The sequence below is a fragment of the Ziziphus jujuba genome, chromosome 1, assembly GCF_031755915.1.
Source record: "Ziziphus jujuba cultivar Dongzao chromosome 1, ASM3175591v1".
Classification (NCBI taxonomy): Eukaryota; Viridiplantae; Streptophyta; class Magnoliopsida; order Rosales; family Rhamnaceae; genus Ziziphus; species Ziziphus jujuba.
The window spans coordinates 13471937-13544025 of NC_083379.1; the positions used below are offsets into that span (position 1 = coordinate 13471937).

General features: G+C 32.5%; 7 protein-coding genes, 1 long non-coding RNA gene and 1 pseudogene across 18 annotated transcripts in view; 5 read left to right on the plus strand and 4 right to left on the minus strand.

The window, feature by feature from the left end:
• LOC107418303 (tetrahydroberberine oxidase-like) overlaps positions 1-18 on the plus strand; it is a 1889-nt pseudogene extending 1871 nt beyond the window's left edge.
• Positions 19-1739: 1721 nt separating this feature from the next.
• On the plus strand, positions 1740-3338 carry LOC107433832 (tetrahydroberberine oxidase-like). Its single transcript, XM_016045194.3, has one exon. The coding sequence runs from the start codon at positions 1740-1742 to the stop codon at positions 3336-3338; it is 1599 nt and encodes a 532-aa protein (XP_015900680.3).
• Positions 3339-23019: 19681 nt separating this feature from the next.
• On the plus strand, positions 23020-24453 carry LOC112489136 (transcription factor bHLH52). Its single transcript, XM_025067207.3, has 2 exons — positions 23020-23775; positions 24155-24453. The coding sequence occupies exons 1-2, from the start codon at positions 23062-23064 to the stop codon at positions 24350-24352; spliced, it is 912 nt and encodes a 303-aa protein (XP_024922975.3). The 5' UTR covers positions 23020-23061; the 3' UTR covers positions 24353-24453.
• Positions 24454-25154: 701 nt separating this feature from the next.
• LOC107433831 (putative leucine-rich repeat receptor-like serine/threonine-protein kinase At2g24130) lies at positions 25155-27600 on the plus strand. Its single transcript, XM_016045192.4, has 2 exons — positions 25155-26635; positions 26755-27600. The coding sequence occupies exons 1-2, from the start codon at positions 25396-25398 to the stop codon at positions 27096-27098; spliced, it is 1584 nt and encodes a 527-aa protein (XP_015900678.3). The 5' UTR covers positions 25155-25395; the 3' UTR covers positions 27099-27600.
• LOC107418025 (alpha N-terminal protein methyltransferase 1) lies at positions 27445-37992 on the minus strand. Of its 2 annotated transcripts, none has more exons than XM_016026695.4 (8): positions 37615-37960; positions 37327-37483; positions 35992-36050; positions 33559-33678; positions 31715-31816; positions 30262-30316; positions 29114-29211; positions 27445-27909 (listed from the first exon to the last, which is right to left on the minus strand). In XM_016026695.4, the coding sequence occupies exons 1-8, from the start codon at positions 37909-37911 to the stop codon at positions 27784-27786; spliced, it is 1014 nt and encodes a 337-aa protein (XP_015882181.3). In that variant the 5' UTR covers positions 37912-37960; the 3' UTR covers positions 27445-27783. The 2 variants fall into 2 exon arrangements, with proteins under 2 accessions (XP_015882181.3, XP_060668476.1); XM_060812493.1 differs by lacking the exon at positions 27445-27909 and adding an exon at positions 28174-28870 and having other exon boundaries at positions 37615-37992.
• A 1823-nt stretch (positions 37993-39815) lies between these two features.
• LOC107433841 (pentatricopeptide repeat-containing protein At4g20770) lies at positions 39816-44431 on the plus strand. Of its 7 annotated transcripts, none has more exons than XM_016045206.4 (5): positions 39816-42295; positions 42371-42413; positions 42745-42912; positions 43609-43726; positions 43844-44431. In XM_016045206.4, exons 1-2 carry the CDS (start codon positions 39944-39946, stop codon positions 42383-42385), a joined length of 2367 nt encoding a protein of 788 aa, XP_015900692.3. In that variant the 5' UTR covers positions 39816-39943; the 3' UTR covers positions 42386-42413; positions 42745-42912; positions 43609-43726; positions 43844-44431. The 7 variants fall into 7 exon arrangements, with proteins under 7 accessions (XP_015900692.3, XP_015900693.3, XP_024922987.3 ...); XM_016045207.4 differs by having other exon boundaries at positions 42762-42912; XM_025067219.3 differs by having other exon boundaries at positions 39816-42274.
• Positions 44432-45098: 667 nt separating this feature from the next.
• Positions 45099-48391, minus strand: LOC107433845 (uncharacterized). Of its 4 annotated transcripts, none has more exons than XM_048469690.2 (8): positions 48279-48385; positions 48161-48190; positions 46814-46966; positions 46462-46555; positions 46252-46334; positions 45772-45925; positions 45435-45666; positions 45099-45219 (listed from the first exon to the last, which is right to left on the minus strand). In XM_048469690.2, the coding sequence occupies exons 1-8, from the start codon at positions 48327-48329 to the stop codon at positions 45213-45215; spliced, it is 804 nt and encodes a 267-aa protein (XP_048325647.2). In that variant the 5' UTR covers positions 48330-48385; the 3' UTR covers positions 45099-45212. The 4 variants fall into 4 exon arrangements, with proteins under 4 accessions (XP_048325647.2, XP_048325650.2, XP_048325636.2 ...); XM_048469693.2 differs by having other exon boundaries at positions 48161-48210; positions 48279-48375; XM_048469679.2 differs by having other exon boundaries at positions 48161-48391.
• A 15652-nt stretch (positions 48392-64043) lies between these two features.
• Positions 64044-66460, minus strand: LOC132799621 (uncharacterized). The gene is made up of 3 exons (XR_009634449.1): positions 65968-66460; positions 65795-65855; positions 64044-64563 (listed from the first exon to the last, which is right to left on the minus strand). It is a non-coding gene; the product is annotated as an uncharacterized LOC132799621 (long non-coding RNA).
• Positions 66461-69595: 3135 nt separating this feature from the next.
• Positions 69596-72089, minus strand: part of LOC107433838 (probable WRKY transcription factor 14) — a 3840-nt gene continuing 1346 nt past the window's right edge. The window contains exons 2-3 of the mRNA XM_016045200.4: positions 71034-71174; positions 69596-70587 (exon numbers count right to left, since the gene is read on the minus strand). Of these exons, the coding sequence (XP_015900686.1) occupies positions 69912-70587; positions 71034-71174 (817 nt within the window). The 3' untranslated portion in view covers positions 69596-69911. The remainder of the gene's footprint in view (positions 70588-71033; positions 71175-72089) is intronic.

Below are 72089 nucleotides of genomic sequence, written 5' to 3' on the forward strand. Positions count from 1 at the left end.
AATTAAATAATTAGAATTTCTTTATATTTTGCAAGTGGGTTGCAGCCCTTTCTTAAACTATGGTGTTTTTTGATGAAATAACAATACAGTTAACAAGTAATCGACAAAACAACGAATCAAAGAATTCTTCAAAATATATATATATTGATTGCAATACCCATTTACACTTGGTTACAGCTTTGTATTTATACTGTACAAGACAACAAAACCGATATGCACAGAATAACAAAACCCAACAAGACTTCAGGACTATTGCTTAATTGGAATCCCTTCAGCTAATTAAGGAATTACGGCAAACCAAACTATGGAAGAGATCATCTTGATCTCCAACTCTTAGGACCCGTAGCATATATATCCTCGCTAGATATCTTATCAATTTTCTCTTTCTCAATATGCCTTTTTTTATTTTTTTATTTTTTATTTTATTTTTGGGCGAAATATGCGTGTGTGTTTGCTCGTATGTATGTAAATATACCAACCGCTGGATATTATCATATTATAATGAATAGGCATTGACCGCTAGATTTGGTCAATTTGGAGAACCGAGAAAAGACAAAAACAGATTTGGTCAATTTTAGTTTGTATCTGTTTCGTACTGTTGAATTAATACCGACAATGATACTTTCCGCTACTAACTTTTTATGGGCACGAATTTGATTATCAAGATCAAAGTTTGTGATATAATTTTTTGTTCCAAAAGAAAAAAAAATATTGTTAAAAATATTTTGTCAGGTTTTTATTAATAATTATTTGTAACTAGTTTTTATCAAATTTTTTGATCTAAAATTGTAGACTAAATAATATTTGTCATTACTAATGACATCAAAATCTAATATATGCATGATGATTATATTAATTAGTTTTGTTCAAAAGAAATTTAAGTAGTAAAAGGGAATTCAATTTCTAGGAGATAACCTATAGGTGGCAATTTGTTTGCCCCATGTTGCCCCATCATAGCAGGCAGTTGTGTTGGATGATCTAACAGCCGCAGTTCATGTATAAATACTCTCGACATATCAATAGAAATACTTACTTTGTTTTATTTTAAGTCTTTCAATCTCGTATTCTTTATGCTTGAAAAAAGTTGCGTGGTACTTTATCATATGTTAGTTTTGCTTACATATGTGAATATTAATTGTCCATGCATTGATAATGTATGTTCCTACCTCGTTATGTCTCAATTATTGTTATTCTTATAAAGTATTTCTTCAAATACAAGGTTTAAACTTTAAAGTGAAAATTCTCTCACTCAAGTTATAATAAAAAAAAGAAAAAAGAAAAAAAGAAATATCACGATCATGTCGGAAAGCTCAATTCTGTTAACATGTTCTTCAAGAATGTAAATAAATTTTGCAACGATTCACATGGATAATATATGCTTGAATAGAAAATTTCCATAATAAATATAATTACAAAACAAAATTAATTATCCAGGATTTATTTCATATTTTTTTATTAATTTTATTCTTAAAAAGTACGTCTAGTATATCTCTATTGATAAGCTATTTATGTAAATGCTACACATGCTGATCTTTATTTGCCCATTGAAAGAAGTAACTAAGGAATTGATTTAAATTATAAAATTGATAATAATCTAAGAATTGGTGTAGGGAGACCCGTGTTTATTCATGCACAAGAAGGGTTATATAAGTTTCTTTTTATTTGTTGATTTATTTTTAATAAATTGAGGGAGATTTCAGCACCAACAATTAATATTGAAGTCTGATTTGTCTTCAATAATGTTTCCGCTTGCATTTGTTATTCTGTTATCAATTTCAGGGGCTGCTTTTTCAGCTGAGACCCACGAAAACTTTCTTCAATGTCTTTCCCAATCTCCAAACGCGAGTGCCATTTCCCAGCTCATTTACACTCCTACACATCCCTCATATTCATCCATCTTAAATTTTTCCATACAAAATCCAAGATTCTCTTCTCCCTCCACCCCAAAACCCCTCGTTATTCTTACACCATTGCATGTTTCACATGTCCCAGCAGCCATTAACTGTTCCCGGCATCATGGCATGCAGATTAGAGTTCGAAGCGGTGGCCATGACTATGAAGGTCTTTCGTACGTTTCTGACGTACCATTCCTTGTAATCGATCTGATAAACCTCACTTCGATCACGGTAGATCTTGAAGAAAGCACCGCATGGATTGAAGCTGGTTCTACAATCGGCGAAGTTTATTACAGAATTGCAGAGAAAAGTAGAACTCTCGGATTTCCTGCTGCTATTATCCCCACTGTGGGTGTTGGTGGACATTTAAGTGGAGGAGGCTACGGAACTATGTTGCGAAAATATGGCATAGCAGCTGAACATGTTGTTGATGCACATATAGTTGATGCTGAAGGAAGATTTCTTGATAGAGAATCCATGGGAGAAGATCTCTTCTGGGCTATTCGAGGTGGTGGAGGAGCGAGCTTTGGAGTTGTTCTTGCATGGAAGATTAAGCTCCTTCCTGTTCCATCAACTGTGACTGTATTCACAGTTAATAGGAACTTGGAACAAAATGCAACCAAACTCGTTCATCGTTGGCAAAATGTCGCGGACAAACTTGATGAAGATCTGTTTATTAGAGTCATCTTGCAAAGTGTAATTACCGGTGAAGAAGGGAAGAAAACAATACAAGCTTCATTCAATTCATTGTTCTTAGGAGTTGATAGGCTTCTTCCGTTGATGGAGAAGAGCTTTCCCGAGCTCGGTTTAACGAAACAAGATTGCAACGAAATGAGTTGGATCGAATCCACTCTTTACTTTAGTGGATTCCCAAGTGGAGAATCATTGGAAGTTTTGCTTGACAAGCGTCCTTCACGAGTGATATTACCTTTCAAAATAAAATCTGACTATGTGAAAGAACCTATTTCCGAAACTTCATTGGAAGGAATATGGGAAAAGATTTATGAAGAAGAGGTGGGAAAGGCTATGCTAATCTTTGTTCCTTATGGAGGGAAAATGAAGGAGGTTTCGGAATCCGAAATTCCATTCCCACACAGAGCTGGAAATATCTACAAAATTCAATACTTGCTGAATTGGGAAGAAGAAGGGAATGAAGCTGCACAAAGTCATATAAGTTGGATGAGAAAGTTTTATGATAATATGACTCCCTTTGTGTCCAAAAATCCAAGAGCTGCATATTTGAATTATAGAGATCTCGATATTGGAAAAAATGGCAAGGGAAATACTAGTTACACTGAATCTAGCATATGGGGGATCAAGTATTTCAAAAATAATTTCGATAGGTTGGTTCAAGTAAAGACTGTGGTCGATCCAACCAACTTCTTTAGGAATGAACAAAGCATTCCACCTCTTTATTCAAGGGTGAGGAAAACGGGCAACTAAAATTGAAATTCTCGGGTTTGCCCAAAAAAAAGAAAAAAGTCATGTTGACTTTATGAGTATATTCTCTCTCTCTCTATATATATATATATATATATAGCATTTTGCTACATGGTGTATTGATCAAATAGTAGTTGTGTCAAATTTTATTTTTGCATTTATAGTTTAAATTAATAAAATCCATATGGCTTGCCCGCTAATTAAATAATTAGAATTTCTTCGAAACTTTGCAAGTAGGAACGTTGCAGCCCTTTCTAAAATTGCGGTGTTTTTCCTATCTATCAATATGCATGCATGTGTGTCTGTTCATGAATGTATATGTCACCAATCGTTGGATATATCATGAATAGGCATTGACCGCTAGATTTGGTCAATTTAGAGAACCGAGAAATGACAAAAACAGATGTGGTCAGTTTTAGTTTGTATCCGTTTCATACTGTTGAATAATAACAATAATATTCATCCGTAATAATAATAGTAATAATAATAATAATAATACTTTTTCAACCATTATGTCACCAACTTTTTTTTTTTCAACGTACACTACCGAAAAAAAAAAAAAAAAAAAAAGGGGAGCAACGTTTACAATTTTTCTGATTGCCACTAAAAAAATTGTCACTGAAGCCCATCAACTGCGACAAACATTTCATTGACACATTAGCAGGCATGCTTCAATGAGAATAATTGTCCTGCCCACATTAGTACGATTGACCCAGTTATTCAATGTCAACTTTTGTGTTATCACATAGATTTAGTCATAGATGGCCATAAACTGATTAGGTGCCGATTTTCAATGTTATGTTTTACAATCTAACTTTGACAAATTTTGAAATGTTGTCACAGGCATCTCCATGTTAACTGATCAAACATTAATAGTAACATTTTAGTTTAATAATCTTTCTTCTTAGTCTTATATGATGTCATTTCGGATCTCCCTTCTATCAAAATCTACAAAAATTTTCTAAGTTTAATGTGAGATCCCACATCGGTTGGAAAGGAAAACAAAGCATGCCTTAAAAGAGGGTGTGGATACTTTTCCCTTGCGACGCATTTTGACAAAACCGTGTGGGCTGGACCCAAAGCGTATAATATCGCATGCGGGTGGACTGGGCTGTTATAGTTGGTATCAGAGCCAATACCTAGATCGGTGTGCCAGCAAGGACGCTGGGCCTCTGCAAGGACGCTGGGCCCTAAGGGGGGAGGATTGTGAGATCTCACATAAGGGGGGAGGATTGTGAGATCTCACATCGGTTGGAAAGGAGAACGAAGCATGCCTTAAAAGAAGGTGCGGATACCTTTCCCTTGCGATGCATTTTGACAAAACCGTGCGGACTGGACCCAAAGTGGACAATATCGCATGCGGGTGGACTAGGCTGTTACATCTAATATCCCGATTTCACTCCAACTATAACCCCGATCCAAAAAATTACTTTGAATTTGAATTTTTGATTAAGTCTCACCTAAATTGATCAAGGTTGACTGAGTGGGTCCCATAATTAACTTTTTAGTACACCTAGAGTTTCATTTTAACCAGGGCATCACCATGAAATATGCGTCATCATGCATTTGTAGACTAGTAGCATGTTAAAACAAAGTTGAGATCAAAAAGTTATGATCAAATCAAAGTGAGGTTTGAACTAATTGGGCGAGGCCAAGGTTGTGAAATCCCACATCTGTTGGAAAGGGGAACGAAGCATGTCTTATAAGAGGGTATGGATACCTTTCCCTTAAGAGGTCTTCCTATGAGGAAGCAAAGCCATGAGATGGTGAGCCAAAGCGGACAATATTTCGGTTGGGCCTAGGAGGCCCGAGCCAATGGGATTGACAGGTAAAGGGTGGGACCCCTAACCACTGAGAGGTCTTTTAAAACCGTACGAGCCAGACCCAAAGAGGACAATATCTCATGCAGGTGGACTAGGCTGCTACAGTTGGTATCAGAGCCAGACCCGGATCGGTGTGCCAGCGAAAACGCTGGGCCCTAAGGATGGTGGATTGTGAGATCCCACATTGGTTGGAAAGGGGAATGAAGCATACCTTATAAGAGAGTGTGGATACCTTTTCCTTGAGAGGCCTTTCTGTGAGGAAGCAAAGCCATGAGGTGGTGAGCCAAAGTGGACAATATCTCGGTTGGGCCTGGGAGGCCCGAGCCAGTGGAACTGGCAGGCAAAGGGGTAGGACCCCTAACCACTGAAAGACCTTTTAAAATCTTGCAGGCCGGGCTCAAAGTAGACAATATCTTATGCGGGTGGACTGGGCTGTTACAAAGGTTGATTTTTTATTCATAAAAATTATGGTTTTGACTTATTTACCATCATATAGTGTTCAACGATATGAGTCTGTAGGTTAATAGCATGCTTACATTACATCTACTGTAACACCCCGTCCTAAAATACAACGGAAATTTTCTAACTTTGACGGAGATTGACCATTGATCGTTGACTTTGACTTTGACCGTTGATCGAAAGGGTTAAAAGTTGACTTTTTAACTCGGATGGAATTCTTGGTTGACTGAGGTACCGTTACGAAGTACACGTTGGCACGAGTTCGTAGACTAGTAGCACGTTAAAAATGGAGTTACGGTTTGAAAGTTATGAGCAAAACAAGTTGAGGTCCAAACTGTCCAAGGGGTGCCGAGTTGACTTTTTATTCATGCAAAGTTGAGCTTTGACTCATGCATGGTTGTGAAGTACTAGTCGATACGAGTCCGTAGACTAGCGGCACGTCCGATTTGGACATGTGGTTTGAAAGTTATGGACCTATAGAGTTTTTCAAATACTGTATTATTTTAATATTATTTTTTTTAAACGTGTAACGATGTGCCACGTGTGACTTAATAAATGTGACCATGTGTCACCATGTTGAGATGCTACATGTCAACCATGTTTAATATCATATTATTTTATTATTATTTTATGTAATAATATTATTTTTTTAATATTGTTTAATTATTTTTAATTTATTTCTTTTTATTTCTTTTTCTTTTCTTTTTTCTTTTTTCTTTTTTTCTTCTCCCCACGTGGGGAAAAAAGGGGGGGGGGGGGGGGGGGGGGACACGGGGGGGAATTTCTTTTTTTTCTTTCTTCTTCTTCTTCCTCCTTCTTCTTCCTTCTTCCTTCATTTTTCTTCCCACCGGCCGTGTCTCTCTCTCTCCCGTGTTCATCTTTCTCCGGCCACCACAAGCCACACACGCCGGCCACCATCCAAGACCACACGCCGCCGAGCTTACCAGCCAAATTTGGCTGCCGACCGGTCGGCGACGCGCCCAGATCGGGCCGGTGAAGTCGGTGGCAGCGACTTGAAATTTTCTGGCGATTCCGCCGTATTCCGGCCAACCCAGTCCAAATTGAACCTCCCTTTCCCCTATTTTGGGTCCTCTGAGTTCAAATATGGCCTCCAATTTCCAAAATTCGAAGTGGTTTGTGAGATGCGAAGGAATCAAGACCGGCCGAAGCTTTCCGGCCAAATTCCGACCACCATCGATAGAATTGGGGTCGATGGAGACTGGTAATGCGATCCTCATTCCACAAGCTTCGATTTGGTATATTATTCGACAATTTTGGTTAACGTTTGTGTTTAACCCCCCGGGTACCGCCTATTATTTACCCGAATAAAATATTAATTTATTTGACTGTATGTGAATTGTGTTTTAGGAGCACGGGTCAGTCATGGAATTGATCCCATGGAGGATCTTAGTTTAATTGCGTGCTCCAGGTGAGTGACCCACCTTTAATAAATATTTTGGGTAATTAATTATATTTATTTGGTGTTTAATTGGTATCTGCAATTATGCTTATGTGGTGAAATTTAATTACAATTATGAAAAAATATTATTTTATAAGTACGTGTATGTTTATTGGAGCTAAACGGAATTTTGGGGTCATTAAGAAATTCCCGATTATTATTTTATTGTGAGTTAATGGTATTTATTACACATGAGCAAGTATTTTCAGTAATTAATTGTGTTTGGATTTTTATATTATTTTTTAGCATAATTGGTTTGATTATTTTAAGAAAATTATTTGTTTAAATTGGTGGTTTAATTTTATAATTATGCCCATGTAATATTATTTGTTGGACCTCGTGTTACGAAAAAAAATATTGTTTTATCGTTATTGATGGTTTCGTACCGGGTCTGTTAAGGGAAAATATGTGGGATGGTAAAATTAAAATTGGTATATTTTCCACGGTAATTTTGAAAAACGGTACGGTTATAATTAATTTAGTAATTATTTTAGACGCACTCATACAGTATTGGTGTTCTGGTGTATATGTGGTTTAGCGCGCAAGTATTATGTCTCCCATGAGTTGCCATTGGACCAAGGGCAGGCAAGTCTTATATATTGCGCATCAGCCGCCCCCCTCCTTGGCCGGGATGACGGTTTCAGCAGCGGTACTGTCGGGACGCCGAAGTGCCGTTTGCAAGTTTCTTTCTTTAATCTCCCCGCCAGTCGGTGCTCGGGACGCTGGATATCTAAGGGCATCACCGGTATATGGTGTGGTGCGTCAAGTGTGAATTTTCAGATAAAATTTCAAACCCCAAAGAGTACAAAAATGATTTATTATATGTATTCACATTTTAATTACATTTGGGGTATTTATTTATTTGTTGTTTATTAAATTGTTTGATCCCTTGGTTTTTGGGAAGTACGAATATCGGGTTTTGTGAAAATGTTTTAAAAGGGGAACATTTCAAACGGAGTGAATAGTGAGGGTTTTGAGAGAAAATATTACTTCAGTTGTTATTATTATTTATTTATTTAATTGTCGGTATTAATTAAATTTCTTTATTTGTTATATTATTAATATTAAAGGTGTTCAGTAGATAGGGTCACTCACTGAAATGATTAGCATCTCACGTTTTTAAATTCCGTTCCCCTAGGTCCAGCTTGGGAGACGTTGATCGTCCGGGGCGAGCCAGACGTCTCAGTTCGTTGCCGAAAGTCCAAGAAGTATTTCTTCCCTTTTTCCTCTCCATCTTGTATTGCTTCTTTATCTGTCATTGTATAAATTCCACATTTATTGTATAATGCTCTGTATACTGTATTGGATGTATAGTTATTATTTATGCACTGATTTATTGTTCTTTGGAGTGCTGTAAATTTGTGGAATCAAATTGTAGTTTTGTGGAAGGAATAAGGGGATGGAATTAGAAGTGTGTTTTTAGTGCAAGAAATTTGTGGTAAGTCCTACCCTTAGGGGAGGTGCTGCTGGATTTTCCGTTGGAAGATTCGGTGGTATTTTCCTGGGATCAAGGCTTGTCTAGGGTTCCGGGAAGGAATCTTGGACGGGTCCTGACAGTTGGATTGTAACATCCCACATCGGTTGGAAAGGGGAACGAAGCATGCCATATAAGTGGGTGTGGATACCTTTCCCTTGCGAGGCCTTTTCTTATGACCTACCGTTGTACTGGGGTCGGGAAGAGCAAAACCGTGCGGGCCCGGCCAAAAGCGGACAATATCGCATGCGGGTGGTCTGGGCTGTTACAGTGGTATCAGAGTCGGACCCGGATCGGTGTGCCAGCGAGGACGCTGAGCCCTAAGGAGGGTGGATTGTAACATCCCATATCGGTTGAAAAGGGGAACGAAGCATGCCATAGAAGTGGGTGTGGATACCTTTCCCTTGCGAGGCCTTTTCCTGTGACCCACCGTTGTACTGGGGTCGGGAAGAGCAAAACCGTGCGGGCCCGGCCCAAATCGGACAATATCTCATGTGGGTGGTCTAGGCTGTTACATCTACGACTGAAAAGTTACGGATATGTAAAATTGTACTTATTTTTTTAGAACTTACTTTACTGGATAACATGGCACCAATCAGGGATATTTCCAAACATCCCTTTACATATTTTTACACATGGCCAACCTCTTTTTCTTTTTCTCTTTCTTTCTCCTCTACCATGATGAATGAGTTCTCTCTCTCTCTCTCTCGCTCTCTCTCTTTTCTCTCTTATGTTTTGCTGGAATTGACCATTTTCTAGTCATCCATATTCGACCTACACTGGCCACCATCAAAGCCCAGGGGCCGGCAACCTTGGCAGCTAAATTTCACGACCAGCCACTGGTGGACTCACCCAGATCGAACGACGAAGTCGGTGGTGGTTGTTTTTAAAATTCTGACATTTTGCCCATTATTCGTCAAGCCCAGGCTCATCCATACCTCTATTTCCCCTACATTAAACCCTTTGATTCCAAATATGGTCTTCAATTTTTCAAATTCCAAACCATTTGAGAGATACGACTGTTTAAAATTTGGCCAAAAATTTTTGGTCATTTTTTGGCCACCGATGGCGTGTTTGATGTATTTGAGTTAAGTATTCTCAATTGTTATCTTATAAGCTTTCATTTGGTATATAGTTTGCCAATTATGGACGAGTATTTAAAACATTACTAGTCTTTAGCTAATTTTGTAATTACCGTAAAATTGGTCTATATTGAAATTTTTTTCTTAAGAATTCTTATTGCATTTAGGTTCCAAATTATAAATACAGATAAATGAAATATTTAATTTCATGAAATTTGATATAAATAGGAAAACCCAAATTTTTGGACAATAGTACATTCAGGGTCACTATATAATTAGATTCCCTTGGAGTGCAACTTAGGAAATATGAAGTAGTAAAGTAAATTTTCAAATATTTAAAGCATTCTAATATCCTTGAATAATGTATTTGATATCTAAGTAACATCTATGTTATATGTTAGGAACCTAACTAAACTTGTGGCAAACCCTGCAATAGAGCAACGATGAGGAAATGTCAATATTGGGACCGACGAAACTTATGACAAACCCTGCAGTAGAGCAAGGATAAGCAAATGTCAGTACTATGAGTGATATACTTTTGCAAATTATATTTTGGGGTAAAATAAATAAATATATATATATATTATTAAATTTGGGTTTAGTGTGTTATTTAATAAAATTCCAAAAGATTTAGATGTTTATTTTTAGTTAAAATAATTTTATTTATTGATGTATTTGTTTTAAATGTCGATCCATAGTTTTGTGAAATTTAAATGATTGGTTTACGCTTATTTAAGTTTATCCAAGTATTTACTTATGTGCGAATTTATAAAAGTAAAGGAGTTATACTTTCGAAGGAGCATTTTAATATGTTATGGTTTTCCTTTGTCAGTTTATTAAAGTGCATTGATGGAATTGGTGTTCATATTAACAAAATGTGTAAATGAATCTTCATATATTGGTATAAGTATATTTATTATGTATAATAGTGAATATTTTGTAAGATTATTTGTTTATTATTTATTTATTTATTTATATTGATGTAAAAGGATTGAGGGTTATAAAAACATTTAATGTTAAGATGATTTCAACATGGTATATTCTCTTAAAATCATATTTGGGTTTTCAACTTTTTTTATTATTGATTGTTGATTTTTGGGTACTACCTATATGGATAAAGTTATGTTTGATTTTTTAGAAAATATAAAATTATTCGTTATGCTTAATTCTTATTACTTTTATTTGTTCATTATTTATTTATTTATTTAAAATGTTTATTGACAATTTTAAAATGTAATTATGAAAAATTAATGTTGTCGTATTTGTATGTTTATACATGATTAGTTGGTTTATAGATACACCATATAGTACTGGTATTCCTGATATGCACGTAAATGATATTAGCGCACAAGTTATATGTAGTCATTCTTTATGCACTGTGGTGAATGAGGGTAACATTAATCATCCTCCTTGCAGCCAAATGATGACAGGTTATATTTAGCCATGCTATGGGTGCTAAGGTAAGCAAGTGTAGATAGATTTTTTATTTATTTTTTTATTTATTTTTATAGTGATGACATTAGCCATCCTTCCTTTAATTGTAGGATGGTAGGTTGTTTAGCATCAATACCTTTAAAATGCTAAAGGGGTCGCATGGAGGTTCTCTTCTTCTCGCTCCCTTGCCCCCCCAATCTGTCAACTAAATCTGGGATGGTAAATACTACTTCACAGTACTACTATATCATATGGTGCATCAAATATTTTTTTCGACATAGTATGTGTTAGGTGTATCATACCGTATCGAGGAAATGACTTGATTAGGCTCATGAACTATTTAGTATTGTGTTTCTACTATGTAGAAGATCAACAGGTTGGATGGCCATTATAAGCAACCACTCCTGGTTGTATTAGTAGTGGTATATCCACAGAAGACAGATATCATGAAACTGTGCACTGGTATATCATATGATACATCGGGTATATTTTCACTACAAGTGTGTGGTTTAAGTAATATATTTATCATTTTTTGTTCTATTTTTATAATATTATTATTATCACTACTATTATTATTATGATCAATTGCATGGTTATTATATTCGTCTAAACTGATGATTTTATGAATTTGAAAGCATATGTTGCAGGTGTATTTAGTCTACGGGCTTCAAAACCTTTGAGAAATTGTATACATATTCATATAAAGAAAATATGTATTTATGTTGGCTCTGAATAGTGGTTGTGTTATCAGAATTATTATTACAACTTTAACTATTCAATTTAAAATATTATTTTTACATGTTTACTTTAATATAAATTATTTCATTTAAGAATATCTTACAATTTATTGTTTCTCAATCTGGATATTTCTTTGATGTTGAGATCCAAGTTATCTTTATTTTTATGATTATTATTATTATTATTACTATTTTTTTATTTATATTTAGGTGCTGGCGTATTTATGAAGTATTATAAAAGTGTGGAACTATTGTGAGTAGGAGGTGTGGACAGATATGAATTTATAGGAGTATGTTTCTTGTGCTAAGCTAAAACTTAGGGAAGAGACATTTTGGGGTTCAAGTAGGAAACTTTAGGAGGGATCCTAATACATAAAAAAGTACTTATGGTTTATTGTTGATATTTTTACATTGTTTTTATTAAAATCCTATAAATTGTGGAAATTCATAATAAGGGGGAGGAATAAGGCAGGTCTATATTTTTAGAATATGCTTTTTATGCAAGGAATACTTGAGAAAGTCCAATTTATAGAGGAAATGCTGTCAGATTTTCTGTATAATTTGTTACAAAAAAGGTTGCCGATTTTTCTGTAGAATTTCTGATTAGATTTTTTCTAATGGAGAGCTATTCTAGGATATCGATATGTAACTCTGAAAGGGTCATGACAATAACTAGCACCAACATGACATAGATAAATTATGAGTTTGAAATAAGTGTTGATATAAGTGTTCAAGAGAATCTTTTTGTTGTTTTATCTGAGTTTTCCTAATTCTTAAATGAATTGGTTTTCTTTTATCAACAAGGGTATTTTTGTCTTTTTCTTTTTGAATTTTAAGTTTTTCACAATATATTTTTAAGTTAAAAAAAGATAAATTGTAAGCAAAATACAACTTGAAGGTAAGTTTATATAAAAAATGAAAATAATGATGATCCTATGAAAATTTTAAGCTATAAAGTATTTTATTGTAGTTATCCCATATAAATTGTAAATCAATATCAAAATGCATTTTTTAAAAAATTAGAGGTACTAAAGTGCAAAACTTCAAAATTATATTAAAAATTTTACATTTTTTTAATTTTTTGTATCGTGTAAAATTATTTCTATTTTCTACCCCACTTTTTAGTTTATCATTTTAAAAAAATAATAATATAAAGAAGTGATCATAACAATTATCTTGTATAATTTTCTGTAATTAAAATTAAGAATTTAGTGCAAAAAAGTGGAAAATTATGTTAGCTTTGTATGAATGCAAAAGGAAAAAAAATAAAATAAAATAAACGAAATTAATAAAGCAAAAAATTGTCTATCAAATACATAATTTGTCAAAAAAAATCTAACAAATACAGAAAAGGTAATTATTAGCGATAATTAGAGAAAAACTAATTTAACTAATATGTAATTTGAATCGACCGTAATTTTGTACAGTAAACAAGTACAAACATAGAAATTCCTCCACAATGGTGGAGAGAAAAGTATTTTTCCATTAAATAAAATTCATAGGACCCAAAAATAAAAGAAAAGAAAATACTATATAATATTTCTACTTTAAAATTTTTGTATCAACTTCAAAAATGGTGGTGGAAGACAGTGTGACCTCCGCCACCAATATGGTGGTGAGTGCCAACTCCACTCCAGCCCCCTCCACCACCACAATGGTGGGAGGCACCTCCACCACTACCATAGTAGTGGTGGTGGTGGGCACCACCTCCAGCACTTGTGCTTGCGGTAGCAACATAGGCTACAGTCAAAGTAAGCATATTACTTGCATGCAGGTTGCCTGCAGTAGTGGTTTTAGTAACATGTTGTTTTCCGCTTTCGAGGTCATTGTGGTTGTAGTGTGGACATGGTTGAATATTGGATGCAGTGGTTACCCGATCAGCTTCGGTTTCTTCCTCATGCCCCACATGAAATACATGGCAAAAGTAGTAGAGGAGTAGGATGATTAGCATAACACCAACCATTACAGAAGGATAGATTATGACCGATGTTGGAAAGCTGTTCAATCCCATCTTACGCACTTCGTCTCTTGAAGTAAAAGAGAAGGAATATATATCAATATATATAGATATCAATGAAAGAGCAAGCAAGGAGATATTAGGGCTTGTTTGGTCATCTGTTTTTAAAACAGTTTTTTGTTTTACAGGACAGAAAACTGTTTTCAAAACAAAAGATTACTTATTTGTCCATCAGTTTTCAAAAATAGTTTTAGAAAACAAATGGAAAAAAAACAAAATTTGAAAAAAAATAAAATGAAGTTTTCACATGTTTTGAAAATAATAAAATACATATTATTTTAATTTGTTTTGTTTACATTTTTTCTTTAATCTGCGTTTCTCTATTTTATAGAGAAAAAGTTATAGAGAGAAAACATTACTTTAATTCTTTAGAATATTTTAGAGAGAGAAAGTTATAGAGAGAGAAAGATAGAATATTATGCCTTGATAAATGTATTCAATTAAACTTTCTTATTTTCTTATTTTATCTTCCTCTTTTTTTTTTAATAGAACAACTTACATCAATTATTTTTTTATTGTTATTTTTTATTTTCCTTTCCTTCATTATATACCTACTAGTTTTTTTATTTTTTATTTTTTATTTTTTTATTTTACTTCTTTTATCAATTTTTTTGGCAAATATTTCTTATATCAATTATTTATTTTGCTATTTTTTTCTTTTTCCTTATTCTCCGTTTTTTCCTTATCAAATATTCTCTCTCTCTCTTCTATTTTGTTCTTTTTCCTAAGTTTCCATTTTTTCTTTATTTCTTTTTTTTTATTTTCCATTTCTATCATATATTTGTTTTTTCAATTTTTACTTTTTCTTTTTCATTGTTTTTCTGTTATTAACAAGTTGACTACCACTAGAGTGTTTTGTTATGCATCTATTAATGACCCACCTAACAAATGATGAGATGGAATTGGAGGCTAAAAGTGCACATGTTAATTCTAATCATAATAATCCCTTTTATATCCTTGATTGTCAGGACCGGTCTAAAATTTCTTACCGGAACCCTAGACAAGCCCTGATCCCAGGCAAATCCTACCGGACCCTTCGAAGAAAAATCCAATAGAATCTCCCCTAAGAGTTGGACTTACCACAAAATTTTCTGCACTGAAAACACACTTCTATATACACCACCTTATTTCTCCCACATTACTACAATTTGTTTCCGCAAATTTACAGCACTCCAAAATAACAACAGGGAATCAATATATGATTCAATAAATATGTGTCCAATCAGTATACAGAGCATTATACAAATAATTATAAAATTAATACAATGACAGATGAAGAAGCAATACAAGATGAAGAGGAAAAAGGGAAGAAATGCTTCTTGGACTTTCGGCAATGAACTGAGACGTCGGGCTCATCCCGAACAATCAATGTCTCCCAATCCTTGTACCTAGTGGAACGGAATTTAGAAATATGAGATGCTAATCATCTCAGTGAGTAACCCAATCTACTATATAATAGTAAAAATAAAATGACAATAACTTAGTTAATTGATTAATGAGAAATAAGTAAATAAATAATAGATAGTTAAAATTAATATTTTCTCTCAAAACCCTCACGATTCACTCAGTTGGAAAAGTTTTCTTTTTAAAACATTTTCGCAAAACCCAACATTTTATGCCCCAAAAATCAAGAAATAATTAGTAAAATAAATTTCAAATAAAATACAAGAATTTAAGGATCCAAATTTATAATGGAAATATAGAATAAGACATCATTGGATACAATAAATAAAATCATAAATAAACTTGTATTAAAGAAATTTGGTATAAGAACAAAAATAAACCCAATATATAAATTATAAAATTTATTAATTAAATCAATGAAATAATCAAAGAAACGTTTTAAATCAATTTAAGCATCTATATAAAACAAATGACAAAAATATAATAGAATTTATCTTAAAATACCAAATCGATTTAAATGATAAAATCAAGGCAAATAACTTTTAAACATTAACGAGAATAAGTAATAAAATCACGATAACAATTTTATAAAATTTGTGTAAAGCTTTAAATTTAATAAATAATAAAAACAACATTAAATATATTCTTAATTTAAATACAATTTCAAATATTTATTTTAAAATCCCTGTTCTGAAAATCATTTGATGCACCCACTATATACCAGTGGCGCCAACGGTACCCAGCGTCCCAAGATACCGCCAGACAGGAGGTTAAAGAGAGAAACCGGCATACGGTCGTATAGCGTCCCACCGCGCCACTGCAAACAGGAGTCCCGGCCATAGAGGGGCGGCCTACCCTCATCCGATGGCAACCACAGGACAATACCATAATCACATGTGCGCTACTCATACCTACCTACGCACTCATCACATCCACCTGCGCGCTAATAATATCCATGTATAAAGAACACCAGTACGTGTATGGTGCATCTAAAAATCATAAAATCAATATTTTTATTTTCAAATATCAAAATCTCATAAACACTACCGGGTTTATTCCATCCAATTAAACCCGTAAATTTTCCATATTTTCTTTATAAATCATCGTCATAACTTCCATCAATTTCAATATCCAAATTTTCCAATTGCATACATATTTTTGAAACATAATAGATTAAATCAATATTTCTTTCTCAAATATTCAAAAACCAATTTGAATCAAATATGTCATTTAATCCTCATGAAATCCACAATAATCAAAATTCTCATAAATACACATTTCAAACACATAATAAATCCATCAATGAAATTATCAATAATTTAAAATAAGTATTCCTTCAATTCCTCAAAATTCAAAATATAATTAAATCACATAAAAATTCCGAAATTCATAAATCCATATATATGCATTTTTATTGCTTGAAATAAGCTCACAATAATTTCAATAATAAATCAAAAATGTTAAAATCATAATTTCCTTAAATATCAAATTTTCATAAAATGAATTTCTATAATTTATCAAAATCAAAATATGATTTAATGCACATATACATTTCAATTTATTCAAATTGTGCCATCAAAATTTCAAATATAATTTTGCTAAATATTTAATACATAAATATTAAATTCAAACATTTAATTATCATAAAATAAATATAATTTAACACCCAAAATTAATTTTGAAGGTGGGTCACTCACCTCAAGCATGCAATTAACCCAAGATCCTCAATGGGATCAATTCCATGACGCGACGCACACGTGCTCCTAGAACAACAATATTATACAACTCAAATAAATTAATATTTTATTCGGATAAATACTACCCGGTACCCAGGGGGACTAACACAAACGACAACCAAAATTTACAAGTAATATACCGAATCGAAGCTTGTGAAACAAGGATTATGAATCTGGTCTTACTTCCCGGAAATCGAATCCGTGGTGGCCGGAATCTCGCCGGAAAGCTCTTGGATTTTAAGTCCTCGCTTCTCTCAATCCGTCGCGAATTGAGGAAAGTGGACACTGGATTTGGGTTCACGGGGTCGAAATTAGTGGGAAAGGATGGGCGGTGCAACTGGAAACTCACTGAAAAGTCAATTTCCTGACGAGCCACCGTGGTCACCGGAATCCGCCACCACCGGTGGGGCGTCTAGTGGCCACTGGCCGTGATTTTTGGTGGGAAGGTAGATCGGGGAATGGGTGACTCAACGGGACCGACGGTGAGACAAACGGAGGTCAGAATGGAGAGAAATCTGGGTTTGAAGTAATTGGCGATGTTGCTAGAAAAAATCTCGATCCGGGTGCGTCGACAGTCGGTTGGCCGTGATTTTTGGCTGGCCGGTCTGTTTTTAGGTGGGCTTCAAGCTAGGGTGGTGTGTGTACTGTTCTGGTGACCGGAAATAGGTGAACAGCGGTTGGCCGGTTGGGTTTCTCTCTCTAACTCTCTCTCTCTCTCCTTCCTTCTTTCTCTCTCCTTTCCCGGCTCACGTGTTTTGGCCAAAATAAAAGCCACCCGTGGGTGATACTGTTCACTCATGGGATTGTCTGAAAATACGACACGTGGCACACACTGTTCACTCAAATCAAAATATATTAAAATATTACGATATTCGGAAAACTTTGTATGTCCATAACTTTTTAACCAGATGTCCAATTTAAGCGTGCCGCTAGTCTATGAACTCATATCGACGAGTACTTCACAACCATACATGAGTCAAAGTTCAAATTTGCATGAACAAAAAGTCAACTCTGACAGTCCTTGGACAGTTTGGATCTCAATTTGTTTTGCTCATAACTTTCAAACCGTAGCTCCGTTTTTGACGTGCTACTAGTCTATGAACTCGTGACAATGTGTACTTTGTAACGGTACCTCAGTCAATGTGAAATTCCATCGGAAGCAAAAAGTCAACATTTGACCCTTTCTCGGTCAACGACAGTCAAACCCGGTCAACCTCGGTCAAATTTGAGAAATTTTCTGTGTACTTCGGGACGGGGTGTTACATTGATAAATCAACAAGCCATTTGAAAAAATACACTGCATTATTTAGTGATTCTATCTCATAAACAAAAATATTGATGAAATACATACAATCAACAAAAAAATTAGGAAAAAATTTCATATAAAGCTCTTCTCTAAGATTTTAAAAATGTCATTATCTCTTCTCAGATTTCAAACAGTCTTCATTTTTATTTCCTATTATTTCATTCACACCCCTCAAAATAATTTCATCTACATTCTCTATAATAGTTCCAGTTGTAATTTTCAAAATCTGAGAGGCTAAATTGAAATTAATGCAAACCTGTGAGTTTAGATGAAATATTCTCAAAACAATATATAGCTATAAATATTATATAACAAAAGTTCAACAAAAAATAAATGTTATATTATATTTTGATATATATTTTATATATATAATTCATTAATATATGAATGCATTAATATATATATATATATATATATATATATATTATAGCTATATGTATTATATATAGGGTCCTTGTACGTATAAAAAAAAAGTTCATTTTATGTTAAAAAAAAAAAAAGTAGAAGAAAAGGAAAATTTTTCTTAAAAAAAATTAAAAATTATTTAGCCAAATATGTTTTCTGTTTTTTAGTTTTGAAAATTATTTTCAAGTATTAATAGCTAAACACTCATTGTTTTTATTAAACAACAAAAAATAGTTTTCTATTCTCTATTTTAAAAACAATGGTTCGAAAACAAAAAACAAAAAACATAGCCAAATAGGCCTTTAGGTTTTTTTTCTTCTTTTTTATTTTTTATTTTTTATTTTTTTTTTGGGGGTGAATGAGGAGATATAGGTTTTTATTTTTATAGAGTTCCAGAATACAGTCACACATAATATATAGCAATAGAAATGGAAGTCTTACTACCAATATTACTCCTATCCTTTCTAGTAGTATGAATATGAGTCGAACTCAATTAATTTCGTAAAAGAATTACCAATATTACTCCTATTCTTTCTTCTTCTTCTTCTTGTTATTATAATATAGTACTTTGATAAAATCCATGTGGCTTGCTCAATGTAATAATTATAATTTCTATCGTGCATGTGCCCATGGATCGGACCCACTTATGGCCTAGGGGAATATGCCTTCCTCAATTTTTTTTTAATACTTTTTTTACTTTTTATTATTTATTTTTATCAATTTACTCTTTTAACCCTAGAAACATATTTGTTGTGCCCCCCTTGCCCTTCCTTCATTCTCTCTCCCATTGCCACGTGTAATTTTGATCTCGAAATTTTTATTTTCTTTTAGATTTTTTTTTTGTTTTAATTCTTTTTTCTAACTTAATTGTATATATTTTCATTCATATTTATTATATGACCACAACTATTTAATATAATTATAATGTTTATCTACAATATTTTAATAATATAATTATTATTTAATTAAGGTTGTGTTATCACCATTAGGATGTGTGTCAATTTCGTAAAGTGTAAATATTAATTGGCTGCATTTGATATTTTTATATTTAATACAAAAAATCTAATGTGGAATAGTTAACCCATTTAATAATAGTTAATTAAATTCCACCTAGTATACATGTTAATGGTGACAAATAACATTTTTTCAATTGATAATCATTATATCACAGGTTCCACTATAATCTTCATTAGTGATACAAATAACATTATAAAATTCTATAATGAATAGTTAAGAAATTTTAATATTTAATTTAGAAATCCACAAATTAATCAAAGTAATTATATTAATTACAAACTTTATGAAAAACAAAAAAATAAGATGACATGGAATAGGGTAATTAAGGAGAAGGCCTCCAGCCTAGTTATTTCCTTTTTAAAAATCTTTATTCTTTTCCTAATAAATTATTAAATTTTTGGGTTAATTACGTTTTAATACTATATAATTTAGCAAGATTGCTTATTTGTCTCTCAAGTTTCTAACGTTCCACATTATACCATCAATTCATCAATTTATAATCTGTTTCATATTAGGCCCTCAATTCCCAAATTGACTAGCAAAATTTTAAAAATTGAGAAAAAATTAACTATTTTTTTTCAATTTATAGATAATATAAAAAAAAATTGATTAACCGATTAATAAGGAAACTAATAAATTTTCTGAATCTTAAACAATCTACTAATCAATTCAATTCGGGAACGAAGGCCTAATATGAAACAGATTAACAATTAAGAGGCTAATATAGAACGTTCAAAACTTAAGGTTCTTATATGCAATTTTATCAAAATACAAGCTATTAAAGTGCAATTAATCCAAAAATATATATATTTATGAGTGTGCATGCATTCATGAATATATATCAACCATTGGATATATTATGAATAAGCATTCACCGCTAGATTTGGTCAATTTTGAGGACCAAAAAAATAAATAACAGATTTCGTCAATTTAGTTTATGTTGGTACTGTCAACGAGTATTTAACTTCCTAGTAATTCCTAACAATAATGATATGATATGTGTTTCTTGTTATAATATTATTAGTTAAAAAAATAATATAACCTATAAATAACTAAATGAATGTTATGGTCAATTTTGAGAATGTCAAATCACTTAGGTCAAATAGATCCAAGGTCTAGATAGTTATAGAGCAAAAAGGCAGAGCCTATCTTCCTCAAAAATCTTCTTCAACAATAAGCTTTTAAAGGATAATCAAAACTAATAAAATGATGGTAGCTTATTTTGTTGGTTGTTAACAATTTGACGCGCTTAGCATTATTGTAACAACAATATTTTTGCCACAACTTTCTTTTTTATGGGCAGCAAAAGTTGATTTTATAATAATATTTTTTATTATCTTTGAAAACTCATTATCAAATTCTGTGATCTGAAATGAAAAATGATACAGTAGTTCTATTATTTTTCAACACTAATTCCATCAAAATCTTATATGACTTCTAATAATTAGTTTTGTTTAAAATTAAAAATTCAAAACTCATAATATTTACCAATTAAATCGTTTATGTTGTGATGAAATAAGCTCTCTCTTTCTCTCTCTCTCTCTCTCTCTCTCTCTCTCGCCCCTTTTGATTATTATTTTAAATAATTATTGATATGAATTATAATTTTCTATAATTTTAAAGAACAATTACCGTCAAAAAAGAGGAAATTTCTTTGGTTTTGTGTGAATATTGTAGAAGGAAAAATTAACCACACCCACAAATGCTATAAATACTACCGTTATTATTGCCTTACTTATGTAAATAACATATTTCTATGATGTCTTTACTAAAAAGGGATTAATTAAAATGTTGCAATTAACTTGTCCTCTTAATTTCAAGATTTGGTATACCAATGCTTAATGAGTTGAGTGACAATGTAGTAGGTTTTATATTTACGGAGTTCCCAAACACCCTTACATGTATATATATATATATATATATATATGGCAACAGGAATAGGAATATTTACCAATATATTACTCCTAGTCTTCCAATTAATATTTATATTTGGTTTGTCAACTCATGAAAAATTAACGAGTCGAATTCAATTTCATTTATTATTATAATTATTATTTTTTGGAAATTAAATATATACTTACCTCCACATCATTATGGACTATGGAGGAGTTGTCCTTCTTAATTACCTACATATATGATGATACATCACACTATATTATTCGTCCGGATGAAAATATTTTATAATCAATTCGTATTTAGTTTATTATTTTTAAAAAGGTCCTTCTTGTTTATTTTATGTGAATATTAAAATGATAACTTAATTAATTAAAAGAATTAATTAATTACAAACATAAATGTAATGGTAGATATGCAAAATTTTTACTTAGGTAATTAATTAAGGTTGAATCTATCAGAAAACTCAATTACTATATCTTTGGCCATCGTTGAAAAAACGAACAAAAATAATTATCTTTTACCCATTTATTTATAAAGAAGAGAAATGATTGTATTGTAAGAATTTTTAGTCTAATACAATGGCAACAATTTTTTTCCCCAATATTTAAAAAGACAAAGGGCATGTATAAAATGTCTTAATAAATAAGTGAGTCACTAATTAACGTCCCAAAGTTAAAAAGATGGTAGTGAAAAGGTTTAAAAAAATAAATAAATAAATCATTGATAATACAGCAGCAGCCGCCAAAATGCAATATATAAGAAACGGTTATCGAATTAAAAACTAATAATTAAAAAAAACCCTAGGAAAAAAGGGATTAAAGTCCTAATTAATAGGAGAAGGTGGTTGATACGTATGAGAACCCAGTCTTCCCATATTCTCCTTCAAGTCCGGAAAACAAAAGCCCTATAACAACTTCTCCACCTTCCACACGTCTCTCTCTTTCTCTCTCATAACAAATTTTCTCTCTCTATTAATTTGTGTCTTTATAGTTAATTTCATTCAGCTTTTTTAGTTTGTATAGTTTGATAAGGTACTTAATTTGTAATATATTATTCACTCACTTTTACTTTTTTTAGGTCTTCTCCACTTCAACAACACCAAAAAAGACAAGTATCTTCTTCAGCTTTTTATTAGGTATGTAATATTCTTCGACCTTAGCTATTTCTCTCTTTGCAATTTAGTTTTTCTTTGTTTTCTTGGATTTGGTTTTTCAATTCCAAATCTGATTTCTCTATCTTTCTCTTTCGGTTTTTTTTTTTTTAAATGAGAAATTAATGATTAGTTATTAGAAATGTTAACCGACAGCTACATGAAAACAATGCTAATAATGGGTTTATGTTTTTGTTGTCTTTTCAGGTTTTCAGTTTTTTCTTCTTCTTTTTTTAATTTATTATTATTATTATTTTTATTTTCATGGCTGCTCTAAGCTTCTGCTCCAACTGGGGTTCTTCTACTTTTCAAAATCTCAACCCGGAGATGATGATAAGCAGCAGCTTATCACAGTCTCAACCAGAGCTATTGGCTTCCCATTTCTTTGGTTTGGATTACAATTTATCACTGCCAGACACTTGCATTGATCCTCTTTTCGATACTAACAATAACGATTCCTTCTGCTCCGATAATAACTACACCCATTTGAATTTCCTTTCCAATTTCCATTCCCAACCAGACAATAGTTTTCTCTCCCACCAAACAGAAAATTTTCCTCTCCATGATGAATTATTTGAGTCCTCCTGCTACTACTTCCCCAAACGCCAAAAGATGAGCTATGAAAGCCACTTACACATGAACAATAATAATACTAATACTACTTCTCCATCGTTCTTTGACGGGTTCGTTCCGAATCCTGGTTTGGTTTCGGAGTTGTTGCCGGAAGTAGTGTTTGGTCAAGTTCATGATGAATCTCCGATTCTTCAACCTTCATGCCATGGCTATGGCAGTAGTGGGAACAACAAGGAGATGAATAGTACTGGTACTACGATGAAGAAGACGAGTAGTGGAGGGTTGTCTGCTCAGAGCATTGCGGCTCGAGAGAGGAGGAGGAAGATAACAGAGAAGACTCAGGAGCTTGGGAAGCTGATTCCAGGTGGGAATAAGATGAACACTGCTGAGATGTTCCAATCTGCTTCCAAGTATGTCAAGTTCTTGCAGTCCCAGGTCTCAATTCTTCAATTCATGGGGTCAATTCAGGTACCTCTTTTTTTGTTTTATGGATCCGAATCTTCTATACTATTTTGTTTTCCTGTTTTCATTCCTGTCCACCAATAATATTAATAGTTAAATAGGAATAGAGACAGAAAATGAAGGAGAGAAAAGATCTCAATCCTAAATTTCTTGTTTGGATATTGTTTGATTTTATTTTTTTTAATTTCTTTTTCTTGGGGACCAAGCTTTTATAATTAATCAGATTGCTTTTGCTAATTTCTTTTACTACATAAATATTTCATTTAGTTCTACCATATTTACTATTATAAGAAATTAGGGAGTGTCATTTTATTTTGCTATGAAATCGGGAATAGTTTTTGGCCTAGTGATAAACATTAATTAATTGTGGGCTATAATAATGCAGGAGACAAAGGAAGAAGCATTGCATGTCCAAGGACTTGAAATTTTAGCTTCCCAAACTATCCAGGAGAAGTTGTACACAGAAGAGAAATGCTTGGTTCCAATGGAATTTGTTCGACTTCTAGCTAATGATCCTGAGATCCGATCAGGACCGTTCATCAAGGAAATTGATCAGCTCATCATGCCAACCAATGGCTGCTAGAAGTTGACAGAAATTCATTTTAATCAATGAAATCTAATTTTTGTTATTAATATGTTGTCCTTTAGAGTTAAACTTAATTTTTGTTGTATTCTCTGATCCTGTTTTAGATTAGGTGCTTATCTTACTTTCTTGTAAATTTTTATTTACGGAGAAGATATTGGATTACAGTCTGTTCATTTGCTAAGTTAATATTGAGCTAGCTTAATTTGCATTCTTTAATTTTATTTTTATTTTTTTATTATGCTTAATTTGCACTATTGCATCGTAGGCTTCATATTTTGAAATAGGAACTTGGATTAATTAGTTAAATATTTATTTTTACAAGGGTAGTAAATTTTATATTGACCATTTTTTTTAGTATGTTGGTTTACTAGAAAATTTACTTCTATTAACTACATCTGTAACAACCAGGTAAGATTGAAAGGAGAAAAATGTTGAAAAAAAAGTTGCACTTTATCTGGCTTTGGCTCAATGCATTTGGATACGGTGACTTGCATCACAAGAAAGCTCTTCTCGTACGCCTTTTATCCATAGGCAAAATAAAATTATTATTTTTTTTTTTTTTTTTGGGACTACGAAATAAAATTGTGTCTTAGAGGAAAAGATTTCCACAACAATGTGTTTTTTTTTTGGGAGAAAATGTTATATACTCCTTAGCGTTGGATTTTTATTTTTTAGGAAAATAAAACATTAATATTAGTATTTCCATGAATCCTTTTACCAAAAATAAATAATTGACTAAACCATCTATTATAATTTCAATTTTTGACTAATGTTTGCCTACTTTAATAAGTGACAGCCTCTAACGAAGAAAAAAAAAATTAAAAAGCAGATTTTTAGCAAATCTAGATTATTTGAGGGCATAATTTTAGGATTTTGTTAGCTGTGATGCTAAATCAACCTTTTTATGAACTACCCACAACTCCGTGAAGTTTGTAACCGCCATATAACCAACCGTTAGAAACTGAAGCTGAAACTGAAAGTAATAATTTTCAAACTTTCTTAGGCAACAACAGAACGAAACACTGAAATTTTTTTCATTAATGGCTTCCATTTCTGCAACTCTCAGCCTCTTCCTCATCACCATTTCAACGTCACTCTATATAACACTCTCTCCATCAGTAATAGAAGACCTAAAGAACTTAACCCCGCCTCCAGATTTCAACTCCACCATCCAAACCAACTGTTTCAAAACCCCATCTCTCAGATACTGCAACTCCTCTCCTATGGACTTTGATGAGATTTTCAAGTCCACCATTGTTGCAAGCCATCTCTGCAATGAATCCAAGAACCCCAACTGTGTCGAAACCTTCCCCAAAATAGACCTTCGAAACCGCCCGTTGCTTGCTCCACTTTACTTGTCATTCTCCTTCTTCTGGAAGTACTGCCCTCTAAGCATCCTTTCCATTGATATGTCCAACAGTTCTTTGAAGGGTAACTTCCCAGTAGATGTTCTCCATTGCACCCAAATCCAAGTTCTCGATTTGAGCCTCAATGAGCTTTCTGGAGATGTTGACATAGTGAGCTTCTCTACCCTTACAAACCTCACAGTTCTTAATCTTTCATGTAATCAATTCGCGGAGAGTAGAATCTCCGATTCTCAGTTCTTCAAGAGGTTTAATTCTTCTAGCTTTATTCATTCAGGTCTTCTCCCTGATCACAAGAAGTTCAAGATCAAATTTGTGATCTTCTTGGTTGGTTTTCCAATTTTCGTGATCCTGATGGTGGGATGCTTCGGATGGCTATGTCTTCACAGGCCTGATTTCCTACCAAGAATACTTCAGACAAAACACAGGTTTACACCATCAATTCTTAAAGCAGCGACCAATGGATTTTCCAAAAAGAATTTGGTGTTGAAGAGTGAGGCAGTTGATATATACAAAGGAACTCTAAGAGATGGCACTGAAGTCAGGATTGAGATATATCGAGATGACATTTCGAGAGACGACTGCAGGAAATTCGTCGAAGAATGCAAGGTTCTTGTTCAATTATGCCACAAGAACCTAGTTCAAGTACTGGGTTGGTGCAATAACAGAAGATTGAGAGCCATTGTTACTGAATGGGTGGAGGGGAAGAATGTTGAGATGTGGCTGGCAGTGTCAAATCCGCCGTGGAAGCACAGGTTGAGACTCTTGATGGAAGTTGTGGAAGGTGTGTGCTATTTAGAAGAGAGATGGCCAGAAGTTGGGTATGATCTCAGGACGAACAGTGTCTTATTGTCCAATGATCTAGAGCCATTGATTTCAAGGTTTAAAGTTGGAGATCAAAACAGTAGCTCAAGAAGTAAGTAAACTTGTGAAACAAGTATAAAATTCTCAATCTTTGCTTTCAAACCTCTTATGCTGAACATTTTTTTTTTTTTTTTCTTTCTTTGAACTGCAAATATAATACTTGCATTTCAGGGATCTGCAAGTTTGGAGTATTCCTGCTAGAGATAATAGCAAACAGGAGGCCACAGGACGAGTTCAAAACTGGTGAGGCCGGTTTTGTCGAGTATATAAGAATGCATTATCCTGGAAATTTGCAGAAGGTGATGGATGAGAAAATGAAACTAACCGAGATTACATTTGATCAAGCAAAACAGGCACTTGGACTAGGATTAATGTGCACTGATAATTCAAGAAATCGACAATTGTGCTTTGGTCAGATTTTCAACATCATTAGTAGTGTCTATGATTCTTTACCATCTCATGATCATAAAGGATCAAATACAGATAGAGGCAAAGGACACAAGAGGGTAAGATGAACCTTTCAAATTATAGAATGGGCAGCATCAACTTAACTGATCATTATTATTTCTCTCCATTCCCCATGATTTTCATTTCTCTTCTTTTTCTATCTGGATTCAAAGTTTTCATTAGATTATCTTCATATTTCCATGCCAAAAAAAAAGGGGGGGAAATTTTGAAACCTTATGTAGGCAAAAGTTATGACCATTGAATCTACTTGGTTCTATGTTGATTAAGAACTTAAAAGAGTTCTTTACGGGTGTACATTGCACAATATATCAATAAATGGGATAATTCTGCTCTAATATATCTGAAAAAGGAAAATAGCGAAGACAACATATAGCTGGAAGGCTCATCATGCTCTGGTCACAAGAACAATAGTTTACTTTTATCGGTTCATAAACGTTGAGAAGATGTGCTACAGAAATAACATGATACCTTATATTTACAACAAAAAAAATAATAATATCAGAATCGACTAAAATTCTACTTTTTTTTTTTTTTTTTCCCCTTCTACAATAACAAGTTCTTCAAAGTGCAAAATTTGTGCACTGGTTATGGCACAAAACTGACTGGTTATGGCACAAAACTGAAAAGGAAACACATCAAAGGTAAAAGCAAAATGGCACCTTATAAGAACTGAGCATAAAAACAAAATGCAAGTTCTGGGCCTGCGCTAAGTAGACAAGTTGACGAAATTCCTCACTTGATGATTCCAGGTCTATTGCGATGCCCTTTGGATCTGGTGTTATGAACCCTCTTTGGCAAATCAGTAGTTAATGCATACATCTTCACAGCAAATAATTCTTCAGGAAATCCCTTCTGATCCTGATATAAGGAGAACTTGAAATTACAAAAGAAGAAATATTGATAATAAAGCAGGTCTATGGACAAAAAACTCAATCTTATTCTTGACTGAAACACTTTTCAGTAATCACATTCATGGAAGACAGACTTCCAGTTGTTGAAATAAAGGTGGCTAAATGGAATCAAAACTTAACATATTGATGCATCAAACTGAACAGAAAATGCACAATGTCCACATTATTTTTGAAGTTATAAGACACTACACCAAATTTTTACTTTTATTAGACTCATATAGGAACTCACATTTATCTAGTAAAATTACAACACTTAATTTTAATATATTTGGTAATTGTAAATGCTTAGATAAAGAAGAAAAAAGAGGGGAGGCGAGGATGGGGGAGAGCGACGGGAGATCAGTTATATGCGTGTGTTTTGAATAAACAGAACGATAAATTCAACACACAGTTTTGCCACATGTTATTCCTTTGAAGTATACTAATTATCACCCTATTCAACCTCTTCTTTTGCAATATTGAAAGGTTAAGTTGTCTGTACGATGCAACTCCACAAACAACTCTGTGACAATGATAAAAGAAAGAGATCACAAATGTTACTGTTACAAGGTAAATGAACATTTACATAAAAGAATCTTAACAGTTCACCAGTACAGGCTGTATATTGAACCATATTCAAATGATTAACATAAAATGACCACTGGTTACTAGGGTTCAATGTTACACCTATATTTGAACAAGCCATGGTGCTAGTTACCAAAGTTTTAAAGGATAACATTTTCATAAATACTAATGTTGCCAAGTAGAAATAAAAATTAAACCATAAATTATGCACAGTTATTGGGTACCTAACTTATATTTATTATATGCAGTTAATTGGTCTCAACAGTAGAAAATATTACATTTGTGACTTGCAGATCACAAAGTGACAATGCTTCCATGGCACCAAGGTAGATACAAGTCCATATCTTGTCAAGAAAACATGAGGAAAAAATAAAAATAGGAGAGACTTCCATTTATATATGATTTCATAATTATATATCTCTTTGGTGACCATTATATGCTTATTAATTCTAATAACCAACACCATTTGTTTCTCAGTTCTAGAATAGAAGAAAATCTGTAATAAAAGGACAACAGAAATTGCATATAAGCTCCTGTTGTTAAAACCAAATATGATGGCAACTACGAATTGCATATGCATGGTGTACCTTTGACTTGTAGAGATGCAGTCCACATTGACGAAAGAGATCCTTAAAGTATGAATCAGACCTTGTTATGCTCCGGTCAACATTATCTAACACAAATCCTGCAAACCAAAAGATTAGTTCAGAAGGAAACCAATACCTCACATTGCAAAAAGCATAAAACTGCTATAATACAGTCAAACTTTGCAAGTAAGCACGTCAAGTTACAATTTGACATGTAAATTGAAGGCTCTCAAGACAAATCTGTCATATTGATGTCTTCCTTTTCCACTTTGCAATTACTGCTTTCATATTTAGATCCTCGGGTATTGCACTTAAAACATGTATAAATTGCCTAGTTTCATAATGGATATTGTATTGAACTTGATGGCCTTCATTTATCTTTTTATCATAAAATTATCCTTAAATAGAATTATAATTCTTACTACATAGTACATACTCATACTGAATCCCAGTATACAATCAAATGTCAGATAATTCCATGCCCAGGTGCTATAGGCTTTGATTTTCACTTAAATTCATAATCTCAACCTTCAGGGTCTTCTTCGCAAGATAAGAAATTTTAAAAGATAGTGAAGGAAAATACTATTTATGTTAACTTTCACAAGGCTTCAGACCTATAATCGGCCAAAACAACATTACTCAAAGCTGTTACGTGTTATGTGGGCTTGACATACTCAGTAACTCGGTAAGCCCGCACCGTAATAGCTTAATCTTTTGGTATTAACACTAATAGTAATGAAACAGGCTATGAAAGCAATAACCATGTTTGTTCTTGCATCCAATTCCTAGTGACTCCTTTTTGGGTCCTCTACTTAGTTTTTATTTTACATATAATAAAAAGAGCCTAAGCTTTCATAACAGCCTAAGCTTTGATAAATTAACTGAACTACATGTTTATTACTGTTAGTTATTTAATTATACAATTTCCTTGGGAACTATTGCTATGCACATTTTCGATCAAGATCAATTAAAGTTGATTACAAGTCCCAAGACACTGTATGTGTAGAAACCATGAAGCTGAATTGATAACTTTAGTGTTGCAGAGAGGAAACCCTTTACGAATAATTGACTTATTAATTCATGGAAACACAGGAGATGAAATACTTTATCATAACTAATAGAGAAAATGAAACACAAAAGAGCAATACCACTTCTTGCAATGTTCTCCTTCAGCACAAAAATTCCTCCAGGTTTAAGGCCAACCTGAAAGTAACAGTATTGGTTGGTAACTCAACACATACAAATATTTCATAGAACATAACTAAGATCATGTATAAGAAATATTTGAGACACCAAACTCCAAGAAACTAGAATGCAACCAAAATTGAGCCAGAAATTCAAAGTTATCAACAGTGGAAAGGAAATAATAGGAGTAAAATATATGACAAACATGCATTGATGGATAAAATTTATTGAACTAAAGTTAAAAGTCTCAAGCACTATCTAGTCTAAACATTTAAGAGAGAGAGAGAGAGAGAGAGAGAGATAAGAAGAAATAAGAATAAACAAAAAACAAAAAATAAATTAAATTAAACAAAGATGTAAAAGTTCATATACAACCAAGAAAACAACTAGACAGTTTGGTGCTTAAAAGATAATAAAAGCAACAAGAAAATAAGATATGTTAAACCATTTGGTCATTCATGCATTAAAACACCAATGCTCAGCTCACCTTGGCTAAGGTGTAACAACAGATACGTTTTGTTTTTTATTTTTATTTTTATTATTATTATTATTATTTTTTTTTTTCCTTTTAGATTTGAAAAAGTTACCTGAACTCAGTGCTGTCAAGAGGATATGATAGTGAGACAACCAAGTGCAATAAAAAAGATACATATAAGATATGAATCATGAATACATGACATCAGTTTATCAGTGAGTCACCAGTTGCTAAGACAGTACAAAGGTGATCCCATTTTGTTTTCTAAAGCAAACGAGTATACATTTTATCTCTCTGAGAGCTATATGCTTGTGATACGAGGAGATCCAACAGAAAATATAATCCTTCAATTATGAAAGCTTGAAAATGATTATTGGCACAAAAACCAAAATTATTGATGTAGATCTTGGCAGTTTGGATTAAGAAATCATGACTGATATAGTATAACTACAGAAACCATTGGGGAAATTTTTCTTTGTAGTTAGAGAAACTGAACAATTGGTTCCCCTGTGCACCAAGTTGGACATAAAGGCAAATGGAATTTCAACCAGAAAGAGTGAGGGTAAACAATACCATTATCATCATTCAAGGCTTCTCCGATCATAAGTTTGTCAACCTCAATGACTAGGAGAAACGTTGAGATGGTATAAGAAAACAATTGCAGAAACAAAGGAAAATGAATACTATAAGTCGACAAGGTAATGAAACCCTGAGGATAAATAGTCAGAGTTCCAGGGATCTGATAATCTATAGTCAGAGTTCCAGGGATCTGATAATCTAAATCACATGAATAATCTTTAAATTCATCTTTCGTTCTTTCCACAACAACTACAGAATCAAAACTTAATACTTCAAATGTTTCTCCTTCTAATGAAGCAATATTGTCCTAGAAGAAGTAATTTAGCAAAAATAATTCACATTATGAAGAAAAACTGTTTTACCTTGGCTCTCTTAAAAAATGACACAAAGTCATCATCTGTGAGATGCCCAATACACCACTGAACCCATATAACATCATATCTTCCTGCATCCGGCGTGAATTCCTAAAAGAACAAGCAATAAACAGCAATTAAGGTTAAAACAGTAAATTCAAAGGCATAAAGGGACGAAGGTACAAACAATTCATTCGAGACTCTTTCTTTTCTTTAAATATGGATTCTGCATATCAATATTTAAATCTATAAATACATTTACATGATCGCATTTCAGCAAAATTGTTTCTTAGTGATGATTTTTCTTTTTTACATAGGCTTACACCCAAATCCAATATGGACCCCACACCATAATCTGTTTCCATTTTCTTTTACTTTTTATATTTCCATTAAGAAACATGAATTTCATTGATAAAAAAGATAGTACAAGATTTCAACAGGATCAAAAATACCCTAAGTCCTAAACATAAATCACTAACAAACAAAACAAAATTACATATGTTTTTAGATCAATTCAAATACTGAGGTGTCTTTAAACTCCATGGATAGCATGCCCACAACAATGTCAAATATTGAATTAAATCCCAAAGGAAATCAAAAGTTTTGAAGCTATCTTCCAGTAATCTCCCATTTCTCCAACCACAAGAACCAGTAGGTAGCTATAACCACACACCACATAATTTGTTCTTCCATTTTCTTTTTACTTCTTTAATTTATGAAAAGAAACGTGAATTTCATTGACACAAAAGGTGGTATAAGATTTCATGAGGATAAAAAATCCCCTAAATCCTAACAAATAATCACTAACAAACAAAATAAAATAACATAGATTTTTAGATCAATTCAAATACTGAGGTGTCATTAAACTCCATGGATAATGTGCCCACAAAAATGTCAAAAAATTAATTGAATCCCAAAGGTTATCAAAAGTTTTGAAGCCATCTTCCAGTAATCACCCATTTCTCCAAACACAAGAACCAGTAGGTAGCTGTAACCACACACTTCCACAAGATCATATTCTATTACTCCTAAAACATTTAAAATTTTCAAACATGATACCAAAAACACTAAGATATCATGCAAGCAAGGCCTTCTTCATTTAACAAACAACCACCACAGCTTCAAAGTCATCTCAAAACAAAGGTACAAATATCAGAAGATTCTCCACAATCCTTACACTACACCTCCGAAAGAAGACATTGATTTTCCATTTTAAAGCATGTTTCAAGTATTTGATCTTCCATGAGCTAATAGCCAAGCAACCACCTTAGTTGGAACACATGCCTTTCTTATGGTCCAAAAAGGCTTACAAATAAAGAATAGAAGAATACTCAAGGAATTAAGATAGGATTTTAAGCACAACTCCAAGTAATGGCAACAAACAAAGAGGGAAGATATTCTGTCATTCAGATTCCTCAATAAGTTCAAATTACAATAAATACAAGTATTTAAACCAAAGGAAGAAACAAATGACAAAATGGACAAATCTTTTGTTTGAGACAAACAACATAGTCTATGAAAAAGGGAAGCAAAAACAAGATTGCTCTCCTACCATCCTCCCAATACCTAATTAAGTGACCCCTTCCCAAAACCAGCTTTGTATTAGTATGAACTCCATAATGACTCCCTAATCTTGCAAATAAATATCCTTGTGCCATGGGGAATCTCCATAATTGGTTGCCTAACAATGCAGATATTTTTCCTTTAATTGTTATTCAATCAAAATCCCCTTGGATTTAACTTTAAGATACCACTTTCAAAAAACCATTAAGCATGTGATTGGTCATGACAAATCACCATAAATTAAGAAAGGTAAACTTGTGCTATTATGTCTCAATAGTTCAGCACATTACCTGAAGAGGCACACAAAAAAAGTTAGTTGCTTTGTGCATATCTGAGGCCATAAGCTTTTCAGGAGCCAAGCTTTCACGGGCAGTCTCTAAGAAATGTGATACAGGCTCTAGAAGATCAACCTGGTTATCAAGGGAAATAAATCATTAACATAGATGACATGCATGCACACCCTCAGATACAATAAATACACTAAATTACATGAGATGCTTACAAAAAGTAGTTTAACATTAAAGCATTTTAAACTTGCAACAAAAAGGAAAGAAAAAAGTAAAGAAAATAAAATAAAATAAATAAATGAAAGGAGACTTGGTTTCTGATGTTAACATTAAATACTGAATGTGGAGATATTGACATCCATGGACAGCTATAATCAAACTCAGGGGTGAAGTCTAAGAAGCATGTAAGTCAAGGCAATGGGTTTGTCAAGGGACAGAGGAGCAGAAATAGAGTCTTAAAGGACCAGATCAACATTTCAGCCAACTAATGGGAAACTTACTGGTGAAAATGAAATCAACCTGCTCATGTATCCACATTCATTAAACCTTTTTTTTTCCCCCCATTTCCAGACCTTCCAATACATCATGATTTCTTTCCATAACTACAAACTGATGTGGTAACTTAAAATGAAAATAAAATAAAAGGGATGAAAATCAGAAGCTAAGACCTAATTTTATGAAGATGAAGGAAAACAAAATTAGAAGCTATACTAATAAACCAGAGCTTTAATAGGATTTGCACTCAATTAACCTTTGTCATTTTCTAAAGCAATTGGATTATAGCCACAGTTTTAGAGCAACTCATGAAAAAAAGCAAAACACCTCTTTTGTGTGTCTTTACAAGGAAAAAAAATATGTATTTCCTCCATTACTTTTGTAACTAAAATTTAGAAATGGAAGCTCTAAGGTGAAGCAAAAAGACAAATATACAAGTACCCAAGCTTTCAGTTCCTCCCACAAAGAACCAAAATTAAAACTAAAATGTGAAGAAGAAATAATGGGGGGAAAAAATGTACCTCTACCTAGCCTAATCAAGAACTAGAGAAGACAATGACCCAAGTTGGTCAACAAGCCTCTTTTCTTTGTGTTCTTCATGGTTACTCAGATCATTCAAAGCGGTGGAATAGTAAGAATTGCTGGCTCCCAAGGGGCTCTAGATAGCTATGCATAGCTGTATACACACACCAGCTTCCTCAATATATGTTAACAAGATGTTTTATTTTTGTTTGTTTTGCAAATTTAATAACTCAATTAAGACATTCTTATCTTAATCTAAGAAGTAAATATCTGCTTGTGTCTTGATGCGATTGTCTTTAACGTGTCAATGTTTTATGTTTTTCAAAACTACAATTAAATACTTACTCAATATGTCATAACTAGTCCTTTCATAAGCAGGAGTGCAATAATAGTGGTTCTCCAATTATAGCTTACAAGGGAAACTAATATATATATATATATATATATATGTACGAATATTGTATTTTCTTTATTAGATAAAAGGTAGATAGGCAGATCTTTTAACACTCTTTTATGTTGGGAAAAATAAATAAATAAATGTTTTAGACTTACACAGTTAGATCTATTTAGACTTTAGATAAAACCAAATCTAATTAGATTTAACATTAGAATAAGAAAAAAGAAAACATACACATACACTCACCCTAAACCAACTAAGAACTCTTATAAATAAGCTCTTAACAAAATTGCCAAATTACTTTAAAAAAAAAAAATCTTAAAATAAATATCAAAATCTTCTCATTTAATTCCTATGCTTACATCTATAAATGTTGTAAAACCTCTATCAAGGACACAATCAGTATGCCTCCTCGAGGCTTCAATAGCAAATCCAACAATTAAACATACACCACCAATGCCCACACTTAGGCCACAAAACAGAGAATTTATTATCCTTGTTCAACATATGCAAGCTAATTAATATAGTTGATTTAAAAGTTGATCTCATACTTTTTTGCCTGGGAATGAAAGTTTAGGGTGCTAAGCTTCTTTCACATGGATTAAAATTAGGATTTCAGATCAAAATTGGATGAACATCCCCTTAAATCCTCTTCTCCTAAAATAATCCGACATTCACTTGAGGACCCAATATTTCTTTCTTTTTCCTTGTTTCTTTAAGTTCCTCTTGCAAATGTTTATGATTTTCAAATACAACCTTGGACAAATGGTTACCTCAAGAAAAAAGTTATTTTACTTTAAAATGCCAAAACATTAGTGACTGCACCATACGTTGAAACAATATCCATGTGCATTCTTATTTGCTTGTGATATCCATATGCAGAAAATGCACCACTATGTCATAGTCATAGATCAGTTATGAAGCCAAAGGAAAAACTTTATACATCAATTTTGAAGGAAATCCCAAGGCAACTTTGCATGGGAAAAACAGGAGATTGGCAGGGGAAGATAAACTGCACTCACCTCATTGAAGAATCTTATCAGAAGATTTTTTGTGACTCTTCCAATGCCAGAACCACAATCTTCCATAATCCGGATATTGTAAAACATATGCGTTGACAAAACCACAAATATGTTAATACATACAACAACCATGGACATTAATTAAATACAGTCAATGCTTAAACAGAAAACTGTGAATATTTGTAATACTTCTTTCATAGATAAATCAAAAATTTTATTTGCAAAATGAATAGCATGAAAAAATATTGACAAGAATTTAACCTTTGTTAAAATAAAATATTAGCCACTTAGTAGCACTATTTCTTCCTTAGAAAAGCTTTAACATGCCTTTTTCCAGAATCATTTTGCTCTATGGCAATACTTGAGATTAATAATTATAAAGACACTTCTTCTTGGAATTTATTTGATTCATTGTGAATAGTGCTTCTTTTTCCACTCTTCCTTCCAAGAACAAAACCAAATTCGTAATTTGGAACTTGTAGATAATATATAATCATTTATAAGTTTCTAACAACTTGAACCATCAACATAAAATCATATCTTAACCAAAACTTCAATAATTTTCACATATGATCTTGGCCAAAGGTTATATCTTTTGGCACATATATGAATTATTAAAAAATTGATAACTTACCAAAGTTCTTAAGAAAAGATATTTTTTACAGTATCTTGTTCCAAGCTTGGTATATTAATATGTTTTAATTTGGTGGAGCGTGATATGAGGATTATATATGGTTTATGAGTATCATTATTTCGATCTCCCTTCCACTTTTCTGCAACTATAACTTCTCAGTAGATGACACTCATTCTAAAGAATGGAATTCCTCTCCAGCCATAAATAACATAAGATACAAAAATGCAATTATTTATTCCACAACACATATAAAAAACATTGTAGCAACAGAAACTGTAAGGTTCGTGAATATGTTAACATTCTCTTGATCTTAAGCACCCTCTAGTGGGGGTAAATCCTAGTCACACAATTATCTTGCATGTTAAACATCATCGAAACTCTTCAAGATATTAGAAATAACAAACTTATTTTTCACCTTTGGTAAAACAACTATATTCCTTACTTTGTTATCCAATCAACACAAATAATCATGAGTTTTGGTCTCCATGTTCGGTTAGTACTTTTAATATTATTGTCCATATAGATGACTCATAATATATTGTTATTGAATTCACTAAACCAACAATCAAACACTTTTTTTTTTTTTTTTTCATTCTCTTACAACAATATTCCAAAAAGAAAAATCTAGCTTATTCATTGTTTATTTTAGCAGCAGCATAAAGTTAGAGAGAGAGAGAGAGAGAGAGAGAGAGAAAGAGTACCAAGAGCAACCAAGTGGTGTTGGTTTGAGGAACCAGCAGCAGCATTGGTAAAACGCTCAGAGAGAAGGGTATTGAGAAACACTTCGCTACCCACAATGTCTGCCTTATCCACATGCCCATATCCTCCTAATACCCCATCCACCGATGCTTTCACACCCTTCTCTCACCACCAAAATAAAAAATAAAGAATTATATCAAACACATTTGTAAACTGTCTGTTATGCAAATTTAATAAACAAGAAATTTAAACAAAATAAAAGAGTTAAAATGAAAAAAAGAACAACTAACTTCCCAATAGCCAACGCCTTGACGATACCAGTCGGTCTTCTTGTTAGGGTCTCCGACCTGCTCTGTCCACATCTCGCCAGCGTTGTTGAATTTGCGGCCCTCAGAGTCCAACCCACCGACCTCCATGGATATCCCAGCTCTCCTTGTGACTCTTCTGCGGCGGCCGTTGCCTCTCCCAAATGATGGTTTGGCCACACGTTCACCACCCACACCACTGACACTGATACTGATACTGATACTGACACTGATACCCAAGCTATGCTCTGTTCTCAATATTTTAGAATAATAACCCTGCATTAATAACACAAACCTCTCTACTCTGCTCCCTCAAATTCCATTGCTGTAATTAGGTTCTCAAAGAACCCGGATTGGTGAATGAACCGGGTATCAACCCGTTTCTGTCCGCCGTTTCTTTTTTCTTTTTTTTTTATTTTTTAAAGAAAAATATACATTAAAATTTGGGCTATTTTTTGGAAAACAAGTCATATGAAGTGAGATAATTTTGTAGATGGAATTCAACGAGATTTTATATAGTTTTTTTTTTTCCCTAAAAAATAAAAATTTAATCAAGTAATGCAAATTTCAATGTTTATAGGTGTTAGACTTTAGTATTATATTCTTTTAGATTTAATCAGACCTTAAAAAAAACAATAATCATTTTCCTCCAAATGTAATTTAAAATTAAAAATTCATATGTTCCAATTCAATCAAACAAAAAATACGGTAAGGAAAACCACATTTAAATTCTTTCTCATAAATCTTTTAACATATATACATACAATTATATTTTTGGACGACAGTCCTTTAACTAATATTATTTTAATTATAAATTAAAAAAATAGTTTGATAACATATCATATCTAACATTAACAACTATAATATTTTCATATATACATATATATATATATATATATATATATATTTTTTTTTTTTTTTTTTTCCTTTCGCTCCGGTTCAGTTTTGTTCTTAAAAAAATAAAAAAAATTAAACGCATTGGAAAACTAGTGGTCGGCTAAGTTGTAAAATGAAGACATTTTCCGAAAGTGTTAGAGAACCCCCCATGGATTTGGTGTAATTGGTGAAAAGGGTTCCACTTTCACCTTCTTTTTTCCTTTTTGATTTTATGCTTGTCCTCTCTCTTTTACCTTCTCACACCTATCATGTTAGTATAAATCCATAAAAGTGTTATGCAGAAAGCTTGCTGGTGTGGGGGAGAGAAGTGGGCTTGGACAGTGGACTAGTTTTTGATGATGAAATTTGGTGGGGTTCCTTTTTCACCTTCAGTGAATTGGTGTTTTTTCTGCAGTCTTTTTCCAAAGACTTGTAGAGAGCTCGTTGAAGGCTTCAACGAGTGAAATTGAGAGCATAAAATTAAAAAGAAATTAAAAAAAAAAGAAAATGTGACAGTTTTTTAAAAAACTACCACTAAAAAGGATAGAAAGCTCGGTTATTATAAATATTTTTAGTGATATGTTTTTTAAAAAAATATTACTAAAAACTTATACAATAACTTATACTTTTATATAAAAGTGTTGATTTTTTTTTTTTTTTTTGACGATAATTTTTTAAAAAATTGTTATTTTTTTATTTTTTTTGTTTTTGTTATATAAATATTAATATATATATATATATATATATATATATATATTTGTGGCAATCAAGACCATAGATTCCATTGTCAAACTATCTTCCAGACAAATTTCATTGCCAATCTATTGGTTTTGTAAAGTGTGGACTTTGCCTGTAAACGATATATATATATATATATATATCATAAATTAATTGTGTCTTCAAAATTAAAAATCTGCAAAAAAAATATAATTAGATATAAAAGTAGTGAAAAAAATATTTATATTCAAAATAAATAAAAAGAAAAGTATAAATGCACAATAATTTTCATAAATTAATTGTGTCTTCAAAATTAAAAATCTGCAAAAAGATATAATTAAATATAAAAGTAGTGAAAAAAATATTTATATTCAAAATAAATAAAAAGAAAAGTATAAACAATATGTTTCTAAACTATAACTTATTTTAATGAAAATTAAAGATAACAGCTAAAAAAAAGGAGATATATTTAATTCATTTTTAACAAATTTATTAAAAAAAAATAATGATTTGTAAATTTTTTTTTTTTTAATAAACATAAACAAGCTCCTTGATATGATTATTGGTCAATTTCGTTAAATTGTAATAATTTTTTTTTTTTTTTTGGTCAAATGGTAAAAATTTGATTATTACGAGGCATACGACCTCCCGTTTAGCAAATAGCAATGTTCAAACTGTCGATTCACTCGCAAAAACTCAAAAAACTTTGCCCGCGCTAACAATGGAAAACAAGAACGTAGCAAACCTCTTGCAGTTTTGCATAGACAACACAGCCCACCTCGCCGGCAAGCTTGTTCATGCTTACATCTTACGCAATGGCTTGCTCTCCAACACCTTCCTCTCTAACCGCCTCATCGAGCTCTATTCCAAATGTGGCAAGCTAGGTTCTGCCCACCACGTGTTTGCTAAAATTCCTAACAAAGATGTATATTCTTGGAATGCCATTCTCGGTGTACACTGCAAAGCTGGTAGCTTAGGAGATGCTCATCAGATATTCGTAGAAATGCCTGAAAGAAATACTGTGTCCTGGAACACTCTAATTAGTGCTTTAGTCCAGAATGGGTATGAACGAAAAGCCTTGAATGTTTACGATGTAATGATTTCGGAAGGATTTCTGCCTACCCGTTTTACATTGGCGAGTGTGTTTAGTGCATCTGGAGCATTGCTGGATGCAGGGCACGGTAGAAGATGTCATGGCCTTGTTGTTAAGATTGGTCTTGAGGAGAATATGTATGTGGCTAATTCTCTGTTGTGCATGTATGCTAAGTGTGGGCTGATGAGAGATGCAATTGGAGTTTTTGGTGGCATGCGTGAGCATAATGAGGTAACTTTTACAGCTATGATGGGCGGTTTGGCGCAGACAGAGCAAGTTTCGGAGGCATTAGAGATGTTTAGACTGATGCTTAGGAAAAGAATTCGTGTTGATTCTGTTTCAGTGTCAAGCATTTTGGGAGTATGTGCCAGAGGGGCATGTGGTGAATCTGATCTTTATGATCAAAGCGATGGGTTTTGTTGTAATATAAATGGGAAACAAGTACATTGTCTTGCTATTAAACTTGGATTTGAAGGAGATCTTCATTTGAATAATTCATTGCTTGATATGTATGCAAAGAATGGAGACATGAAAGATGCTGAAAAGGTTTTTGCTAATTTACCTGAATCAAGTGTTGTTTCTTGGAATGTTATGATAGCTGGGTATGGCCAGAAATACCAAAGCAGGAAAGCTGTGGAATACCTGGAAAGAATGCATCACTGTGGTGTTGAGCCAGATGAGGTTACATATATTAATATGCTTGCAGCATGCATCAAATCTGGGGACATAGAAACCGCTCGTCAAATGTTTGATAGCATGTTGTTCCCAAGCCTTAGTTCATGGAATGCTATACTTTCTGGTTATTTCCAGTATGGAAACAACAAGGAGGCAATTAAGCTTTTTAGGGAGATGCAGTTCCGAAACCAAAAGCCTGATCGAACTACTCTGGCCATTGCTCTCAGCTCCTGTGCAGGAATGGGATTTCTTGACCCTGGAAAACAGATCCATGCTACCTCATTAAAGGTTGCACTTCATACAGACATATATGTAGCAAGTGGACTTATTGGCATGTATTCAAAATGTGGGAGGACAGAATTGGCAAAGTATATATTCTATAAGATGCCTGAAATGGACATTGTTTGTTGGAATTCTATGATAGCTGGTTGTTCTCTCAATTCACTTGATAAGGAAGCTTTCATTTTTTTTAAGCAGATGCAGGAACATGGGATGTTTCCTACCCAGTTCACTTATGCTACTGTTCTAAGTAGTTGTGCTAGGCTATCTTCTTCCTTTGAAGGGAAACAGGTCCATGCTTTGATAAAAAAAGATGGACATGTAAACGATGTCTTTGTGGGGAGTGCTCTAATTGATATGTACTGCAAATGTGGTGATATAGATGAAGCTTGGCAATTCTTCAATATGATGTCCTATAAAAATACTGTAACATGGAATGAAATGATACATGGGTATGCACAAAATGGGCGTGGAGACAAGGCCATTGCGCTTTATGAGGACATGATTCGTTTGGGTCAGAAACCCGATGATGTAACTTTTGTTGCTGTTTTAACTGCCTGTAGCCATTCAGGACTGACTGATGCTGGCATTGAAATATTCAATTCAATGAAGCAAGTACACGGAATCGAGCCAGTTTTGGATCATTACACTTGCATTATTGATTCTCTGGGCCGTGCTGGTCGGTTCCATGAAGCAGAAGTTCTTCTAGATAAGATTCCATATAAGGATGACCCTGTCATATGGGAGGTTTTGCTTAGTTCTTGTAGGGTTCATGCTAATGTGACCCTAGCAAAAAGAGCAGCAGATGAACTGTTCCGCTTGGACCAACGAAATTCAGCCCCTTATGTGCTTCTTGCCAATATATATTCTTCATTAGGAAGATGGGATGATGCTAGGGCTGTTAGAGATCTGATGAGTGAGAAACAGGTCACAAAAAATCCAGGTTATAGCTGGATTGAACAGAAAAGTGAGATGCAAGCATTTACAGTAGATGATAATTTTAAGGTGCTTGATGAAGAAGTTGTCGTAAGTGAAGAAAAATCTTGCTATAATGTCTAAAACAAAGTCAGAACAAGCTAAAATGACTATGGATTTTTGCAGGGAGACATTTGCTGATGTTTTAGGGCGAAATGACTCTTTTAAGGTAATAAATATAGCTTGAGATACTACTATTCTTTCCTTTTGCTCTTTTTTGTTAGATGCATAAATTTCCATCTTCATCATAGATGACTGATTCTCGTTGTAATTGTTGAGAACTATACAAAGATAATTTAAGCATCAACATTCAATTTATTTTAAGTCTTTTAGGCTTCCAATAAGTAGCTCCATCCTTGTTTACTGAAGTTTGACCTTGTCAGGCTTTAAGATTTATCTATATGTTGATTTGGAGATTTAACTATATTAAGTTGACCTGGCATTTTCACTCAAACATAAATGTCATTGCACTGTGTGTTTCTAATAGAAAGATATGTCAGGGTTGTTTTCATTGCAGGAAAGAAAGTGAAGAGGGAGACTATCAAGGTTCTAAACACCCAGCAAATTAAAGTTTTGCAGCTGTCTTTCACTGCTGGGGTTGGATTTTTGAACCATCCTTATAGGAGAACAACTAGATCTCAGCAAGTTAGATGCTGTCGCTGTAACAGGTGAAGCAAGCCTCACTCTCTCTCTCTCTCTCTCTCTCTCTCTCTCTCTCTGTGTGCACGCGGATATATATTTATACATGTTTACATATGTCTTCTCACTTATCTCTCTCTCTCTCTCTCTCTCTCTCTCTCTCTCTCTCTCTCTCTCTCTGTGTGCGGATATATATTTATACATGTGTATATACATTTCTCCCTTATGGCAATACATGGATAGTAATTGTTTATAGGTTAAAGGTCATTTGATTTTGGTGATGTAGACAAAATAGACTGTCTTGAGATTTAAAAAAAAAAAAAAAAAAAAATGAAGTTGCATTGACATTTGACAAGGATAGCTAAGTTGTTCCACATTCCATGTCATTAAATTTGGTGAATACCAGACGTTCTTGAATACCCTTTTACCCTTTTTTTTTACTTTCGCAGAACATATTTTGGAAAATGGTCTTGTTTACATTTTTTAGTGTGTGGTCAAGGGGAAATGCTTATTTAAATTTTATAGCTCTGAACTTTCACTTTTTCTCCATCCGGAAGCAAGAGAGATATATGTTTTTTTCATTTAGATTGCCAAAAGATTTCACTAAAAGAGAGGTGGGTGGGATTGGAGGCTGAATTAAAATTATATATAGTTATGTTTCTATGGTTGTCTAGGCTAAAACAAATTCAGCTAGAAAAGTTTAACACTTGATTTCCAACTTATAGGATCAAATGCAAAGAAAAGATCAAGGAATCTTCCTTGAAAGAGTTGGTACCTCCATGGTGAACTGTGAAGCAAGGAAGCTGATTGCCAAATTACAGTTTTGATACTCTTCTGTTAAAGGTTGTCTCCATTGTAAGCATTATTTATATGGCATGTATTAACTTAACCATTCCGAACACTATTTTTATGGCATGCATTAACTTCTCACATGATTTTGTTTGTACATGTCACTATCAGGACAGAAGCTGCTCAGAGATTGAATTTGAAATGGTTATAAAGGTTGCAACTATTGTTGGCTGCTTTCGCTGGGGCATGGACCTATTGGATGATATGTTCTCAAAGTGCTGTTGACAGAGGAACAGTCTACTCCTTAAAGGCTAAACCATCCTATTCCATATTTTTAAATGGCATACCTACAAATGATAATGGCTGTTCTACTATCCAATTTTGTGCTGCTACAAATAATTCCCACAAAGTTAAAGTCTGCCAACTGTGAGAGTGTGCAAAAGCAAAAGATGTGTGAACTACAACTTCAACTCTTGGCTAGGTCATTAATGTTTGTATTAGAGTATATTCCACAACTTGTGTTTTGAAATTTCAGAAATTATCTCTTTGTTCTTCTTGTTGAAGTTTCTTGAGGTGCCATTTCTTCTTGCAGAAAGGAAACATGTTTTAAGATCTGAGTAGAAGCATGTAGTTATAACATAGGTTATGTTTGTGTACAGTGCCCAGGACTCCAAACAATGAGCAAAAGGAAGAGAAGAAAGATGTTATTGGGGAAGAATTCTAATAAAATTCAACAAGTTCGCAGAACTGTAAATTACAGTCTTAAGGTAAATTTGTACCATAGACCAATCATAAATGTGCTTAGGCCCTGTTTGGGATAACTTTAGCTTTAACTTATTCGGAGCTTCAGCTTATCTAGAAGTGCTTCCTAAAACTACACATTTCACTGGCTTTGATTAGTAGCTCTTTTGGAGGCCTAAAGCTGTTTCAGAAAACTACACAAACACTCACGATAAAAGCAGCTTTTGAGCCTTATATGTCAAAAGAAGCTTTTCAGAAGCCATGTCAAACAAGGCTTTAGACTTTTTTATCATAAAAACAAAGTGGTGGGAACTCTCCTTGGTGTAAAGAGCTTGTTAAAATCGAATGTATCCACATTAGTTCTTGCATAATCAGGGTGCAGACTTATCAAAAGTTAGATTATGTGCGCCTAACGTCCTGCAACATATGCGTGCACAAGCGCTCTCTATAGCAAGACTATATAAGTATATTATTCACTTTAACCACCCTAAATCAGTGTGTTTATTAAATTTTAATTTTGCTTCATAAGTATTTTTTCAAAGGCAAACTCAAGTCTTGATTTGATCCTATTCAAGAGGAACACAACGCTATTCCCATTCAACCACATCTACAAGTCTATTGGTAGAACTATTTTGTTAGTTCTGCAATACAATTTAGTATTTTCAAAACAAGGAATGTACCCAGGTACTCAAATTTCTCTATTTATTAATTAAAAAAGGTAATCAACAGCTTCATAAGTTGCATCTTAAAAGCATAATTAGTAGTCATGATCACATGAAAATATTCAATCTAACAAAATTTAGCTCCTGTTTCAGCCAAAAAAAAAAAAAAAAGAAAAAAAAGAAAAAGAAAAAGAAAAGTTAGCTCTTGTTTGGCCATGAACTAAAAAAAATACTTTCTGGTATTAAAAACAACAAATTGTAATAAAATTCCGTTTTAAAATCCCAAAAAGAAGTTTCTTAATTCAGGGAGAAACAGGCTCTTATTCATCACTTTATTTAGAAAGATTCTAACTAATTACCAAGGAATTTCCTGACCATCCCAGGCAAAGAATTTTCCATTATCCTGCCTCTTTGCTCCGTTGATAATGGTTAAGAGCTTCTGCACAGAGAATTCCTTGGTAAACAGCTTGCCTTCTGGAACATTTCTCTGAAATGGCCTTGAGAGATCAGTGTCCACTGTGCCTGGATGCAATAGAATGCATATAATTGGATCCTTCTTTCGTGCAAACTCCACTGATATGGTTTTTGTCACTGCAAAGTAGCATTTGTCAATGTTATGAAACAGCATATACATATTGTCTATATTTAATTCTTGATTATGAAAAGGAAAGGAAACCTTTAAAGAAGAAAACATACATTGATTAAGAGCAGATTTTGAAGAGCGATAAGAATGCCAACCCCCGAGGCGATTATCCCCAATAGATCCCACCCTAGCACTTAAGTTGGCCACAATTGCAACATCTCTTTCAGTCCCAGAGCCCCCTCCATTCTTCAAGAGAGGCCACATATGCTGATTGTACAAAGAACAAACCAATATTGAGTTAATTATACAATTAAGTCATACTATAATGTATGTGCTTCCAAACTTCTTGAAATATATCTCTGAAACATATGGAACCATGGAACCATGGTAACATTATATATTCTTGAAATATATCTCTGAAAAAGCTTCATAGATGTCATTTCATTTAAAGAAAGAAGAAGAGCAGAAAAGAAAAGAAAAGAGAAAAAAAAATAAATAAATAAATCTTAATTATGCCATAAGAGGCAAAGGCTATTGCATTGTGAATGTTATATTTAACAAAGGAGTAATAACTAAATAAAAATTAGTCAAACCTTGATCACCAGAATAGGACCCACAGCGTTAACTTCATAAGCAAACAGCAAAGACGACTTCTGCACCTTGCTCAATGTCGTTTCTGTACTCGATATTAAACAATACAAGTGACTATCTAGCTATTAGTACAAAAAATCCATCCTACGAAATGTGAATGGCTATTCGCTAATGTCAGGTTATTAGATCAAGAAATTATATGAGTTCTATACCTGGTTGTAATTTGTCAGATATTGATAGAACCCCAGATGCATTAATGAGAAGGTTTAAAGAGCCATATCTTTCTTGAATAGACTTCGCACATTCCTGAAAATTGGGAGACAAATGAAATTTTATAAAATTTAATTTGCATGTTGATTGTATAGGAAGTTTCTAATTATTTTCCTCCCTTCATTTCATTACAAAGAAGTTCAAGACCTTTTCAAACAATCATAGGTGCACTAAAGCAAGAAAATTGAATTTGAATTAAATAATTCCCGAAAAGCTGATAAGGTCTCTTCTCGGATTTTTCAACAAAAGTTCAAAAAACACAACAACAACAACTACTATAATAAGAGATGTAACCTCTATAGTGCTTTCAACAGTAACATCCAATTGTTGAATGCTAAGGCGATCATCAAACTTATGTTTCAGATTAAGAAGCCCAGTTGCCTCATTAGGATTTCGACAGGTAGCAACAACATGGCCTCTCTCATTCTTCTCCAGCAGCTGTTTAACCTTTAAGAAACAAAAAAATGAAGATAATGAACATTGTATTTGATCAAATAACATAACAGCAATAAATTTTAAGGCCAGACAATTAGCCACAATCATAAAAAGGAAATCAAACTATTTGCTGCTATGTTGATTTTGAATGCTGCCATCCCGCCCCTTCTCTGACTTTTTTAGTATTTTTACTGAATGTTCACTCAATGAGATAACTAACAGCTCACAATGTTCTGTAGAAGAAGCCCTGGAGCAACCCTTTAGAGTACCCCATGAATATTGAGCTGCATATAGGGTTTGCCAAGCTTATAGAGATATAACCAGACAACCAAAAGTCCAATTGGTTGGGTGCATTTCTTGGTAGAAGATCATGGGGCTAGGACTGACAATGTAATTACATACCTTTGAGACTCTAAAACAGTAACCTACATCAAAAAACCTCAGTCAACCTGTTAGATCGCAATATTCAAAAAGACAATGTACTTGCCATAATAAGGCTTGCCTTAACCTGTTGCAAGTTTGGGTGATGAACAATGCAATGCACTGGACCGGAAAATTCTAATCGATGACTCACTTTGCGAAGACAAATTGCAACATATAAAACTGCCACACTAAGGATGCTAACAAACTCTAGATATCATATACCAGCTTAAAATACAAAATATAGTAACTTAACTAAATTCAGATCATTTCTTTTCCCCCTAACAATACAGTCACTTAACAATTCCTGGCCAACAGTCTAAGCAAGGAAGAATCAATTCAATTCCCAAGCAACAACGATTTTGTTGTCATCCATGGAAATACTAAAAAGGCTTATTGTTTTTATAACTTTTGTCAACAAATTTCTCCTATATATGATATGAAAGTACAAACACAATTCTTCAAGCTCATGGATTGATTGGCTACATCCTTTAAACAATTGTTAAACTGATAACAGAACCATATATCATCTGTCTGAACTCCCACACGGAGTGCTCCAAACAAAAAACAAGTTATGCCAAACCCCATATGCAGCAAAACACACCTTATTCCATTCAAAAAATATGATTCCGATATCTTACAATTTCATGGGGGGTAATGCTGCATTTTTCAAATGGCCAATACCCATTGGCAAAATAACACTACCCATGCAAGAAAAAATGAAAGAACACAAACAAATAAGAGGCCAGTTCACAAGATAGTAAAGCAAACGAAGAAGAAGCTCACAAATTCAAGGCCAATTCCTCTGGAAGCTCCCTGGACCATGGAAACCCCACCTGCCAATTTCACATTAGTAGAAGAAGAAGAAGAAAAGGAGGCCCTTGGGTATATTAATCGTATCAACCTCAAAGAAGGAGATATGAACGCCATGAATGCGCTTGGCCAAGTGCTTCATATCATCTGGCCTCTCCCACAGCCCAGCTATTCTGCTACTACTGACCACATTTCATTGAAAAATAATAATAATAATAATAATAATAATAATAAATATAAATAAATAAACGTGGTTCATTGCTTAACCACCAAAAGTAGTGAAAAAACCGTTGTTTTTATTAATTTCATTCATTAGAGAGTCAGAGACTAACCCACATTATATTTATTTATCTTTCTTTTCTGTATTATCATTATTATTATTATTTTAAAAAATAATGGTTTGTACAAATTTTTGAATTTTCATTTTTCTATTATTACTATTATTATCTACCCCGTTCAAGCTAAAGTGTGCAAATACAAGCTGAAAGACAAATAGATAATACATAATTTTATTCGTATTTAAGAGATTAGATGGTCTATATTTTTTTTGAACAAATCATCAAATTTACAAACTACCCGATATCTTTATATTCCATATGATTCGAATTTGTATTTATATATCAAATTCTATAATTTTGTTCTTTTTTTTCATCCCTAGTCTTCTAATATGCCAATTTTCTTTTATATTTTTCACTTTTAAATTTTGACTCTTTTTTTAAGAAATTAAAAAATTATTAAGCTGCAAAAAATATGTACCTAGATAGAAATGATAATAAAATTATACAACTTTAAAATTTTAAACTGCATATATATAATTCGAATTTGTTATCAGTCTGTCGCTTGTGAGGAAGCTTATAAAGGAACAAAGGTACGGCCACAACACGGGCTTGACAATTTGTGTCCATATGGGTTGGGCTCGGGAACGAAGATCCCACATATGGGGAGGCCCAAATATTATATTTTATTAGAAAAAACATCAAAATACCCATAGTTCAGCCAAAATGAAAGAAAAATCTCATCATTTTCATTTTTAGTAATTTTATCCATCTTTCACTTATTATCCAAAATATCGTTATTATATTATTTAAATAAATCCACAAAAAATGAATTTGCTTTGTAGTTATCATTATTACCGAACCTTATTAAGAAATTTAACAACATGATTGAGATAATTAATAATCAATATTTGTAGTTTATTATGATTTCTGAATAATAGTATCTAAGATGTTTTATATATACATTAGGATATTCATTAAAGGAATTTTAAAAATTGGTAAGTTTTAAAATTTATAAATCTGTTAATTGAGTGTAGCTATTTAATGAACAATATTATTGGATTTTCTTTTATTTTGATGATAATTTTCATTTTTATTTGCAAATAGTTAGATGAAAATATGAAAAAGAATGAGAAAAATATGAAGAAAAGAAAGAAAATGAAGAAAGTAAAGAGGGAAAAAAAAAAAATGACAACATGCCCCACCCTCATTGGAGAGGAGATCCCTATCATGGGGCAGGGTGTGTAATTGAGAGTGATTTATTAACAAAATTAAGTAATACTATCCCAACCCTATTAAGAAGGGGGTCCCTTTCATAGGCAAGACGTGTAAGGGCAAGATGTAAACAAATTTAAATAAAATTATCCCACTCCCATTAGCAAGGGGAGCCTTTCAATGGGGAGGATATGGGGTGTGAACCACTCTCCATGGAAGAGGCCGCTCACCCTAACCCCTCCCCATGGAAAGAGCTCCCTCAGGCGATGTGGAAAGGGACAGGGACAGGGTGCATCTTCAACCTCAGACTAACATAGTTTTTATTATTATTATTATTTTGTATTTTCTTCATTTTTTTCATATTTTTCTTTAATTATTTATAAATAAAAATGAAAATTATCATAAAAGTAAAAAAAAAAAAAAATCCATAAAGCTAAAAATGCCGATTATTAAAGATGATGAAAGCTGCAAATCAAACCCATTTTGTGTGGAATTATTTAGGTGATAGAGTGAGGATATTTTATGTAGTTCGTTGGATAGGACAAGTGAATGGTGGACAAAATTATTGAAAATAAGAGAAGTGGATATTTTTCTTCATTTTAGTTGAGGGATGGGCATTTTTGTGTTTCCCCTATTTTATTTCTTTTTGACTGTTTTTCTTTTGGATATTTTTTTGACCTGTTTAGATAATGGTAAAATTAGTGAAAATTTATTTTTTTGGAAAAGTGATAATTTTTTTTTTTGTTTGGATATTTATTATAAAGTAAAATAGTGTGGGCCTAGGAAATTAAATTCCCACTATGACCTGTTTGGATAATGGTAAAATTAATGGAAATCTATTTTCTTGGAAAAGTGATAAATTTTTTTTTTCTTTAGATTTATTATAAGATAAAATAGTGTAGGCTTAGGAAATTAGATTCCCACCGTGGTCTGTTTGAATAATACTAAAGTTAGTAGAAATTTAATTCTCTTAAGAAAGTAATAACTTTTTTTTTATTTGGATATTTATTGTAAAATGGAAAAATATGAGCCTATGAAATTAGATTCCCACTAATGTAGAAAAATATATGGAAAAGTTGTTCCACCTATGAAGGTGATATTTTGAAAATCTCAAAGAAAATAGTTTTGGAATTTTTTTTAAGTACATATTTGCCTTTAATTTATTATATAATATTAAATTTAATTGTTTACAAGTCTAAATTTTTCTATTACTCACTAAACATATTAAGAAAAAAATAGTTCTTAGGAAATTAATTCTTAGTAAACTAAATTTTAGAAATTAATTTCTTTTCCAACTTTGACACTTTTCAAACGGGAATATTTTTATTGAATGATCAAAATCATGTCCATAAAGGAAGGTTATGGACATGATTTTGATATCAGTTTGATTATATTTATAGTTATATGTACAAAGCTTTAATACCATAAAGATCTTATGTTGAGTGGTCAAAGTGTGAATTCTAATTTAATTAAGTAAAAAACCTGATTTTTCTTCTACTTTGTTTTTTAATTATTTTTGTTTCAATATTCTTGTTCTATTCCTTTTTTGGTCATAAAGTTTTTACTACAAGATGGATTAGGTAGTCCATTAGACAAAAACTGTATATATCTAATTGATAATGATTTTGGTAAAATCTATATAGTTGATAATGTTACTAACTTTATAATAAGCAATATTAATATGACCCGAAGTTAAATAAAAGTAAAAGAACAAATTCACAATATTTACAGCTTTTTCATCACATGATTTCGTCAAATCCACATGTGGTTATTATGCTACTCCTATGTTGTTAATTATAAGGTAAGTAATGCTGTTTACAAGAAAAGTATTAAATAGATTCGACTAGTTAAAGGTCATTTCAGTTAAAATTCATTGGACTTGACTCATCCAAAAAATGAGTCAATCTTAAATAAAAAATAAAATTCATATAATATGTGAATAGATTTTAAGTAGTGTCATGAGTAACACAAATTTATATTTTATGCAAAATAATAATATTTTATTATATTAATTTACAGATATATAATATTTTATAATGCATAAATACTATTATTTATACTTCATTTTATATTAAAAATAAAAAAATATACTTTCAATTTTTTTAGATTTTAACTTTATAGCGAGCTGAGGTTGGTTAAACTCGAGTGTTTCATGAAAAAAGCAAATCTATTTTAAGCAAGAGATTTTTAAATCTTCCAAGCTCTAGCCAAATTTAAATCTTGCAAGCTCTAGCCAAAGTTATGTAGAACGAACCTAAGGAGCAGAATTCTATGTTTACACCCCTACTTACTAGGTAGGAAATTAATATATAGTTAATTAGAAATTTTATTTTTCTATACGGCAACTTATATGACATGATATCCATTTCCATAAATACCTACCAAAATTTTTACCATGCATGCATCAAAACTATATATACAATTTGAATTCCGAAAGCCTGGACCATTGTAGTGATGACAGAAGCACAGGACTAAAGCTATTAATTGTTATCGATGAAATAATAGTTTCAGCTATTTAGAATTATTACTTCACACTTGCATGTAAGGGGGTAACAAATTAACCTCAATTATTTGGGTAAAAATTCATTTGTTGGAAGAGTCCGTAGAAGTCAAATTTATGGCCAACAAACACTAATGTACGACAATGGTAAAGGTTGATGCGACCCCAGGTATATTCAATGGGCCCACACGATAATAATTGAGGGCGCACACACTAGAGATAAGGTCGAGCATATCTTGGTATTCACCTAAACTTTGAATGGAAATTGTATCACATAATAACAATCACTAATTCGATCCGGACAAACAATGATATGTTTTTGGCTCACTTTCATATCTATATATATATATATATATATACATATATATATAATCTAATTAGGTCTGCCTCGAGAGAAAATTAGAAGTGTTAATTTTAAAAAAATATTAAAATTTAAAAATGCATGAGGTTTATATCTAAGTATGTTAAGAATTATTATATATATATATATATATACAATATGATATTAAAAATTATCACATTGGGATATTTAAATTATTGATGAATTACATGAAAGTCAGGCATAAATGCATTGTTTTCATGGTTTTATTTTAAATAATCCAGATATTTGGATAAAAAAACAATTTTATATAATATTAATTATATATAGTTTCGAAGATAAGTATCCAAAAAATCTGCTATGAAATTCTTGCATATTTGGATCCTTAAGAATCTGCTTACGAAAAAGAAATAAGGATTTAGGAAATAAGGGAATTTTTAAAATTTCAGAGCTCTGTAGTCCAAGTCTGCTAGGATTTGGTGAGTTGAATTTCTTGATGACCAATGATCCCTATGGCAATAAAAAGACAAGGAATCAGTATCCAAGTAGGTAAGAAGAACGCATAATCAGCTTAAGGCATTTAAAGATCATTATCTAACTTTACTGTTGGAGTATTTTTGGTCTGCACCACAACAGTACCCTTGGGACTTTCATGTCGTTTTTGTTTTGCAGGAAAATCAGTCGGAGTTTAACCCCGCACAGTAAAACGAAATTGTGCTTCTAGAAAATGACGACATAAGAGAAAACAAAAAAAAAAATTAAATAAACTTTTGAAAAAAGGTTCAATCTAACACAAATATGAGTTCACACAAATTCTTGGTACTTTATCAAATGAAATTATCATTTTTCGAAAGAACTTAAACTAACAGAAATTGGATCATCATTATATTTATGATTTAAGTTGATGAGGATTTGATGGAGGCATGACGAAGGTCTAGAATTCACACACTAATGGAACTCCTAGAGTAGCTAGCCACTAATCAAGTTCAAACATTATACATAACTACTATTCAAGAGAATTAGTCTCTTGTGGGTTTGCCATTCAACTTTATAGATTCTAAAGAAAATTTCCTTGTTGGTATTACAAGTTGTATTAGTTGCCAATAACTATAAATGACAAAAAAAATAAAAAATAAAAACATTAATTTTTAAAATTTGCTTTTTATATTTATATTATTTATTTCTCTCTAACCAATCATTAATATTATTATTTAATTTGGAAATTAAAATAGTAGATAAGAAAAAGGATATTGTGATTAGGCCTAAAGATGTGAAAACATGACAAGCCTCATTAATAAATATTTGACGGAAAACAAGTTTGATGAAAAGCATCAAAATGATGTTTGATGTCTGCGTATGATTTGAAAGTTTGGAATGAGAAAAAGGTCCTAAAGCTAAAGTGCAAATCTAAGGAATAATTACCAAACATAATGCATATTAAAAATAAATAAATAAAATCAAATGGGTGATGGAAGAAGGGAAGGAATATATAAGAAAGCTTTTGTTTTTATGAATGGGCATCAATTATAACTTCCAATTCTTTCTTTTCAAAATCATTAGCACAGTCACACCCATAAAAAACAACCACTGCCAATTGCCAACCACATTCCCGTCAAAACACATTTAATGACACTTTACCACATGTATATATATATATATATATATATTCATCAAGGAATCACAAAAACCCATTAAATGGGAATCACTTTAATTTTTGGACTGTTGTTTTTCCCCCTAGTGAAGTGACTTCAGTTGATAGGTATGAAATATATTTCAGCAAAGTTTGATGGATTTGACAGAACTTCGTGTCACTATTTCCCAATAAATTGAGTGAAACTTTGATCTCCTTACCTAGGGTGGCACAAAGTTTCCAAAAACAAATTTATTTTTCACATGTTTTCTGTTTAAGGAAGACATTTGCTTCTATATGTCATTTTTGTTTGCCTTTTACCGAAATATATCATATAGACTCTTTTTTCTATCTTTTTTCCTATCTTTTTCCTTTTTTTTCCCAGGTGCTGCTTGCAAGTCCTTTCTATATATATACATCACTCTTTTTTTTTTTTTTTTAATTTCGAATTTCCTTTTTTAATATCAACAAAATCCATTCTGATATTGGATTAAAAGAAAAACCAAATATGTGTTGAGAGATTATTAGAGAATAGAGAAAGAAAGTGGAGGGAAAAAATATTTATTGTGACAAAATATGTAGAATGAAATTAGCATTTTTTAATAACAATAGTTATTTATTATTTTTCCCACAGACATACATAAATTTCGCCCACCTTCCTAATTAAGTATAAGTGTACTGAATGGTTTACCATCTGAGTTAATACAACAACAATAATAATAATAAATTTTGTGTAGAATATATCATTGTGAATTTGATTGATGACCATCATATTGAATATATTTACCAAGCAAATAATTATATTTATATATATATATATATATGAATAACCAAAAATACCTAATATTTATAACTTATAAATCTCTTTAATTTTTTATTCATTTTGGATAATTACTTACCGGAAAAAAAAAAAAAAAAACTCATTGTTATTATTGTTTCGCTAAGTGACCTGAAACATTCAAGTCTTATTTGAATTTATGATATAATTAACCTTATAAATAATGGACTTACAGATCATCAAATAGTTCCCTAGGGACCTCTTTGCACCTACTTGATTATGAATGTGCACGCACTTTGGAAACATGAATTTAAAATCTAATACTTAAATACTAATCGGTAGAAATTTAATTTATATAAATTAACTCTTATTTAAATATAGTTAATTATTACAACTGGAAGCTTGCATGCATGTGCCTGCAATATATTAACATATATATATATATATATGGACCAAGTTTTTTGCATACGTGGTAGGATAGAATAAGTAAAAATAAATCTCAGTGTTTTACCAAAAGTAAGTGTATATATATATATCTCAGTGCTTTCAGCAAATTAACAAAGGAAAATAAAATCCTATAAAACATAAAATAAAATAAAACAAAATTATAATTCACCATGATTGGTTTTAAACTCGGTGATCTGACGACTCGATCGTTAGGGGTGAGTCTCAAACAAGTGCTCTATGAATTGCCCTATTTTCCAAGATTGATTTTACATGTGTTCAAAAAGTGAAAAGAGATTTAAATACAAGTAACTTAATAATCCTTCTTAAAACGTCTCTTTTATTTCTAATGTAGCTATTCTCATTCCTACTTTATTTAAAAAGAATTAATAATCCTCGATTATATTGTTATAATTTGACTAAGATCTAGTTGTGATGAATAGCAATGTTAAAAAATAAAATTAAAAAAAAAAACTAAAGCATACTTGCGAGTTCATAATATCGATATAATTGCTATAAATACCAAACAGTTTTACCAACTAATATGAACAAAGATGATATTTTATAATTTTATTGGTAGGCAAATTAATATAAGCAAAATTTAGATAATCGAACTCTTACGACTTATAAGTGAGATTAAATATAAGTTAATATCAATTATTTACTAACTTATATGTCAAATATTATACTTTACAATTGGTTGAAAAATTAATGTAAGCTAAATATGTAAAAATAAACTCTTGGGATTGTATTAATTTCGTTGTTTTGTATTGTACTAAAATATATTATATCAAACTATATTAGTACTGTATTGATTTTGTTATTTTCTACCATAATAAGATGTATTATATTAGACCGTACTGTATTAATGTTGTATAGCATTGGTGGAGAATTGTCACTATTTATAGATTTTGGTTAAAATTTATTTTATCAAAATAGAATTGATTTTTGGCTCAACTAATATGTTCCCTTTAACATCCACATCTATGAGATTGTGTGTTTGAGACATCACATTCCCTTTAAATTAAAAGGGGTGTATTCAATTTAGAATTTGAAAGATTTTAAAAGCTTTTAAAAATTTAGAGGTATTCGATTTAGATTTTAAAGAAATTCATACAAGTCTAATGATATTCAATTTAAATTTTGATGGATTTTATAAAAATTTATTAAAATCTATGTGTATTCAATTAAAACTTTGTAGATTTTTTTTAAAATCCGGTGCTATATATAAAGTCATTAATTTTAAAAAATGATGGATTTTAATAGATTTTAACAGTGAAATTATGAATAAAATTGTCAAATATGAAATCCAGCCTTAAATCCAAAGATTTTGTTGGATTCTTATAAAATCTTTATAAAGTCTGTAGAATTCCATAATAATCCATCAAATCCTTTAAAGTGTATATCTCATTTTAAATCCATCAAATTCTAAATTGAATACATCCCCCTAAATATTGTTGTAATTTTCAAAAATATATAATCACATAACTCAAACCGGATAAAATTGAACTTTTTATTATTATTCAATATAATTTTTTTAAATAATTACTTTATTTAAATAGAAAATTGATTTTTCATTATAACTCATGTATTTTTAACTACTTTTAGTATAATAACTACAGTAACTAAAGTTATTTAATAGTAAAGAAAAAAGTAAAAACAAAAAGTTTTAATATCAAAATATAAAAGTGTTCCAATTTATTTGGAAATTACATAGAGTTTTACTTTTTTAAGAAATTAAATCATTTATAAATAGAAATAGCTAGCTGTTGGTAGATGAAGAAAAAGAAAGAAAGAAAGAAGAAAAACCAATAGAGAAATTTATAACATCGAACACATAATATTAAAATAATTAAGAAAAATTATAACATTGAAAAATAAAAATCTATATTATTATCTAAAAAAAGAAATGACCCATGGCCCTCCTCAATCCAGGTAAAACAATTATCAATAGAAAAAGCATGACAAAGCAAGATGATAAGCAACAAAATTACGGGTATCTGGTGCATAAGAGCAATGAAAACCTGTAAAAGTTGAAGACGAATTTGGACAGAATTAACCATAAACCATGCATTCAGTAAGGAAGGACTCCTTAGAATCATTTAGAAGTGTTTGTAAAGAAAAGAAATTTAATACTGAAAAATATCATATAATATAAGAGTAAACTACAGATATTTTTGTTGATTTAACAAAAAATAAAATAAAATTATCCTCTAAATTATTATATATTTTTCATTTTATCCTCAGACTTTACAAATCGTCAAAATATTGCCTATTAAAATAACATTGTTTTTATATTATTTATTTTTTGAAAGAAAAATAATATTTTTAAAAAGCAAAACAAAAGTTTACAACAGCCTTCATAGCATCAAGATGACCACTTAAAACCTATTTCCATCCAGGACTCATAAGAGGATCAATCCTTGCAGGACAAGGATTGAGGGAGGCCATCCTATAACCTGATCTGGACCCGTCCGGTTGTCATCCCTAATTCTATTCAACTCATGGTAAGCAAATGAACACCTAAAACCACATGATTAATAACAAACTCTTAATTTTCTCAACTAAAAACAATTAAAACCTAGAAGAACTTGATTGTCTTGGAGTATAGATACTGCCATCTTTGGATCACTTATAATTTCTCCTCCCATAATTCTGAACTTCAAACTAAATAGAATAGCTTCTTTAATAGACAATAACTCCACTGATAATAGACAATAGCTTCTTTAATTAGTTATACAAAAAAGATAATGACATTAATAGAAAAAGGAAAGAGTACTCTCTATAGTTCCCCTAAAAATGAAATTTTCAAAATTTTCAAAAATACAAAAAGAGTAATTCTTTGCCTAAACATTCAAAACTATATAGTGTCCAAATCCATACACCACTCTAGATTAAAAACATAATAAAGTTGAAAACTTAAAATTTATACTCGGTTAAAAACAAAATTCTAAGAAACTCCAAGATATAACACATCCCCAATACAAAATATCCAAGAGATCATTTAAAAAAAAAAAAAAAAAGATTCATTGAAACTAACCCATCCAATGATTCCTCAATACCCAAAACAAAACGGAAGGACAAATAAATAAATAAATAAATAAAAAAGAGGAAGAAAAAGACAAAAATAGAAGGAAACCCCCTCGGCAAGGCAACAGAAAGAATGTGTTCTGATCCTTGGAAGCGTGAATGGAACTGGGCAATCTTAGGCGGCAACCACCACTGCCGGTTGGGGATCTCAGCTACTGAAATGATAGTCGTCGTCATTGTGGGAAGAGGTGGATCGTGGCCCTTTGGAGGTAGATTGAAGAACAGCTTTAGTGGCTTGGAGATCTTCATCAACTTCAATGGCCGCTTATTCAATTAGGCTGATTTTATTATGATTATTAATTTTTTGATTAATCCCTAAATTAAGATAATTAAGAGAGGAAATGATAAAAAGACCTAATTGCCCATATTCTTAGTCTCACGTGCTGCACAAGTGGATAATCTATTAACTATTTTGATAAAAAAAACCCAAAAAAGCCAATGGTGCAAGCCTTTGTATAGATTAAGATGCAAAATACTCGAAAAAATAATTTAGGATATAAAATGCAAGTATTGATATAATTTGGGGTGTAATAGTTCCAATATCCCAATAGCTAAATTTTTCTTTTTGGAAACTAGTTAACATTGTGAAAGCAACAAAACACAAATCAACAAAAGAATTGTAATTACAATTTTTTTATTTCTGAATAAAAAGTAACCTCCTTCCATATAGTTCTTGCATTTAAACATCTCCATAAAGCATATAGTGCAATTTTATACATATCACAAAGTTGGTTTAGTTGGTTTTGTTTAATCTTCCTTTGAAATAAATTATCTACAAAAGGAATGCCATATGTGCAAGCTTACCATAGAAAAAATTTAATTTTATTTGGGATTTTGTAGACCCTAAATAAATTTCCACCAATTTCTTTATTTTCTTCATGCAGACTACCTAAAGTTGCACAATCACCCATCCAAAAAGCAACCAAAGAGCTAGTATAATTTCCTAAATCATTAAAATGCCATGCTAACCTGTTGGACTTATTAGCTCCGCCAATCAAAATACTCAAAATAATTTCAACTTCATCTTGATTGAAAGAAAATTTGAACTAGATGCACATTATCCCTTTGAAGGTGTAATCAAATCAACTACATTTAAGTCTACATCCAATAATCATGGAGATAACATCAAGCGGGAATTTGAGGATGGCAACCATGGTGATTCACATAGACTCTTACGTGCTTTTTATCTTCCATCCCCCCCCCCCCCTCTTCATATACAACTACTATCTAAAACACCACAATCCCATTTTAGGCTCCTCCATATATACAATGATTTCTTACCCAATCTTGCTTTCATAAATGAACAAGAAGGATATTATTGTGCCTTTAAACCTTGCTGGCCAAGCTATTAGGATTATTTATTAATCTCCAACATTGCTTTGCAAGCAAAACATAGTTGAAATCTTCTAAAGAATGAAATCCCATACTTCCTTAATTTTTAGGTTTAAACAATTTGCTCCAACTTTTCCAATGATTGCCCTATTACCACGTAAATGACTCCACTAGAACCTCATAATCAAACTGAACTCTTTTATGAGAGTTTAAGCAAATGAAAACTCCCCATTAAGTATGTAGGAATGAAATGTACCACAACTTTTATCAAAATTTACATACCTGATTTTGATCGCAATATTTCCTTCCAACCTGAAAATTTGGACCAAACTTGATCTTTAAAATTTTGAAATGCTTTTCTTGATCTTTAAAATTTGAAAATGCTTTTTTCTTTTCTTTTCTATTAATTTTGGAAGACCAAAATATTTGGTATGCCCCTCTTGTAACATCCCACATCGGTTGGAAAGGGGAACGAAGTATGGCTTATAAGCGTGTGGATACATTTCCCTTCAAGAGGCCTTTTCCTGTGACCCACCGTTGTACTGGGGTAGGAAAGAGCAAAACCGTGCGGGCAGGGCCCAAAGCGGACAATATCTTGATGCGGGTGGTCTGGGCTGTTACAGTGGTATCAGAGCCGGACCCGGATTGGTGTGCCAGCGAGGACGCTGGGCCCTAAGGAGGGTGGATTGTAACATTCCACATCGGTTGGAAAGGGAAACGAAACATGGCTTATAAGCGTGTGGATACCTTTCCCTTCAAGAGGCCTTTTCTTGTGATCCAACGTTGTACTAGGGTCGGGAAGAGCAAAACCATACGGGCTGGGCCCAAAGCGGACAATATGTTGATGCAGGTGGTCTGGGCTGTTACACCTCTACTCTTCTGATATCAAAAGCACTCCCATTATATCTTGAACAATGCAGGATGTACTTGGACTAAATGATGCATCTACCATCTACAAATTGATTTGTTGCCCAGATGCTCTTTCACAGGTCTGCAATAAATTAAGAATTACTTGACACTCCCTTTTTGATGCTCGAATATATAAGATACTATCATCTACCCAAAAAAAAAAAAAAAGGTGTAAAATATGGAGGTACCTTGTGCAACTTGAATACCACTCAAATTTTTATAAGCTTCCACTTGTCTCAACAAACTAGATAACCCTTCTGCACGAATTAAAAATAAATAAAGGGATAAAAGATTCCCGTCTTAAGGCTTTCTCAGGTCTAAACATACCGCAAGCTTTTCCATTAATTTAAATAAAATAAGTAACAGATGTAGTATACCTCATAACAAGATCAATCCATCCTTCATTGAAACCCATATGCTGCATCATATCTCAAACAAATCTCCATTCAATACGGTTATAAGTCATGCTCATATCTAATTTTAAAGTAAGAAAATGATTATCCCCAATTTTCTTGCTAATATGGTATGTATTTTTCAATAGCCACCGTCATATTATCCACGATATATCTTTCTAAAAAACATTTTGTTCTTCATAAATTATTAAAGGTAACACACTTTTCAAACAATTCACCAAAGTCTTTGCAATAATATAAAATATTCCAATGACTAATAAGGTGAAATGCACTTACGAAGTGGTTACATTACCTTTGGTATTAAAGTTACCTATAAGATTTGTGAGTCTTGAAGGATGCAAGGCAAAAGGGGATAAGACTAGTAAACAATTTCACATCACTTAGGAATGAGTTGGTGAAGGATCATATATGTGTAGGCACTTATCTCACTAGTATAGGGCTTGTTAAGCAAGCCAATGGGGCTTGGATTAATACAAAATTGTGCAAACTGGGGCTAGGCCCAAAATGAAAAATATCATATTAGTAGAGTTCAATCATGGACTCTAATTGTGACAACATATTGTAAGACTTGTGAGTACTTATGAGTCTTGAAGGATATAACATGAATAATCACACATCACTTGAGAAGGAGTTGGTAAAGTAGTATATATGTGTATGAGGCTTTTTATGCAAGCTAGTGGAGCTTGAGCCAAAACAAAACCGTGAGAGCTGGGTCCAAAGCGAATAATATTATACTAGTAGAGCTCGGTTGTGAACTTGAATCGTGACAAAATGATATCAAAGTCTATATCTAACCGAAAATATGTCAACGAGAATGTTGGACTCTTAAACCCAACTAAAAATGTATCAGAGAAGACGTTGGACTCCAAAGAGAGTGAATTGTAAAACTTGTAAGATAAGAAGTGGAATAATCAATGAACAATCTCACATCCTTCGAGAAAGAGTTGGTTAAGTGACATATGAGTGGGCACTTATTCCAGTAATATGAGGTCTTTTGAACAAACTAGCCAACAAGGATGTTGGACCCCTGAACCTAACTAGAAATATGCTAGAGAGGATGTTGGGCTCCAAAAGGCGTGAATTGTAAAATTTGTAAGCCCTTATATATGTAAGGTAAGAAGTGGAATAATCATGTGTGGTACTTCTTTCACTAATATGAGGTCTTTTGGACAAACCAACAGGGTTTTCGCCAAAATAAAACTGTATAGGTTGGATTTAAAATGAACAATATCATACTAATAAATTTAGATCATGGACCTGAGTCATGGCACTGTCAATGTAAGGTTTAATAAACCAAAGTCTCTTTTATTATTAAGAATATCCAAATATCCCTCTGTAATCTACTCACCAACAATTGATCAATACTTTTGATAAAATATAGTTGGCATATCATCACATCTCAAAGCTTTAGCAGGATATATCTAGAATAAACTAACTTGACCCTCCTCAACCATGAAAGGCATACTTAACTTTTAATTTATTTGTTGAGTCACTCAACCTTGATAAACTTTCACTACAAATAGTATTTTTGTGACAGCTCAGACCACCCACATGTAAATATTGTCTGCTTTGGAAGCTAGGTAGTGAGCCCAATCCTACCCTTCACGGTTTTATTTTCCCTCATGGGAACACGTCTACAAGGGAAAGACGGTATCCACATGCTTATAAGCCATGCTTCGTTCCCCTTTCCAACCGATGTGGGATCTCACAATCCTCCCCCCTTGGGCCCCAGTGTCTTCGCTGGCACACCGATCCGGGTCCGGCTCTGATACTATCTATGACAGTCCAGACCACCCGTATATAGATATTGTCTGCTTTGGAAGCTAGGTGGTGAGCCCAATCCTACCCCTCACGGTTTTGCTTTCCCTCATAGAAACGCGTCTACAAGGAAAAGGTATCCACACGCTTATAAATCATGCTTCGTTTTCCTTTCCAACCGATGTGGGATCTCACAATTTTGATGACACTTTTAGATGAGTTGATGATAACAAACATTTAAAAAGAGTAACAAAATAGATCATGTAACCTTCATAAAAACACATTGCTACTTCTTAACCCTAAGAAAAATAAATTTTCCATGCCACATGATTTCTATTACATATTTAATGTGTTAGCAATACCATGGGTACCAACATGTCTGCCAAGTCTTCTTACCAATTAATGTAGCAAATGAATATGCCATAATTTTATAGATCTATATATTTGATTGCTTTAAGAGCTTGTTTGGTATCCATAGTATTGTTAATCTATATATTTGATTGCTTTAAGGGCTTGTTTGGTACCCTATATTAGGGTGTATAAGAACTTGGTATTGTATTATTTTCCTCAAATACGACATTTGGTAATACAAATGGATGGGATAATTTAATACCCTCCGCAATATGTTATACCACCAATGGTGTATTAGTAACACATCCTAATTTGGTTGTATTTATTAATACAAAACAACTCAAGCAAGTGAAAAGCTAGATCAAGTGGAAAATGCTTTATGGGTTTCTCTGTTACCAACATTAAAATGGATCATGTACCCTTCATAAAAACATATTGCCCCTCTTTACCCATAAACCAAATAAGTTTTCTCATTCTAAATGATTTCTATCACCTATTTAATTTATCAACAATACTATGGATACCAACACATCTGCCCAAGTCTACTTACCAATTAATTTAGCAAATGAATATGCCATAATTTTATTGATCTATATATTTGATTGTTTTAAGGGCTTGTTTGGTACCCATAGTATTTTGATTTAGATAGATCTTGATATTTGATTACTTTAAAAGTTTACTTGTTTATGTTTAGTTTATATTAATTTTCAACCAATAAAATAATAACATATTATTGTTGCATCAGTTAGTAAATTAGCAAGTACTGATATTACGAAACTTCAAGCAAAGGGAAATTTGGTAATTTTATAACTTTTGAAGGTGAGGTATAAAATACATGATAGTTTAATTTATTCTACTCTAATTTTCATCATGCTGCTATTCATAAAAATATTTACAAAATAAGTGATAAAGATCAAAGTAAACGACCAGTATAAGGCATGCATGTCAGGACCCGTCCAGAATTCCTTCCCCGGAACCCTAGACAGCCCTGATCCCAGGGAAACCCTACCGGACCCTCCAAAGGAAAATCCGACAGAGCCTCCCCTAAGGGATTTACTTACCACAAATTACCTGCACTGAAAACACACTTCTAAAAACATCCCCTTATTCCTCCCACAAACTACAAACTGATTCCACAAATTCCAGCACTTCTCAAAGCAACAACAGTCCAGTGCATAAAGAACAACCACACGTCCAATACAGTATACAGAGCATTATACAACAAATGTGGAATTTATAAAAATAACAGATAAGAATGTAATACAAGATAGAGAGGAAAAAGGGAAGAAAAACTTCTTGAACCTTCGGCAACGAACTGAGACGTCGGGCTCGCCCCGGACAATCAACGTCTCCAACCTGAACCTAGGGGAACGGAATTTAAGAGTGTGAGATGCTAATCATCTCAGTGAGTGACCCTAACTACTGAACACCTTTAATAATAATAATATAAAAATAAGGGAATTTAATTAAGCAATACCGAACAATTAAATAAATAAATAAATAAATAAACAATTGAAGTAATACTTTCTCTCAAAATCCTCACTAGTCACTCCGTTGGAAAAGTTCCCCTTTTTAAAACATTTTCACAAAACCCGATATACGTACTTCCCGAAAACCAAGGGACCAAATAATTTAACAAACAACAAATAAATAAATAAATAAATACCCCAAATATAAATAAACTATAATAAATTATAGTAAATAATTTTTTGAACACCTTTGGGGTTTAAACATTATTTGCAATTTACACCGACAATTACACCTGACGCACCACACCATATACCGGTGATGCCCTCCGATACCCAGCGTCCCGAGCACCGACTGGCGGGAGGTTAAAGAGAGAAACCTGCAGCGGTCACTTCGGCGTCCCGACAGTACCAACTGCTAAAAACCATCACCCGGCCAAGGAGGGGGGCGGCTGTGGCTAATAACCTTGCCTGCCCACGGTCCAATGGCAACTCACGGGTGAAGTAAAAACCGTGCGCTAAACCAGATAATAACCGCGCACTACCACGCGTCCATACACCATACACCAGAACACCAATACTGTATGAGTGCGTCTAAAAATAAACATACATAACCAACCGTACCATTTTTCCAAAAACCACCGTGGGAAGTATACCATATTTTCACAAAACACCATCCCACATATTTTTATTTAAACAACCCGGTACGAAACAGCGATAACCAACAAACCACAATTTTCCTCGAAATACGAGATGCAACCATAAAAATACCGCGGGCATAATTTATAAAATATAACCAAATATTTTCGTAAAATATTTAACCCAATTATGCCCGGAAAATCAAATTTAAAACCACGTACAAATACCACCAAAATTCACTTTGCTCATGCATAATAAATTAAACAACAATATAATTCATAATTAAATCACCATAAAATAATAATCGGGAATTTCTTAATGATCCCAAAATTTCCATTTATTACCAATGGTAAATATATATATAAAATAATATTTTTCTCGATTGTATTTAAAATACACCACATGAGCACAATTTTACAGATACCAAATTAATACCACATAAATACAATTAATTACCCCAAAAATATTTTTAAAGGTGGATCACTCACCTGGAGCACGCAATTAACCCACGATCCACTACGGGATCAATTTCACGACTCACCAGTGCTCCTAGAACAAAATTCGCAGACAGTCAAATAAATTAATATTTTAATCGGGTAAATAATATCCGGTACCCGGGGGCTCAAACGCAAACGTTAACCAAAATAGTCGAATGATATACCGAATCGAAGCTCGTGGAACGAGGATCACCAATCCGGTCTCCGTCGACCCCAATTCCGCCGGAGGTGGCTGGAATTTGGTCGGAAAGTTTCGGCCGGTGTTCACTTCCCCATATCTCGCAAACCGCTTCGAATTTCTGGGATTGGAGGCCATTTTTGGATTCAGAGGACCCAAAATAGGGGGATAGGAGGCTCAATTGGGAGTGGGCTGGCCGGAAAACACAAGAAAAGAGGAGAGAGAAACTTGGCCGGCCGGCGGCTTCTCCGGCCCGATCGGCGCGCGTCCGGCGGCGGCTGGCCGTGAAACTTGGCGGCCAAGCTCGCGAGGTGGCGGGCTTCCTTGGTGGCTGGCGCGTGAGGGCTATGGGTGGCCGGAATTTGAAACATAGGAGAGAGAGGGACGGTCGGGAGAGAAGAAAGAAAAGCTGCGTGTGTGTGTGTATTTCGGGGAAGAAGAAGGAAAAAAGAAAAAAAAGAAAAAGAAAAAGAAAAAGAAAGGATTGGTGTTTTCCCACGTGGGGAAAAGAAAAGAAAAGAAAAAGAAAAAGAAAAAGAAAAAGAAAAAGGAAAAGAAAAAGAAATAATTAAATAATATTAATAATAATATTATTATTTAAAATAATAATAAAAATAATTTGATTTTACACATGGTTGACATGTGGCATTTCACCATGGTGACACATGGTCACCTTCATTGAGTCACACGTGGCACATCGTTATGCGTGTAAAAATAATATTAAAATAATACAGTATTTGAAAAACTTTACAGATCCATAACTTTCAAACCACATGTCCAAATCGGACGTGCCGCTAGTCTACGGACTCGTATCGATGAGCACTTCACAACCATACATGAGTCAAAGCTCAACCTTGCATGAATAAAAAGTCAACTCCGGCACCCCTTGGACAGTTTGGACCTCAACTTGTTTTACTCAAAACTTTCAAACCGTAGCTCCGTTTTCAACGTGCTACCAGTCTACGAACTCGTGCCAACGTGTACTTCGTAACAGTACCTCAGTCAACTTAGAATTCCAACCGAGTCAAAAAGTCAACTTTTGACCCCTTGGGTCAACGGTTAACGGTCAACCTCGGTCAACGTGCAAAAATTTCCGACATGGTTCGGGACGGGGTGTTACATGCATATATATAATCGGGTTCCAACCTAATGATTTTCTCATTAGAATTTCCTCTTTTAAGAATGAGATTTGAAAATTCATTTACGGTCATCCAGGTTTTCAAAAAGTATATTTTGCCCAAATAGTGTTTCAATGTGCTATCAAATCCATATTTGTTTAATAATTGAATTTCAAATTCTATCTCTTGATGTAATTTAAAGGCCAATAATGAAAAATCTACTATTAAAACTATCATATCAACTTGATATGAGTCTTACTATATATATACATATGCAAAAATTCTCTAACTAGGAAAATCCCCTACTTTAGTAAATTAGAATTTCTTACATGGCAAGTGCTACGTGTTACCATATTCCATTTTAGATTTTTAGATTTAAATTTAAATGATAAGCAATCAACTAATAAATATTTGCTACATAAGTATCCTAGATTATAAATTAGTATCCCCTAATAAAAGACTTGCAACTTATATATATATATATATATATAATAAGTCCCTTATTAAGATACCCTGATGGATTTTCTATTTAATCTATTCAATGATTGAAATCTAAATATATGTTTAAAATTTATATGAGTCTAATTAAATACTAAAATCCTTGAAGAGTAACATGAACTCTGTCAAAACTAATATAAACCCAAATGCATCATTTAATTCTCAACCCTTTAGGAGATTTAAACAAACTAATGTGTACATCTTCTCCGTACATTTTAGAGAGATATATTTTCAAAGTTTACAGTGGAGTGGATATTGAAGCCCGTAGGATAAAAAAGATATTGAGACAACAAGCAAAGTGGGGAATTAAGCAATTAAAGGAAGAGAAAAAACTAAATGAAGCCAATTAAATAGAGGGAAACCGGTAGTGCATAGATAAATATATGTAGACGAAAGATTGGAGAATCAACATGACCATTGTTGACATAGCTTGAGAAACATAATAACCTAGTTTTCTAACAGTTTAAATTTTTGAAATTAATGATAATTTAATGTGGTATTAAAATTTAAAATCTCTACACATTTAGATTCAAGTTGCACCACCACCATTTAAAAAATTTAACATATAAAAAGATGAATAACCTACAAATAAGAAAAAATATTGACATAGTTCGATAAACATAAAATCTACTTCCCAACAGATTAAGATTTTGATTTGTGAAAAAAAGCTATGGATTAATTTGTATGCAATTTTGATTTGTGAAAAAAAGCTATGGATTAATTTGTATGCATGCTTAATATTGCTCAAATCATATGCTAAATATATGAATGTCCTGGCGAAGAAAATTATTTATGTATTTATTACTATATATTCTTATTATAATTATTAAATGTTGTATACCATGTTCCAGCCCAAAAAAAAAAAAAAAAAAAAAACTGCATTACCATCGCAGCCATATATCTGTCACGTATCATGTTATCTAAAAGTTTTACCCGTCACCTAGTTATTTTTAATTGGATATACTTTCTTGTTTTCCTTAAATAGTTATGTACTTCTATAAGTTATAGTCAGCTAAATGAAGGAAGCCTCTTTTATTACTATTATTATTATTATTAGTGGTAGTGGAGTTTTAAAAAAAAAAAGAAAAAAAAATTATTTTGTACTCTGGATCTTTATTGGACTAAGTAGTAGGTTTGCCACTGTACCATCATCAAAGTGACTATATAATCAGTAAGTTCGTCAGAATAAAAATAGTTAATTGATTATAATAATGAGGAGGTAGATGATTAATTACTATTAGGGATGCGAAATGATTAAGTAAATTGTCAAACCTCGGTCTATCTGCTGCATTATTTTATGCATGCATCAACATAAATACTGAAGAGAAGATAATATTAATTAATAACAATTAAAAAACTAAAACACTATTTAAAAAACAAATTCAAAGGAAAGCACTCATAAATTCAACCATTTTGTTTTATTTGATAAGTAAAACAGTTAATATATATATATATATATATATATATATATATATAAAGTAAGCGCACAACTTGGATATTGGATACTTAAAGAAACAGAAAGCTGAGGAACCCAAAGCATGTATTTTTTTTCCGCCCTTTTTACCTTCTAACACTACACCTCCCTAGACAAAGACTGATAAGAAAAGTCAGGCTTTTTTCTCAATAATTCTTTTTCCTATATTCTCTTTCGTCATTTTTTTTTTAATTTTCAATCTCTCACCAAAGCATTCTAAAAAACAAAAATTTTTCCATTTTTTTCCTCATACATATCCACCCATCCAAACCCACATGACCAAAGTTTTTTCATGAATAATTTTTCCCACTTTTAAAAAATGAAAGGCAAAGTCCCATCTTTATATCAATCTCTTTCCTTTCACTGAGCTTTCCAGTCATGTCTCTGATGGATGTACTTGTTTTAACTGTAGAAACCTTCTGTTCCTCAGCTTTCTGTCCCATCCACCAATATTCCAAAAGGAATGTGGGACTCCTTTGCTTCTGCTCCCAATCAGCCAGCAGTGTCTCCACCTTTTTTACTCTCTCTCTCTCTCTCTCTCTCTCTCTCTTTGATCCTCTTCTTCTTCTTCCTAATCGCCCTCTCTCCCTCTCTCACTGTTCTGGTAAATAACAAGAAATACAAACTATAGTAAACTAGAAAAAAATCTCTCTTTCCACATGCAAAAAATAAAAAAATAAAACCCATACTGACTCTATCCATGGTGATGACCCTGAAATATAAAGAAACTATTGCACCACAAAAACTATCTTTAAAAAGACAGTGTCTCTTGTAGTGTTTGTTGAAGACGAAGGAGTTGATGATGATCAAATTCATTGCTTTTTCAATAAGTTTCTTTTGTTATAAACCTCTCTTAGCTTCACCAAAAGCCGAGTTGCTGCTGTTGTTGTTGTTATTGTTCTTGTTATTGTTGTCTGCAGACCAATCAAACAGATTGAAAGGATCCAAACCTTTACTTCCTTTCTGCTCATGATCAGCTCCAAAGGCTTGGCTGAACAAAAGGTTTAGAGGGTCAGCCTCTATTTCTCCTAAATCAGCAAAGAAATCCTGATCAGAATGATTTGAATCCGGCGGCATTGATGGTCTATAGGGAAAACCTTGATGATGATGATCAGTGCTGAATTCTCCATCATCAACCATTTCCAATTGCTTCTCCATATCTTCGATCTCTTCCTTGATTGATGCACTTGTTGTTGAATTACTACCAGCTGTGACAATTGGAGATGCATTATTATTATTATTCTCATTGATATTGTCTCTTTGTTCTTCCTTTGGACTAGTAGTACTTGTTTTCTGAAGCTGATGAGAACCAGCTGTGGTTGGAGAGCTCTTTGAAGATGCATTGTTCTTCGATGGTTGCGAACGTGTTGAGCCTGCAAGAGCATTTCTCTGTGTTGGCCATGGATGGTTGTGCTCGGATGTGTAGGTGATCACCAACATGTTTGGATCAGCCCGGCTCCGTTCCACCTGTTTTCTTGCCGAACAGCCCTTTGAGCTGCTGCATCTGTAGTAGCCCCTGGATATATATACATTTATAATATATAATAATATTATCATACAAATTAATATTAGTCAAAAAACCATTTTCAACTCCTTAATTGGATCTTGTATATAAAATCATATCTAAATGATAATTGTCACCCTTGACGTACTAATTTGTTATCCTAAACATGTGAATGATTATATGTATAAAAATTCCTCTAGGTTTCGATCGAACACTTTAAGTTGTTTTATATACAACTAGCTTATAATTTTAATATTTCTATATATTTAAGGCTGAAACATATGAAGAAGGCAAGAAACATTAGTAATAATGGTTGTCAGAGAAATATAAATATGCAAATGGCAGACTTAGCCTTAGTGGGATTTTCTTTTTTTTTTTTTTTTTTGGTTATAAATCTTGGGAACTTTCTTGCAAAGATATTAATAATATATTTTTTTTTTCTGATAATATTACTATACCTTGGATAAGGAGAACCTTTGATGGGTTTTTGACCGTACTTTCTCCATGCCCACAGATCCGATGGCACCACTTCCCCACTCGGTCTGCTGTTTGGTGCCGCGGGCGCCGGAATGCAAACCACTTGCTTTGCCTGACTCTTCCTGAATTTCCATTACAAAACACATGTAATCAAACCACCCTGAGTTTTGTTCTCACAATAATTCTCAGAGAATCAAGAAAAATATAAAGAGCAATCATGGTGGAACACTGTTATATATATATATGTTCATGGTGGAATACTGTTATATATATATGTATGTATGTAATGTTTCGGTTTTGATGTTTTAAGTATACTTCAGTTTCTACCACTTTTTGGTAAGAAACTGTAACGTTTTTGGATTATTTCCTTTAAGAAAGGAGAAGTGGAAAAATAAAATTAAAAAAAAAAAAAAGGAAAAAAAAGGTATATTCTAAAGGTAGTCCAATACCAATGAAAAGAAACTCACATACAGTTTTATTTATATATTCTTTCGGTGGGTTTTGGAAAAAGAAAAGTATACATGAAAGATAAGTGTGTGAATAATATGATTGCACAAGTTACACCCTATACCTTTTCTGGTATTGATTGGAACTCATCAAAATATATCATAATTTTGGCACTAAAATGTTGACACTACTCCATAAGAGCATCATAAACTGAAAGATTTCTAAACTAATTCAAACTTCTTCTTCAACATGAATCCTAAAAACATATATCTAAATACAGGTATTAGTTACTACAATTAATTAAAACCCTATTTCTTTTAGATCTTTTTGTAGAACCTAAAAAAAAAAATAAAAATAAAAAACAAAACAAAACAAAAAAGGAAGCTAATCAAACCGAAGTTCCAATCCATTATTATTTTTGCTTCCCAAAACAAATATTATATATGAAAAAAAAAAAGAAGACCCATATGCATGGTCTCCAATTTGATGAAAACAGATTATCGAAAACTAAAGCAGAATTTATTAATTGCCATTCTAAAAAAACAAAAAAAACAAAAAATTCAAAGGATTTTACATGATAATATATAATT

Excerpts from the sequence above, each read along its gene's own strand:
- LOC107433831 (XM_016045192.4), top strand. The coding sequence starts at position 25,396 with ATGGCTTCCATTTCTGCAACTCTCAGCCTCTTCCTCATCACCATTTCA. Across the intron at positions 26,636-26,754 it reads TCAAAACAGTAGCTCAAGAA|GGATCTGCAAGTTTGGAGTA; the intron begins GTAAGTAAACTT and ends CTTGCATTTCAG.
- LOC112489136 (XM_025067207.3), top strand. The coding sequence starts at position 23,062 with ATGATGATAAGCAGCAGCTTATCACAGTCTCAACCAGAGCTATTGGCT. Across the intron at positions 23,776-24,154 it reads AATTCATGGGGTCAATTCAG|GAGACAAAGGAAGAAGCATT; the intron begins GTACCTCTTTTT and ends ATAATAATGCAG.
- LOC107433832 (XM_016045194.3), top strand. The coding sequence starts at position 1,740 with ATGTTTCCGCTTGCATTTGTTATTCTGTTATCAATTTCAGGGGCTGCT.
- LOC107433845 (XM_048469679.2), bottom strand. The coding sequence starts at position 48,304 with ATGGCGTTCATATCTCCTTCTTTGAGGTTGATACGATTAATATACCCA. Across the intron at positions 46,335-46,461 it reads ATCTGACAAATTACAACCAG|AAACGACATTGAGCAAGGTG; the intron begins GTATAGAACTCA and ends TATCGAGTACAG. Across the intron at positions 45,667-45,771 it reads AAAATCTGCTCTTAATCAAT|TGACAAAAACCATATCAGTG; the intron begins GTATGTTTTCTT and ends GCTACTTTGCAG.
- LOC107433841 (XM_016045204.4), top strand. The coding sequence starts at position 39,944 with ATGGAAAACAAGAACGTAGCAAACCTCTTGCAGTTTTGCATAGACAAC.
- LOC107418025 (XM_016026695.4), bottom strand. The coding sequence starts at position 37,911 with ATGCAGGGTTATTATTCTAAAATATTGAGAACAGAGCATAGCTTGGGT. Across the intron at positions 37,484-37,614 it reads AAGGCGTTGGCTATTGGGAA|GGTGTGAAAGCATCGGTGGA; the intron begins GTTAGTTGTTCT and ends TGGTGAGAGAAG. Across the intron at positions 30,317-31,714 it reads CATTTTTTAAGAGAGCCAAG|GTTGGCCTTAAACCTGGAGG; the intron begins GTAAAACAGTTT and ends TGTTACTTTCAG.